The sequence below is a fragment of the Macrotis lagotis genome, chromosome 1 (assembly GCF_037893015.1).
Source record: "Macrotis lagotis isolate mMagLag1 chromosome 1, bilby.v1.9.chrom.fasta, whole genome shotgun sequence".
NCBI classification, from domain to species: domain Eukaryota; kingdom Metazoa; phylum Chordata; class Mammalia; order Peramelemorphia; family Peramelidae; genus Macrotis; species Macrotis lagotis.
In genome coordinates this window covers 597,070,286-597,142,374 of record NC_133658.1, presented here as the reverse complement: position 1 = coordinate 597,142,374, position 72,089 = coordinate 597,070,286, and positions in this window count along the sequence as shown.

The window sequence follows — 72,089 nt, the reverse complement described above, 5'->3', positions numbered from 1 at the left end:
TTGACTCTATTTAATTATTGTCACCTGATGACCAGAAACTTTAAATTGTCCAACATCATTGAACTATTTGATGACAAAGATGGACTAGAGTCCAAATCTACTAGCTAATGGTACATTGAACCAGGAATCTTCTATGTCTCTTCCACCCCATAATCTAATAGATTATTCATCTTCATTTTAATGATGAAACCAAAATATATATTTGATTATAATTATAATAAAGAGTGCAAATACATTGGATAGTTTTGCCCCTCTCCCCTGTTTTTGATGACCCTGCAGAATTAATTTAATCTCTTTTGCTTCTAGTCCTTAATATCACAGACATCCTTGCATTTACAGTGAAATCATAATCTATGGTTTGTTGGTTATACCTCCCAATTCTCTACCTTCAGCATTAACTATTCTTTTCTGGACAGGGATAGTTCATAAAATGCCAATCCATATGAAATACATGTGGTAAAATCTGATTAATAGTCACTTATCATTGGACATAAAACCTGGTTCATTTATTCAGGTAATTTTCTTCTTAGAACATTTCTTTGAGAAGTCAGAGAATGGCTTCATTTCAACTGATATCTGCATGTTTTGAGACTTTGAACTTCCTTCACCAGCCAAATGCATGCAAGTACTCATTTTCATATTCAGGAGCAGTGTTTTGTATTAAATACTGGAATGACAAGACTATAACCAAATTTTTCATTCTACAAGGTGTAACAATCTCTACCTTTGAAAGCTCTGGGAACAGTGATGAAACAGAAGAGATGAAGTACACCGAAGGAGCAATGTATTTCATGTTGATGGTTGCTGGTGTTCATTTGTTCTTGTCATGACTAATTCTGTGACTCTATATGGAGGCTTCTTGGCAAAAATATTGGAGTGCTATGTCATTTCCTTCTGGAGCTCATTTTACAGATAAAGAAACTGAGACAAAAAAAGATTCAGGGACTAGTTCAGAGTCACACAGCTAATGAACATGAACTGTTGTTCACTTAAATCTAATTCATTAACAAGTCAAGACATCATCTTCATGATAAACTGATATTTCAGTCATAGAAGTTGTTGTCTGTTTGAGTTGGACAATACTTCTATTTTGCCTCCTTCCTTCAACACATGAGATGATTCCTTTGTTGACATGGAACATCATAGCTGTACATGTGGGTATTCTGTTAATAGGAATGTAATTTTTGGTTGCTTATATTTTGTAAGATAAGTTGAAGTTTAGGAGTTAGATTTTTTCAGTTTCTTATTTATTTTTTTCAAAAATCTTGAAAATTAATTGTTTTATATAGTTTTAATTTATTATTCCTTGAAATCTAGTTCTGAAAAAAAATCAAGATTTCCAAAAAGCCCATAATGATTCAAATGGTGTTACCTGACTAAACCTTTAAACCCAAATCACTCTTTCATTGAATGGCCAATATGTCCCAGGCTAAACCTCTTTGCCCATAATTTAAATTTTGATCACTCTGAGTGCCTTTCTGTTCTGGTCAGAAACTCTGAGGTCTTAACCTTCCAGACAGATGTTTTTGTGATCAACAAATAGGTTATCTTTTCTCTGAATTCTTACCTAACCATAATCATTGAATGGTCATGGACACAGGAAAACTGAGACTTTGGAATGACTTTATTTCAAAAAGGTCAAACCCCCAATGCCTCCTCAGCTATTACACTCATTTTGACTTTTACCTTGTCACTGGACTTGCATTATCCTGGTGGAAAGAGTGAGACTCGGGATTTAGCATAACTTTTCCTTACTTGCAGGTCAATACATCACTCTAGTGATGTCATTGGTCCTGTTTAAGAATTTAGAATGAAGGGGCAGCTAGGTGGCACAGTAGATAGAGCACTGGCCCTGGAGTCAGGAGTACTGAGTTCAAGTCTGACCTCAGACAGTTAATAATTACTTAGCTGTGTGGCCTTGGGCAAGCCACTTAACCTCATTGCCTTGCGAAAATTAAAAAAAAATAAGAATGAAGTATAATACAAATTAACTTTGTTTGGTAAAAATGTTGGGGTTTACACCTCCAAAATATTAAGGTTCTTTTTTAGATGTTTGAGAAAGATTCAAGTTGGCATTTTATTGGACAATGTGCTGGCAGAGTGGGCTTACAATTAGGAGATACTCTAAGAGAATATAAAATTTGCTTATTTTTATAGGGGGAGAAGAAGGAAGAAAAGAGAGAAAAAATGGTATCAGAGAAATAAATGTCTGCTTAAAATGGATCTGGATATCAGAAGTTGGTGCCACCAAGGGATAGTTAGAAGGGACAGAACTTCTAATTAAGATATAAAATATGCTGACAAGAAGGGCTTTTGAATATCAAAGAAGACCCCAGGAATTGATAATAAATTATTAAATCTTAAGGACCTAAAGTCCCTATCTCTGACTTTTGCCCAAGACCCTTTTTTCTTCTGGTTGTTTGTTTTCAGTATCTACTGCTTAAGGTTATCTTTATCCTTCAACATTAATTATAATTAGTGCAAACAAAATAAATAATTTAAAGCAAGATTTGAAGGAATGTAACCAGAGCACAATTGGTAGTTTTCCCAAAATAGTATTCATGTATTCTTGATCAACAATTAATCTAACTTTTTGTAATACATGTAGTATTGAGCAGAACTGATAAAGTATAATTTTTTAAAATATTTGACACTCCCAGGACTTGTCCAAAATCCCCTAATTTACTGGCAAATTTTTATGGAAAGTCCTCTAAACTTTTCTCTGAAGGTTTTTTGTACTTTGATCAGATGAGTTACAATTAAGCTTTAATTAAGGAACCTAATAGCTTTATGACTTGAAAAGACAGCTAGGTGTACAGGGGGTAGGGTGCTAGGCCTGGACTCTGGAAGACTCACCTTGTTAAGTTCACATCTGGCCTGAGACATTTATTATGTGACTCTAGGCAAGTCATTTTACCCTGTTTGGCTCCCATTCTTCATCTTTAAAATGAACTAGGATAGAAAATGAAAAACCTGGGGAATGGCTGAACAAGTTATTGTGCAATGGCTAAACAAGTTATAGTACATAAATACTAAGGAATATTATAGTTCTTTAAGAAACCATAAATGGTAAAACTCTAGGGAAACATGAAATGACCTACAGGATCTGATGCTGAGTGAAGAAAAGAGAACAATGTACACATCAAGAACATTATGAGATGGAAGCAGCTCCTCTCAATAGTCCAGAGAGTGAGGGCAACTATATTCGACTGGTTATGGACTATATTATCCCAAACCAGAGGAAGAAAAACAAAACAAAACAAAACACACAGAAAAAAGAAACCCTTCAAACTTGGATGAACACTTTATAAAAATTATCTCTTATGTACCCCCTCCCTCAATATTATTTCCTCATGCCAAAAATTACTCATTTGTAAATATGTTTACAAAAATATGTATGTAAAATGCTAACCTGACTGCTCCCTGCTGAGGGGAGGTGGGTAGAAATGGAGGGTAGAGGGAAATTATGTCACTTAGATATATGCAGGTACTAATGGATGAAAATAAGTAAATAAATTTTAAAATAAAAAATTCATTATAAGGATACAAAAAGAAAATGAAAAAGTCCTACAGTATCTTTGCCAAGAAAATTCCAAGTGGGGTCATTCAGACTTAGAAACAATTGAAATGATAGACCAAAACATCCTAGACAAAGCATTTAACCTTATTAAATTCAGTTTTTATCAGTTAAAATGGGTATAATGATGTATTTTTAAAAATAATTTATATCTTTTAGCTTTATGTCATTTTGCATTTCCTCATATATTTCTTCTCTGTGGAAATCTACTCATAATGAGGGGTGAAACAGTTCAACCAAATCAGCCAAATCAATTCTTCCAAATTAATTTTTACATCTTTTGTCTCCATAAAGAATTGTTTCACTAATTTGATTCAAATGGGAATAAATTTGTGGATCAACTTTATCAGTATTATACATTTATCATATTGACCCAGTCTAATTATAAGCATACTATATTCCTTGGAATAGTTAAATTGTATATTTCTTTAAGGAAAATTTTGTTAATGCATTCTTATATGTACTGATAATTCATTGTTGAATTGATTCCAATATACTTTATAAAAATTGTAGTTATTTTGAATGTCTTCCTTTTCTATTTTTATATCTTATATTTTTCTATTACTATATAGAAATGTTATTACTTCTTGTAGATTCCTTTTTTTATTTACACATTACTAAAATATTCTTGTTGAAGAGTAAACATGATACCCCCTCCCCCAAACAATATAAAACCTCATAATAAATAAAGTAAAAGAAAGAGAAAAATGTGCTTCAATCTGTATTCTGATACCATCAGCTCTGTCTTGAGTGGTTCACATTCTTTATCAGAAGTCCATCACAGAAGTTACTCCCATATTTTCCCACAGTTGCTGTTGCTGATTGCAATTGCCTCCATCCAAGCCGCCCACTATCATCTATTATACTTTCTCTCTCTTTTCACTCTGTCACTCTTCTAAAATGTGCTAGGGTAGCTGAGTGGGGGCACAGCTGACAGGGTACCAGCCCTGCAGTCAAAAGGACCCAAGCCTAAATACCAGCCCAGAGAGCCAGCAACCACCCAGCCCCATGGTCCCGGGAAAGGCCACCCAATTCTAGCATCTTGCAAAAAATAAAATCTGTTATATATGACTCTTTTCTCCAATGATGTACCCTCTCCTCTATCACCCACATCCCCCCCATCCCCCTGTCCCCCTCTCTCCTTTTTTCTCTAGATCTTGATACCCTATTGTGTGTCTATGCTGTTTCCCCTCTGAGACCTTTCTGATGAGAGTGAAGGTTCCCTCATTTCCCCTTGCCTTCCCTCCTTTTCATACCATTGCAAAAACTCAATGCAAAAATAAAATATCTTTTATATGAAATATCTTAGCCTATTCCACCTCTCCTTTCTCTTACTCCCAGTACATTTCCCTTTTAACCATTGACTCCATTTTTACAATATATTATATCTTCAAATTCAGGTCTCTCCTGTGCTTCATCTATAAAAGATCCTTCTACCTGCTCTATTAAATGAGCAGGTTCATATGAGCATTATCAGTATCATTTTTCCATGCAGGAATACATGCAGATCATCATCATTAAGTCCCTCATAATTTACCTTTCTCCTTTACTCTTTATGCTTCACCTGAGTCCTGTACTTGAAGGTCAAACTTCCTGTTCAACTCTGGTCATTTCAAAAGGAACAATTGAAATTCCCCTGGAATTTCTTTTCCCCTGGAAGAGGATGTTCAGTTTTGCTGGGTAGTTGATTCTCAGTTGCATTACAAGCTCTTTTGACTTGGATTTTTATATTCCAAGCCCTAAAAGCCCTTAATTTATGTGTGCTAAGTCCTGTGTGTTCCTGACATGCAGCTCCACGATATTTGAATTGTGTCCTTCTGGCTGCTTGTAAAATTTTCTCTTTGACTTGGGAGATCTGGAACTTGGCTATAATATTCCTTGGGGGTTTTTTTGGATGTATTTCCAGGGGAGATTGGTGGATTGTCTCAATTTCTATTTTACCCTCTGCTTCTAGGATATCAGGGAAATTTCCCTGTAGGAATTTTTTAAAAATGATGTCAAAAATGGTCAAAGGATATGCAAAGGCAATTTACAGATGAGACTAAAGCAACACATAGTCATATGAAAAATTGCTCTAAATCATTACTTATTTGAGAAATGCAAATTAAAGCTTCTCTGAGGTACCACCTCATACCTCTCAGACTGGCCAATATGACCAGAAGGATAATGATCATTGTTGGAATGGTTGTGACAAATCTGGGACACTATTACATTGTTGGTGGAGCTGTGAACTCATTCAACCTTTCTGGAGAGAAATTTTGAACTACACCCAAAGGACAATAAAAATAGACATACCCTTTGATCCAGCAATGCCACTACTGGGCCTATACCCTGAAGAGATGATGACAAAGGGGAAAAACATCACTTGTACAAAAATATTCATAGCAACCCTGTTTGTGGTGGCAAAGAATTGGACATTAAATAAATGTCCTTCAAGTGGGGAATGGCTTAGCAAACTGTGGTATATGTATGTTATGGAACACTATTGTTCTATTAGAAACCAGAAGGGGATGGAAATTCAGGGAAGCCTAGAGGGATTTGTATGAACTGATCCTGAGTAAGATGAGCAGAACCAGAAAAACACTGTCCACCCTAACAGCAATGATCAATCTTGATGGACTTGCTCATTCCATCAGTGCGACAATCAGGAACAATTTCTGGCTTTCTGCAATGGAGAATACCATCTGTATCCAGAGAAACAACTGTGGAGTTTGAACAAAGATCAAGGACTGTTGCCTTAAATTTAGAAAAAAAATTGATAACTTATTGTCTGATCTTGATAACTTTTATACTTTATGTTTCTTCCTTAAGGATATGATTTCTCTCTCAGCACACTCAATTTGGATCAATGTATACCAATGGAAACAATGTAAAGACTGACAAATTGCCTTCTTGGGGGGTGGGGGAGGGAAGTAAAATTAGGGGAAAAATTGTAAAACACAAAATAAATAAAATCTTTAATCTTTAAATCTTTAATCTTTAAAAAAATAAAAAAATGAGATCAAGGCTCTTTTTCTGATCATGACTTTCAGGTATCCCAATAATTTTTAAATTATCTTTCCTGAATCTGTTTTTGAGATGTTGTTTTTTCAATGAGATATTTCACATTTTCTTCTAATTTTTAATTCTTTTGGTGTTGAACTATTGATTTCTCACAGTCATCACTTTCCTTTAGCTCCATTCTATATCTGAAGGATTTGTTCTCCTCAGAGAGCTTTCTTATCTCCTTTTCCATCTTACCATTTCTGCTTTTTAAAGCATTCCATTCTGCTCCTCAATAATTTTTGAACTGTTTTATCCATTTATTCCATTTTATTCATGGTTTTTAACATGTTATTTTCTTCAGTATCTTTTTGCATCTCTTCAACTAAGCTGCTGACTTTGTTTTCATGTTTTTCTTGCATCTTTCTCATTTCTTTTCCCAATTTTTCTTCTAATACCTCTTACATGATTTTCAAAATCTTATTTGAGTTCTGTATTAGACTGAGCCTAACTTCTATATTTCTTAGAATCTTTATATGCAGTGGTTTGAACTTTCTCATCTTCAGAGTGAGTATTTTGTTCCTCCAAGGGATCATAGACAATGTAATTGTCAGTGGTCTGGTTCCTTTTTATTTTTGCACCTCCACAAGGACCTCAGTGTGTGAGGCTCTGGCTGCTCTCCTGGTCTGTGAAAGACCACAAGTGTACCCCTCTGTCACAGGACTGGGGGGGGTCCTGGCTCTATGTGGGGGGCTTATACTGAGATCAGGATCTGAATGAGGTCAGAAACCCAGAGTCCTGTTCCAGGGACAGAGGACAGATCTTGGAAGTCTCTCTCCATTCCCTTACCTTCAATGGGCTGAGCACTCAGGGCACAGCTGCCTGGAGGTTCCTGCTGGGCAACTCTGTTGGCCTGTTTCTATTTTCTGGATCTGGGCTGCCCAAGCTGGTCATGCTAAGTGAACCCTGAGAGCCTGGGCTTCACAGAGTGTCATGACTGCACTGAGGGTCCATGCTTCACGCGTGCTTTGGCAGATGTTTCCCTGCTGATCTTCCAAGTTTTCCTCCCTGAGGTGCAGGTCAAGAAACTGCTTCTGCTTCAGGGAACCAGCACTCCCAGGAGCCCTGGGTCTGCTCCTGGGAGACTGAAGTTCCTTTGCTCTGGTGGGCTGCCCCTCTAACCCCATGGAACAGAGTTTTCCCACTATTTTCCAGGTTACCTTGGGCTGGAGCATTGCCTCACTGTATTTTCTGTGGGTTGTGTGTCTTGAAAATATAGTTAGAGTCATAATTTTAAGGTTTTTGGAATATTTTGGAGAGAGCACCTAAGAGTGACTCTTCTCCTGCTGCCATCTTGGCTCTGCCCCCCCCCCCAATAGATTTCTTTTCAAAAATTTGCTATCTTAGTGAAGTCACTGATTTTTTTTAAATTCGGTTTTCCTGATGTCATATAAATCTAGGGATAGTTATCCCTATCGATACTCATCTGAGACACTAGCAGATGGAAAGAATACAAACAAAAGAAAAAAGACAGTAGCAAAATGCATTCGTAGCTACATGAAGATCCAGGTTGAGAAAGTAAAGTGCTAGCTTAAAAGAGCTGGTCACTGCTAGTTTCACCCTTTCTACTTCACTCTCTACCCAGAGATTTAAAGCAATTTTATTCCTCATCATGGAAAAGCTGCCAGATAACATAGTTTTTTTTCTATTTAAGCAAGCCCTTATCCATGTCCTTATTCAAGCACATTCATTTATGGATTAATAATCATTAAAAAGATTTTTCTTCCCAATGAAATAAGGCTTCAGGAAACTGTCACTAAAAAGTCAGGAAAAAATATCCTTTTATTATGAATTTCTCAAAGCAACCTCACTAAACCACCCTATGGGTTAATAAAAAGACTAGATAGAATTTGTATGTTATAAGAACTGGATAATCACTAAGCAGAAATTCTGTTACACTGATTTCCTAAATAAGTTGTAATGACCACATTGAAATCATTTTGGTTTCTGTTTGACTATCTTTATGTCTTTAGTTTCTGTTGTCTGATTGCTATTGCTAACATTTCTAGAACTTTGGTAAATAAGAGTGCTAGGAATGGAACATTCTTGCTTTTGATTTTATAGAGTCTTTGTTTTAACAAATAAAGATACTTCTATGTTTATGTGTTTCAATCACATGAATATATACATATGTGCAGAAAATATATTCATATATTAGAATAATAATTATTATCCTTTGCCAAAGATCTTTTCTGAATCTATTGATATTATCAATGATATTTTGGATAGTTTTGTGTAAATATGATTAATGCTGTTATATATACTTTTATATTTTTGCTGTTTTAACTGCTATTAATTTATTTAGACTGAAGCTATTAGTCAAAGGGATTATTTTATTTGACAATTCTAATTTTCTGATTGGATAGAAGTTACATCTATAATGATATTATCTTTCTTTAGCTCATAAAAATAGTGTTATTATGAAGATATACAGACTTCTTGTATTTCCTATCAATTGCCAGTTGTCCAGTGATTTTCTTTCAGAGAAGCTGAAGGAGGAATTTTGATTTGGAGGGAGGTGAATGAGTATAGCATGTTTCCCTGGCAGTGGGGTAGGTGCAGTCAATTAGTAAGAGAAACATGTATTTCACATCTAGTTTCTAGTGTTGACTACAACTGTATGAACAAATCAAGGGGTTACGATGATTAGGCAGGCAATGTTTAACTATATTACACCCATGAGACTCAACAAAACAAAGTATATGACATTGTAAGGTCAGAGGTATTACTTCAACAATCACATGGATCAGAGTTACAGGAGGCAGATATGCAAACTTCATTCAAGCTTTATTCTGCAGAGTAAAAGGGATTTAAAATAACATGAAGAAGGGATGCCATGCTTTGATAATGATGTTTTTGATAATTCTATTTTTTACCATGCCTTAGTAAGGATCACTTTGAAGCAATTTCATTTTATGGCAGATAGTGTGCTGTGGCAAATTCTGTAATTCTACTAAGCACAGATAGTGTCAATGAGTGAAGTAAGTCAGTGTTTGCCTACTTATCATCCTTTTTAAAAAATTGATACTTTTTGCAGTTACAGCATATGCATTTCCAAATATATCTCCTCTTTCCTCCTTTCTCAACACAACAATTAAATCAACCATGTAGCTCCAGCAACAATCAGGCATGCATCTGAATATTTAATGAGAGCCAGGTTAAAGAGATATGACACACACAAATGTTGTGCTGACCATCTCTTAACTCTATTGTTGAATATCCAGACTCTTAAAACAAAACTTATCTCAGACATGAAAAGTCAAAAAGAACCCAGTTGCATATCTTCCCTGTTTAAATTTATAATATTTAAGGGGCTGCTAGATGGTGTAGTGGATAGAGCATCAGCCTTGGAATCAGGAGTACCTGGGTTCAAATCCGACCTCAGACACTTAATAATTACCTAGCCGTGGGGCCTTGGGCAAGCCACTTAACCCCATTTCCTTGAAAAATCTGAAAAAAATTTATAATATTTATCTTTTGAAGTCTGTGGACTTCCTTATCAGAAAGTTTCCCATACACTTCTAGCTTTGCAGATGCTTAGGTCAGGGTTCATTCGTGAACCAACCAATCCATATAATGAGCAAGTATACATGTTTATCTCTGGTAACCTTTATTTCCAGCTACACATGTGTCATAACCCTATGTAAGCTGGCCCTCAACAACCATGCATGACAGCATATGTAAGATTTCACAATTGTGAAAGATTCCTTAACATTTTCAATGAAAGGAGGAAGGTGCATTGTTCCATCTTTTCTCTTTGGTCAAAGTTTTTCATTATCATTGTACAATATTCACTTTTTATCATTGTTTATTCCAGTACTTTAATAATTGTTTAGTTTTCTTATTTTTACTTACTTCACTTTGCATCAGTTCTCACATGTAAGATTCTTAGAATTTTTCATGTTCATTGCCTCTTATTATGTAATAATATTTCTGTATTTACATATCAGTTTAGCTATTTTTCAATCAACAGCTATAAACTTTTTTCAATTTGTTGTTTAACACAAAATTATTACTATCAATAATTTAATGTATATGAGTTCTGTTTAATTGTTATTTATTTGTTATTTTTATATATTTTTATTTATTTACCCATTTCTAAAACAGTCCTGTTGTAAGAGTAAAGCAAGTTCCTCCTTCCCCTATAAAAATAAAAAAAAAAACCTCACAAAAATAAAGTGAAAGAGAAAAAAATATTGTACTTCAGTCTGTGTTCAGATACTCTCAGCTGTGTCTCTAAGGTGGATCACATTCTTTATCATAAGTCCATTAGAGAAGTTACTTCCATATTTTTCCCCTCAGTTGATATTTCTAATTGTATTTCCTTCCTTTCATTCCTCCTCACTTCCATTTATTCTATTTTCTCTCTCCTTTCACTTTGTCTTTCCTCAAAAGTGTGTTATGGGGAAGCTCAGTGGCACAGGGGAGAGAGCACAGGCCCTGGGACCAGTAGGACCCAAGCCCAGTCCTATCCAGCACTCCCAACAACTATCCAGCCATCCGATTCCTGGTAGACCACCAATTCCACCACCTTACAAAACATGTGTATTGTATCTGTTTTATGATCTATCCTCTCCTCTATAATCTGCATTCCCTCTCCCCTCTCCTTGTTCCGTTTCTCCCATCTTCTTTCTCTCTTTTTTCCCCCTCTAGGGTAAGATAGATTTTTATCCTCTATTAATTGTATATTTTGTTTCCTCTCAGAACCATTTATGATGAGAATGAAGGCTTACGCATTCCCCCCACTTCCCTCCCTTCCATCTATTGCAAAAGTTTTTTTCTTGACTCTTTTACAAGAAATATCTTAGCCCATTCTACCTCTCCTTTCCCTATCTCTCAGAACATTCCTTTTTCACCAATTGACTCAGTTAGACAAAGAATAGGAGAGAACACAATATGAAGGTATAATTACACCTTCATATTGTGTTCTCTCCTATTCTTTGTCTAAAAGTCATCGACCAAGCTATTGACTGGGTTTTCATGATTTTCCTGCTTCATTCTCATTTTTCTTCCCAATTTTAACTCTGCCTCCCTTACTTGATTTTCAAAATCTTTTTTGAGCTCTTCCATGGCCTGAGTCCAATTCCTTTTTTCTTGGTGGCTTTGTATACAGAAGCTTGGACTTTGTCATCTTCTGAGTGTGTGTTTTGCTCCTCCATGGGACCAAAGTAATTATCTATGGTCAGGTTCTTTTTTGTCTGTTTCCCTATTTCCCCAGTCTATGCTCTAGTGCTTCCTGAGCTTTTGAGTACTATTTGGAACATACCTACAAAGACCCCAATTCCTTCAATGTCTTATGAGAGACTGACTGCTCTCCTGGTCTGTGCTCTGCTCTGTGGATGACCACAAACATTCCTCTCTGCTCTGGAGCTGTGAGGAGGATCCCTATTCTCTTGTGGCAATAGGGGGACCCTGACTGGGACCAGAGTCTGCATGTGATCAAAGCATAAGAGTCCTATCCCAGAGACAGTAGAGAGACCTCAACGGTCTCCTCCACCCCCCTTACTCTCTGTGCCTGCAGTGTTCTGGAAGCAGCTGCTGGGTAGCTCTCCAGGCCTGCTTCATTTTCCTGGGGCTAGAGCTGTTCTAAGGACCACACTATCCCTGGCTGCATGCTCATTCTGGCAGAGATTTCCATGCTGATCTTCCAGGTTGTTCTTGGTGATCCCTGGACTTGGAGGCCTGCTGCCCTGAGCCAGTACCCTAGGGACCAAGCACCCTATGGGCTGTTCCTTGAAGGTTGGAGCTTGTTTGCTTTGGCTTGGATACTGGCTATGCTGCCACCCCTTCCAACCCAGGTTGAAGGGAGCCTTCCCATGGGAATCTTCCAAGTTACCTTAGGCTAGAGAATTGTTTCCCTGAGTCTTTTGGTGGGTTTTAACCCTCTAAAATTTAATTGTCATAATTTTAAGGTTTTTGGAATATTTTGGAAGAGAGCTTCTTGTAAATCCTGCCCTCTTACTGCCATCTTGGCTCCACCTATGTGAGCTCTTTCTTCCAGTTTTTTGCTCCCTCTCGGTAAATACCCAGAAGTAGGACATCTTTGCCTGTGTCAAATTAAGGGATGATATTATATTACCTGCCCTGCTCAATTCAACTTACCCGACTTCTATTCACAGAGGTGCCACTTATAATACCCAATAAACCTTCCTAGGTAGAATATAAACCTCTGCTTTCTAGGTGCCATTATCCTTTGCATTCAAAAGCTAGCCTATGTTTATACCAGGAAAATAATTTCTAAATTGCAGTTATCTTGGTGAAAATAAAATTCCTGTTCTAAGTTTTATGAAACATTTCAAAAATTTTAAAAAATGATCAAAGACCTATGTTTCCTAAATTAAATCATTTATTTGGGACCAGAATAGTAGCCAACATTTACAATCTGACTATCTAACTTCATTTGAAGTGTTTAGAATATCTTTTGTTGCTAAATCATGCTTTATATGACTACTCTAAGATCACTCAATCAAGTATTATTACATTATCATGCACAGGAGGTGATGAGCATATAGTACATTTTTTTTTTTGCCAGGCAAATGGGGTTAAGTGGCTTCACCGATGCCACACAGCTAGGTAATTATTAAGTGTCTGAGGCCAGATTTGAACTCATGTACTCCTGACTTGAGGGCCTGCTCTATCCACTGCACCACCTAGCCACCCCATATAGTACATTTTTGTCGTTTAAATGAATGATTGAATGGATGAATATATAGATTTGTAGAAGAAATTTTACCTGAATTTAATGAACTTGAGTACATCCCTTTTAAAGAAACAAAACAATTCATGAAGAAACCAAAGAAAATATGAGAGGATAGAAATAGAATAACAAATTCAGAAATACATTGGTAGAAGATATCCCAATGACTAGATGCAAAATGGTGTAGTGATAAGAAGCAACATAGTCATAAGTTCCTCTTTAAAATTTCCCAAACTTGGATATTGGAGTTTATGAAACATGAGATTTCTATGATCATTTACTTTTCTGTGAAGTTTTGGATATGTTCAGGGAAGATTAGTACCTCTGGTTTGAGGGATACAGACCCCTTTCCAAGCCTGCTTTTTACTTTTATTGCACAAATGATTCACCTAAGTACCTCTTGTGGATCCAAGAAGACCTAGCATGCACAATGGACACACCCTGGCCAACTGTTTCAGCAGATGGGCTAAACCAGATTGAGGATAACTGAGGGGGTCTTAAACCCATCAGTGAGTTAGGGGAGGTGTCTGCCCCAAATACATGATTACTTTCTCTAGTAAAATGGACAGATGAAAGCAATTTGTTCCAGTTGTCAGGAAGGCAACCAAAAGCAGGTGCTATGCAGTGCTTAGAGCTTGGTTGGATAACAAAGTCATCAAGTTCATAAACTTGAATCATCTTGAACCATCACCTGGTATCTTCACTCTGCTTTGCCAGTGGACTATGATGACTCTGGAGAAGAGAATGAGATTGATGATTTCATGCAAATCTCTCTCACTTAAGTACAAATTACACACAAAACTAAAGATATCGCCCATATGATTTTTATCATTTCTATCTCAAAGTTCTGTGACAACAGATCAGGTAAGTGAATGAAAATTGTCCTTCTCCAAAAAGTAAAGAGCTTCTGAATCCAAGGGATAATGGCCCCTACAAAGCAGAGGTTTATATTCTAAATTGAGAGCCTATTGGGTGTTATAAATGGCACCTCTATGAATATAAGTTAGTTAGGTTGTATTGAAGAGAGAAGGTAATAGTATTCATTGATGACCTTCACCTATGACAATAACAGAGGAGTCATTCTCAATCATTGCTGACAAGGTTCTTTTATCAATTTAAATATTTTTATTTATTTGTTTTCCCAACAGCCTGCAATGATAGTTTTCAATAATCTTTCTTTTTGGAAAGGTTTGAAGTTTTACAATTTTCTCCCTCCTTCCCTTCCCTCTCCCCTTCCTCTGACAAAAAACAATCTAATATAGACTCTATATGTATAATTATATTAAGCAGAGTTCCTTGTTAATAATTGAAAGAATAATAAAATCCAAACAATAAAAAACTTAGAGAGATAAATGTGAATAATGCATAAGACAATTTGTAAAAATTGAAGATAGTAAGCTATGGCCTACATTTAAACTCCATAGTTCTACCTCTGGATAGGATGGCATTTTCCATCACAAGACTTTCAGAATTGTCTTTGTATATTGTACTGCTGATGTGAACAAGTCCATGATAGTTGATCACCACCCAAAGTTAGTGAATTTAATGTTCTTCTCATTCTGTTCATTTCATTCAGCATCAGTTCATATAAGTATTTCCATGATTTTCTAAAGTCCTGTTGCTCATAATTTCTTCCTTCACATTCATATGCTATAATTTGTTCAGCCATTTCCCAATTGATGGGAATCCCTTCAGTTTCCAATACTTTGCCAAAAAATGCCATGACTTTTTATGTACATGTGGGTTTTCCTACCCATTTTTGTGAATTCCATCTTTGGAATACAAACCTAGTAGCAGTATTGCTTGATCAAAGGGTATGCACACTATTATTCCTTTTGAGAATAATTCCAAATTGCTTTCCAGGAAGATTGGATCAGTTCACAACTCCACCAACAATATATTAGTGTCCCAATTTTCCCACATCCCCTCCAACATTGATCCTTTTTAGTCATATTGACTTATCTGATGTGTATCAAATGATACCTTAGAGTTTTTAAATTAGCATTTACCTTATAAACAAAAAGTTAGACTACTTTTTCATATAACTATAGATAGCTTTAATTTCTCATCTGAGAATTGCATTTCCATGTCCTTTTATAAATTATGGAATAACTTGTTTTCTTATAAATTTGACTCAGTTCTCCATATTCTTTTCAGAAATGTATCCTTTGTCAGAAATACTAGTTGTAAAAATTGTTTACCAATTTACTAGATGCCTTTTAATCATAGTTACATTGTTGTTGTTTGTGCAAAATCTTTTCAATTTAATGTAATCAAAATTATCCACTTTGTCTTTTAAAATTTATTGTGTCTCTTCTTTGGTCATAAACTGCTCCCCATTACATTTTAATTAATTAATTTATTCATCTTCATCCATTTGTACATACATATTTCCAAGTTACAAAATTTCCCTCCACCCTTCCTTCAAACCCCTCCCCTCAGCAACATATTTATAATAATAATGTTGCTGATATGTACATTGTTTTCTTGGCTCTACTTTTTCACTCAACATCAGATCCTGTAATCATTCCATGATTCTCTGGAGTCTGACCATTTATGGTTTCTTATAGAATAATAATATTCCATAGTATTCATGTACCATAAATCATTTAGCCATTCCACAGATGATGGGCATCCCTTTAATTTCCAACTCTTTGTCACTACAAAAAGAGCTGTTATGAATAATTTTGGAACATGTAGGACTTTTCTGATTTTTTGCAATTTCTTCTGGATATAATCCCAGAATTGGAATTGCTGAGTCAAAGGGTATGAAAAGTTTTATTGCTCTCTGGTCATAGTTCCATAGTGTTCTCCAGAAAGGTTGGATCCATTCACAACTCCCCCAGCAATGGATTAATGTCCCAATCCTCCCTCAAGCTCTCCAACATTTCCCTTTTTCTCATCTTGTCCAATCTGATGTGTGTGAGATGATACCTCATTAATGTTTTAATTTGCATTTCACCAATCAATAATGATTTGGGACATTTTTCATATATTATATACTCAATTTCTTCATTTGAAAACTACCTGTTTATAGCCTTTTATCATTTAACAACTGGGCAATGACTTATAGCCTTATAAATTTGATGCAGTTCTCTGCATACTTTAGAAATGAGACCTTTATCAGAACCCCTAGCTGTGAAAATTGTTTCCCAGCTTTCTGCTTTCCTTGTTATTTTGGCAGCACATGTTTAATTAGTGCAAAAATTTTTTAATTTAATATAGTCAAAATCATCCATTTGGGAATTTGTAATGTACTCTATTAGTTGGTTGGTCATAAATTTCTCCCCTTTCTGTAGATTTGACAGAGTATTTCATGGTCTGTTGATTAAACTATGATGATACACTTTATGTCTAAATCTTGAACCCATTTTAATATTATTTTGGTATAGGGTGTGACATGTGGATCTATACCTAATTTTTGCCATACTATTTTATAGTTTTCCCAACAATTTTTATGGAATAATGAGTTTGTGAATTCTTTCAATGACTCTTTTGCCCTCTACTTCCAGGGTATCAAGGAAATCCTCTGGCATGATGTCCTGAAGAATGGAGTTCAGGTTCCATTTGATTTTTAAAATCCTTTCTGAGCTTTTCTAAGAAGTATTTCTGGGCTGGAGATCAATTCATATTCTCCTTAATAGCTTCATATATAGTACAACTTTTGTTCTCCTTTACTGAGCTTGTATTTTCCACATCTTTATCTCCAAGATAACTTTCAAGGTTCTTCTGTTGGAGAATGGCCTTGCTTGCACACCTTTGGTGTTTTGAATCAGAGAACTTTGACAATTGCTTTTGATGTAAGGGTTTCCAGTAAGAACTCCAGTCCATTTGATTAGTGAATTTGCATGAATTTGAAGTTTTCAGACCTTGAAGTATCAAATAATATGATAGAAGGAAGCATAAATAAGGTACTAATTTAAAAGAAAGACAGTCTGTTGAATTTATGCAATTCAAGAACAGATGAAAGCAGGAGCACATAACTGAGGAAGATTATGCAAGAATAATGCAGTTCTAAAAGTATATGAGACTTGTATTAATTTTCAAGGTCAACAGAAAAGATGATGAAAGCTATATTAGTATAATTGTAAGATCAAAGAAGGGGTTGAACTTGAGGGGAAGGAGAGAATGATGATGATGATAAATAGTGGCAAGATTCTTTTTTTTTTGTTTTGTTTTTTTGTTTTTTCAAGGCAATGGCATTAAGTGACTTTACCCAAGGTCAAACAGTAGGTAATTATTAAATGTCTGTGGCTGAATTTGAACTCAAGTCCCTCCTGACTCCAGGGTTGGTGCTCTATTCACCCCTAGCTGCCCCTCTGGAGAGACTCTAAAGCATATTACTTCTTATTTTACTAGTCTCCTTCAAGAATAATATTCTACTCCTTATGAAATGCAAGGGAAAATACTTTCTAAAAGAACAGAAAAATAACATAAATGTTGCTATGGCAGAGAAGCACTGTATTGCCTTTAATGAATTCTAGACATCTGTCTCAGATGAACTAAATATCAAAATATGAAGTGTGATAACTGAGTTACCATCATTGATGTAAGTTAACTCATAGAAAACAGAAAGGGTTGGAAAAATAATATCTAGTTTCAAAACAGAAGAAAAGAATATAGACTCACTGAAGTGTAGGTTTTGCTAATTTTGCTATATGTGAATAAAAAGATAGGAGGGTTGGAGAAGAAAAGGAGAAAAGTAATTTGGACAGGAAAGTAGGGAGCAGGTCACAAAATAGAGCTTAGAATTTTAAAAAACCTTAGAATTTAAAAGAATGAATATGAATGCGTGGCATTTGGAGGAGTATACTTTGAATTCATTCTGATTTGTATCATTTGAGGAAATATGAAGAATTCCTTATACAAATAAATTTCATGTCCTTTTAAATATTGGCTAATGCATAAGTCAAATTTTGCATTTTTTTGCATAGCATTCAATTCTTTTGTTTTCCCATACCCACATACCAAATGATCTTTATTGTATATAAAATATTGGGGATGCCTGCTAAAAAAGCCAACTTATAGAAAGCCCTAAAAGAAAAAATATTTTCTAAAGGTTAATTCAGAGGACAAAAAATGTTTATCTTAGTGCGCTCTCATCAAGGGACATTTTTTTTAATACCACAAAATACCTGAGGCTGTCAAAAACCACTAGTAAAAGTGGTTGTGGTAGAAAAATGAGGGGAAAGAATGAGAAGATGTATTATTTCATTTGTCCAATTATGCAAATATATATATATATGTATGTATATAATATGTGAGTTGACCAAGTCACCCTATTTCTCTGAGTTTTGATTTCCTGTTCTTTAAGAAGGTAATGTCCTCTGAAATTCCTTAGGGCTCCAAATCCATGCTTTCATGATTCTGTATTTAAAGCATAAAATCATGGAATCATAGATTATATGATGCTTAGGTCACTGTCCCATTCTTTTAATCCAGCATCAATTGGGAATTCATGGTTCCACAAAAGCGATGTTTCCATATAATAGAAACTTAACTCTAGTTTTGTCTTTCTAAAAATTAAAACCACTTTAAAAAATAAAATACCTTCTGAAAACATAAAACTCTATTCCCTATTTTTCTAAAGTAAAACAGAATGGATAGAATTTAACCTTTTCTCACTGCTTCAGGATGAAAGCAGTGGACATCAATCAGTAAACTAAAACACTTGGAAAGTCAATTAATCCTCCCTGTGCTTCATCTTCTACCAGTGGATAATAATACTCATACAAATTATCTGAAAGCTTATTTTATAAAAAAATGCTTTATAAATTTTAAATCTTTCTATAAATATAAGTTAGTGTTATTATTACTAAGTTTGAGTGTGAAAGCAGATGGGCTGACCACATGGTTTGAGTGAAAAAACAGAAAGTTCATGTGTTCCTTTGGCATCTTGTTGATATAAAAAAAATGGAGGAAGAATCTTATCCTTCTAGTTCAACTCTGTCTCATGACCTTATGTTAGATAATCAACAAAAGTTGCACAGGATAATTATCGATAAGTTGAAATATACATTGCATCATGCATTCATTGGAGTATTTGAGTCACATGAGAATCTTCAAAGGTTTCTCTTTTCTTATAGAAATTCAGTCAGTAGAGTCTTATGGTACTATCCTTTATATGATTAGGACCTGGATTAATATGGTAACAATGGGCATGGAGAAAAGAGGAGGAATTCCAAAGATACTGTAAAAGAGAAGGATGCTATAGGACACTGTAGTGAATTTGTGAAGGCAATGATAATGATAATCTACCAATGATAAGGAAGTCAGTCTATGAGCAAATCTGACCTTTTGAGCTGTCAAAGTTCTCCTCTTAGTTATGATCAATTTCAGAGAAAGCTCAGTTAAGAGTCAGAGTTCCATCGCAGATATCCTAAAACTGTCCCTGATGGTTTTGCAGATTAAATGAGCAAGTCCATTAAGATTGAGTATTGGGGTGGAGCCAAGATGGTGGTGAGAAGACAGCATTTCCTGGGAACTCCCCCCCCCAAACTCCAAAAGTCAACAAATTATGACTCTAGCCAAGATTTAGAGGGGTGGAAGCAGAGAAAGGCTGAGTGATACATTTTCCAAGTCCAAGATAACTTGGAAGTTTCACGGGAAAGGTGTGTTTCACCAGGACTGGGGTTGAAAAAAACCATGACTGCAGCAGAGCCCAACCCAGCCCAGCCCAGAGATCACTGGCAACAGTTTGAAGAGGCAGTGAGAGAACTCTGCTACACCAAAATGAGTGTGGAGTGAGGAGCACAGGCTGCAGAATCTGCAATGAAAATCTGGAGAAAGTAGCCTGCATCCCCAGAGCACAGCCCACAGATGGCAAGGGGTTCAGGGAAGACTGCAGACATTTCTCTGCTCTCCCTTGGAGTAGGACTCTGCTGTTTGCCCACACTGAGATCCAGTTGCAGTTTGTGTTTCCATACTAAAATAGCCAAGCAGCTCCAGGGCAGAGGGAAGAGTGATGATCATCTTCTTATCAAAGCACAAGCAAGAGAGCATAAGACCTTAGAGGAATAAAGGTCCTGGAGGGGTGTCCCAAAAAACCCTCCAATGCCTTGGAAGTGCTGTAAATTTGTCTTGGGCTAATGAAATGAACAAACAACAGAAAAAGAAGAATCTGACCAATGAGAATTACTTTAGTCCCATGGAAGATCAAAACATGTACTTGGATGACAACAAAATCAAAGATTTTGTATCTAAAACATTCAAGAGAAATAGAAAATGGGTTCAGACTATAGATGGGTTCAAAAAAGACTTTGAAAAGTTATTAAGGGAGGTGGAGGTAAAAATGGGAGGAGAAATGATAACAATGCAGAAAAATCACAAAAATCAAATCAACAGCTTGGTGCAAGAAATACAAAAAAAAAAAAAAACCACTGAAGAAAATAATATGTTAAAAACCAGTTTAGGTCTAATGGCAAAAGCAAAACAGAAAGCAAATGAGGAGAAGAATGCCTTAAAAAGCAGAATTGGCCAGCTGGAAAAGGAGATTAAAAAGTTCTTTGAAGACAGTAACTCCTTCCAATGCAGAATGTAACTAAAGAAAGCTGATGACTTTGCAAGAAATCAGGAAGAAATAAAACTCTTAAAAAAACCCAAAAATTAGAAGAAAATGTGGAATATCTCATTGGAAAAACAACCAACCTCAAAAACAGATCCAGAAGAAATAATTTAAAAATTATTGGACTACCTAAAACCCACGACCAGGGAAAAAAAACCTAGACTTCATTTTTTCAAGAAATAGTATTGTAAAATTGCCCTGAGATCCTAGAAGCAGAGGGTAAAATAGAAATTGAGGGAATTCACTGGTCACCTCCTGACAGAGATCCAAAAAGAAAAACTTCCAGGAATATTATAGTCAAATTCCAAAACTCCCAAATCAAAGAGTTTCCAGAAACAAACAATTCAACTACCAAGGCTCCATAGTCAGGATTACACAGGATCTGACAGAATCTATATTATGGGCTCTTAGGGACTTGAATATGGTCTGGAAAGCAAAAGATTTTGATTTACAACCAAGAATCAACTATCCAGCAAAAGTAAAAATCCTCTTTCAGGGGAAGAGCTGGACTTTCAATGAAACAGGGGACTTTCAAACTTTCCTATTGAAACAAGCATAACTGAATAGAAAGTTTGATATCCAAGTACAGGACTCTGGTAAACTATAGAGTGGGTGGATGAGAAGGACTAACTATAAGTAACTTAATGATATTGAACTGTTTTTATTCCTGCATGGGAAGAAGATATTGATAACTCATATGGACTTTTTCATTTATAAGAGTATTAGAAGGAGCATATATAGGCTGGGCACAGGAAGGAGTAGAATATAATGTTATATTATAATGAAAAGATGGAGTCATTGGGTGATAAGAAAGTACTTGGAGGAAGGGAAAGAAGATAAAGAAGAAGATAAGAAATTTCACATAAGAGTCTAGAAAAAAGCTTTTTCAATGAAGTAGAAAGGGGGAAGGCAAGGGTAGAATGAGTGAGCCTTCATTCTCATCAGAAATGACTCAGAGATGAAACAACATACACACTTAATAGGGTAAATAAATCTATCTTACCCTAGACAAAAATGAGAAGAAAGGGATGGGATAAGAGGGAATGGGAGGAGGGAAGGAGGGAATAAGTGATAGAAGAGAGGGAAGATTGAGGGAAAGGGTATGCAGATACAAAACAATTTTGGACAGGGCAAGGATGAAAGGAGAGAGAGAGAGAGAGAGAGAGAGAGAGAGAGAGAGAGAGAGAGAGAGAGAGAGAGAGAGAGAGAGAGAATAGAATAAATGAGTGTGGGGAGGAAAAGAGTGGAGGTATAGCTAGTAATAGCAATTGTTGGAAAAATATTGAAGCAACTTCTCTGGTGGACTTATGATAAAGAAAGCAACTCACCCAAGAGACAGAGCAATTGGAATCTGAACACATACTGAAGTATCTTTTTTTCTCTCTCTTACTATTCTTGAGCTTTCTTTTCTTCTTGCAGGGGTTATGTTTACTCTTTTAACAAAATTATTGTAATAATAGTAATAATAAATTAAAGCTCACTGGCAAAAACAGAAAGATTGATCATTAACTCCATGTTGCTGTTAGCAATATTCTGGTTCTGCTCATCTTGCTCAGCATGAGTTCGTGCACATCCCTTCAGGCTTCCCTGAATTCCTGTCCCTCCTAGTTTCTAATAGAACAGTAGTTTTCCATAACATACATATACGACAGTTTGTTCAGCCATTGCCCAATTGATGGACATTCACTCAATTTCTAATTCTTTGCCACCACGAGCAAAGGGGCTATAAATATTTATATACAAGTGATGTTTTTACCCTTTTTCATGATCTCTTCAGGGTAAAGACCCAGTAGTGGTATTGCTGGATCAAAGGGTATGCACATTTTTATTGCCTTTGGCATAATTGCAGATTACTCTCCAGAAAGGATGGCGAGATCATACTCCACTAACAATGTATTAGTGTCCCAGATATCCCACTTGCCTACCAATATTGATCACTGTCCTTTCTTGTCATATTAGCTAGTCTGAGAGGTGTGAGTTGGTACCTCAGAGATGCTTTAATTTGCATTTCATTAATCAGTAATGATTTAGAGCAATTTTTCATATAACTATGGATCACTTTGATTTCGTCATTTGTAAATTGAGGTTCATAATCAATATTAATAGACTTGAGGTTTTCATCAGTGAAACAATCATGGACAATTTGGGTATCTGTGATGTAGAATACCACCTGCATTCAGAGAAAGAATTGTTGAGTTTAAACAAATACCAAAGAATATTACTTTTAATTTTTTTTTAAATATTTTTTTCAATAAAAAGTATCTTATTACATAATTTTTCTGTACCTTATATTTTATTTTTTCCTAAAGGATAATATTTCTCTTTCAATACATCAATGTATTGCATGGAAACAATGTAAAGACTATGAGACTTCCTTCTGTGGGGGGTGGGGGGAGGCAAGTGAAATTGGGGGAAAATTGGTAATATTCAGAAACAAGAAAAGAATTGAGTACTGAAAAAAATCCTGAACATTTCTTGGAAAAACAAAATGCATTTATATAGAATTAGCAGGATATTTATACTTTTAGACACCTTTTAGTCACAAGAAGATATGATAAACAATGTGATTCCTGAAGTGATTTTCTTAAGTCCTAGAAATTCATTTTGATAGTACTCTTTGATATACATGGGAGTACCAAATTCAAAATTATCTGACCAAATTCTGTAGTTTGTTTTCCCTTTATTTTTCATTGTTGAGTATGAGAAAGTAAAAAAGAAACTTTTCTGTTAGTATAAATCTCATCAAGTATTACACTGAGGAGTTATTCTCTTTAATAAATTATTTTAAAATGCAACAGAGCTCACTTATGGAAATGTTCTTTCATGCATGTTGTCATGGTTTTTGTGAATATTTTTTCTCTCTTTCTTTTAAAATATTTTTGTATTAGAGTGAGTTCCTGATGGATAAGTATATTCAAACTTTTTGTATATTACCTAGAAACCATGTAGTTAATAACATTTTTCATTTCTGTATTGAAAAATTGAATTTTAACTAGCACAGCAGTGAATGTGTGTTTTTAATCACCACTGTATTTTGACTGAGTAAGAAAAAGAGTAAAACTTGCTCATAGAACCTTATTCAGAGGGCATCTGGATGTTTGGAAAGACAACTTGACCAAGAATTCCTCTCTGAACTTTTCCTTTCATATACACAATGAAGTTATATCAAATTAGCAGGATATTTATTTATACTTTTAAATATCTTTTAGTCACATGCAGATATGAAAAACAATGTGATTCCTGAAGTGATTTTCTGAAGTCCCAGAAATTCAATTTGATAGTACTATTTGATATAAATGGGAGTACCAAATTCAAAATTAGTGCTATAGAGGGAGAGGAAATTGTCTAGGAGTGGTGCATTTCATAAAAAATAATAGAATTTCTATATATCTATGTCTATACAATGTATAGACTTGGATATCATAATGTGATCTCTTCATAAACATTAATAGGTAGAATTTCGATAGTAATTTAAGTTCAACAAGGTATAGACATGGATCACATAATGTGATCTTTACATAACTCTAAGAAATAAGTTATTCAGATTTGGTCTCCTTATTTTGAAGATGAGGAACTGAAGTTCAGGGACATACCATTTGTCCATGATTTATATAGCGAGCAGTAGATCTCTCTCTCTCTCTCTCTCTCTCTCTCTCTCTCTCTCTCTCTCTCTCTCTTTCTCACTCTCGCTCTCACTCTTGCTCTCGCTCTCTCTCCCTCTCCCCACTTCTTACTCTTTGTTGATATCTAAAATTATATGCTATCATCTTATATTATATTATTCCTTATATATATATATATTTATATCTGTATCTGCATGTAGTCTATGTCGATCCTCAGTGTATAGTTACAAATGCATATATCAATATAGCAACTACATCTATTTGCACATGCATAGCTAAACACATCATATATATGTATAATCTTCTATCCATGTGAATAGATAAATAGACATGAATAATAGAAATGCACAAGGAAATAAAATTATGCATCACTTGAAAAACAAATGTGAGAGGTACATGATGAGTGTAAATATGTTTCAGTACATATTAACAAGGATAAAGTACAGTCAAGGTACTTTCTAAGTATAATATGAGAGCTTTATAATCCAGAAATAAGTGGAGCAGTGACAATGAAAGAAGTTCAACAGACAGCCCTTTTGCAATATTGCTACCTAAAGAAGGTCAAGAGATATAAAAAGGGCTCCAGGAAAGTGGGAAAATATTGTGATACCAGATTTATCCAAGGATAAGTCAAAGGTTGCCCTATTTGTAAGAAGATATAGATAGTTTCCATTTTATACTTTTATGACAAAGTATTACAGTTAGTGAGATTACATATCCACCAAAGAATAAAATATGTAACTATATTTAATTATGTTTGTATGGGTCCTCTGCTGCCTCATTGTGGCAAAGAGTTAAGCTTTGGCCTCAAGGTCTGTGTCAGCATATATAAGCTGTAAGAGGTTCTGTCAAGTTAGAAAAGTTTTTTTTTAGTATGGAGCAGGTGCTATTTATAAGACTGTTATCCGAGGACAAGAACAGCTAAATTCAGAAAGACTAATGACCGGGTTGATTACAGAGTGTTATATTTTTTTCAGCTATTCTGGAGAAGCAGTGAAGCAGAGTGAAAAGAGCAGTAAATTTTGGGTCAGACAACCTCAATTAAAATTCTCCTCTGATCCTTGCTCTGTGATATCTTAAGCTAGTCAATTCAGCTCTCTGGGCCTCAGTTTCCTCATCTATTAAATGAAGGGCCTATAATCAATAATCCCTAAGGGCCCTTCATGCTTGCATCCTTGATTTGGCCTGCCTCTGTTTGTCTATCTGTATGCATATTTAAATAAGTGCAAATTTAGATATACAGTTATGTAGTCAATGGACCAGAGAAAAATCATGATACTGGTTTTACATGAAGGGACAGTTATTTATCCAATGTAAACTGAGAGCAGAAACAGTTTCATCTTTGTATTTATATCTCTATATCCAAGAACAATGTCAGCTACATAGCTGAGAATACATAAATGCTTGCTGATTCATTATTTGGTTGTAAAGGGAACCAGTTGTCTTAGTAGCTGATAGAGTTGTCATTCACCAATGGTGGGGGAAATATGTTGAGAATAAAGGGACTGTTAACATTCTACAAACATTTCCCATCTCAGAAGTAGAAACCATAATTTGGATGAAATGTGTTAGTTTACTGAACCTTTGGTATTATGTATACTTCTTGAGATGTATCTGGATTTGAATATACCTTGCAAGACTATTGTACAGGAATGTAATGAAATCATATGTGAACTTGATATTGTTTTTTCTTATGTGTTATTTGGATATGTATGTCATAAAAATATTTTCCCCAAACCACCTTGTGAGTAGAATCATTACTATGTGCTGTCAGGAAATATTATTCCACTTCTACTTTATTGCAGATTTATATGCTTTTATATGATTTAGATTATTTTGTTGGACAGTCATTGCCTAAAGTCTTATGAATCAAATCATTAATTACTCTTCTAAAGCTCATTAGAACATAAGGAAATTAAATTTTACTCATGAGATATTCTGGTCTTTACAGCTGTTTTTCAATATATATAGTGTCATGTCTGTGAGTCACTTGTGCATTAGAAGAGCCTTTTTGCATTACATTGTTGCAATTCAGTGAATTATCATTCATATTTTAAAAACTCATTTGGGATTCTGACCATTCATATACCATCATTATACTATCATTCAAGGAGTGCATTCATTCAATCATTCATTCAAACAAACATTTACTCAGCAATCACAATGAACATGAAGCTAAATGGTTTGTAACCAGGTTGAGAGCTATAAGATGAAGAACATTTGAGCTTAGAGATAGAACAATTCTTATGATCTGATGAAACACTCTAATTTTTCTGAGCAGTAAAGTGAATTAAAGTGAAATGAAGTGATTTGACCAAGGTGAAAGGGGCAGCTTTTATCAAAACTGGGGTTAGACTTAAAATCTCTTAACATTCAGGCCAGTGTTATTTTTTTCTAAGATATAGATCAATTGGGGACTTGGTACTGGACTTCAGTATCTAGATGGAGATATAAGACTATAAACATAAATCAGTTAGTGAGTTTTTAAAGGTAAAGCAAATATTTAATAAATTGAATTAGAGAAATTACTATATATGTATATATATGTATATATGTATATGTATATATATATATTATATATGTATATATATATATAATAAAGTACATTATAAATAAGGTTTAGGGGACAGCTAGGTGGCATGGTTGATAGAGCACAGGCCTTGGAGTCAGGCATACCTGATTTCAAATCTGGTCTCAGAGACTTAATAATTACCTAGCTGTGTGGCCTTGGACAAGCCACTTAACCCTATTGCCTTGCAAAAAAACAAACAAAAAATAAAGAAATAGGGGTTAGTCTGGGGATGCTTCACAGATAAAAAAGCTTTAATTCAACACTGAAAAATTTAGATAGGAAAAGAGATGAAATATCAGGTGGAGGCTCCTGGGCTAAGGAATGGATATAGGAACTAATATGGTGGAGAGTAAGTCTAGCTTGACTCTAGTATAGGGGATGCATTTTAGAGTGTACTGAATGGTAATATAGGGTTGTATACATAGATTGCTATTAATTATGGAGACCTTTGCAAGTGAAATAAAATAAATAAAAATGCAATACAACATAAGTAACACTAATCTGGTTTTGTGAGTCAATGTACAACTTGCTGTATTTGATTTTGACAACATTCCAAAAAAGCAAGTTGAATATGGTGTCACAGGTAAGAAAACTATGGGAATTGATAGAACCACATTGACTACATTTTTTGTGACAAAGCTGGAGCTTTTAGTTCCCTTTCTATTCAAATATGGGTCTATTTCAATTTCTATCTTATAAGAAAATCTTATTCAACTACAGAAATTGTGCATCAATAGTAGAGTATTATTTAAATCTAGATCTCCTTGGATGGAAAGTTAAGGCTCTTTACCTGTTGCATAGAGAATTGTGAATTAGGAACTAAATTATCCTGACTAGAATCCCATTCATATATAAAGACTGATGTGAGGAGTTTTCTCACAATTATACATTTCAAGCAACTCATATATCTTATCTGAAAACTAGCCCTATACACATCAGTTATTATTTCCATATTTCTTTGAATGAATATTGAGAGTTGGGGAGGCAATGGGACACCTCTTTTTATGATTTCAGGGAATAGATACTATGTGCTAAGGTCTGAGCATTCAAAAATAAGGGCAACATAGACACCTTCACAAAGAACTGATTTACTAATAGAGGAAAGCAATGGATATAAAAGAGTTGTGAGAGAGAAAGGGTATTTTGGCCTGAGGAATCTCTAGGATGTTGAGTGGAGTAGTAGGGTAAGAGAAGAGAGTTGACTTCTTGATGACATTAGCAATGATCTCCCTATTCTCTCCCTTCTTCTACTATTTATTTTTTCATCCCTTCCTCACATATAGTGGTAGCCTTACTTTTTTTAAATTAATTTTATTTTTTATTCCCCCCCCCAGTTGCATGTAAAAGCAAGTTTCAACATTTACTTCCAAAACCCTGAGTTGCAAATTCTTTCTCTTCTTCCTACCATATTACCAAATTGGGAAAGTCTATTACTTTATATGGATTAAAATGTGTTTTCATGAAAAATATTGCAATATTCTTCTTGCAAAAGTAAACATAACAAAAAAAATCAAGAAAATCAAGAAAAATAAAGTGAGGAAAAAAGTATGCTTTAGTCTGTATTCAGACACCATCAACTGTACCTTAAGGATGTTAGGGACCACAAGTACATCGGAGAAATTGCTTCAACATTTTTTCTCTCAGTTGCTATTGCTAGCTGTTTTTTCCTCCATCATATTCCACCCCACCCTCATTTATTCTCTTCTCTCCTTTCACCTTGTATGTTGCAACTAATTACCCTCTCCTATGATCTTCCCTTTCTCCTATCCTCTCCCCCACCCCCTTTCTTCCTTCCTTTTCTTCTCCTATTTTCCCCTAGGGTAAGATAGATTTCTATATCCAGTAGAGAGCCTATGTTATTCCCTGTCTGAACCACTTCCTATGAGAATAAGGCTTACTCACACCCTGTCACCTCCCATATCTTCCACTTTACTGCAGTAAATTTTTTCTTGCTTCTTTTATTTGAAATAACTTACCCAATTCTAACTCTTTTTTTCTTTGTCCTTTCCTTTCTCCCCAATTAACTCCATCTTTATCACATATTATACTTTCATATTCAGCTCTCTCATGTGCCTTGTCTACATATGCTCTTTCTAACTACCCTAATAAATGAGAAGATTCATAAGAGTTATCAAGATCATCTTCCCATGGAAGAATACAAGCAATTCAACATCATTAAGTACCTCATAATTTGCCCTTCCTGTCCACCTTCTCTGTGCTTTATGTGACTCCTGTATTTGAAAATCAAACTTTCTGTTTAGTTCTGATCATTTCAACAGGAAAGTTTGAAAGTCCCCTATTTAATTGAATGTTCATCTTATTCCCCGAAGAGTATGTTCAGTTTTTTGGGGGGTCATTGAATCTTAGTTGTAATCCAAGCACTTTTGTCTTATTCCAAGCCCTATGAGCCCTCATTGTAGAAACTGGTCAATTTTATGTTATCCTGATTGTAGCTCCATGATATTTGAATTGTTTCTCACTGGCTACTTATGATATTTCCTCTTTGACTTGGGAGATCTGGGATTTGGCTATACTATTACTGGAAGTTTTCATTTTGAAATTACTTTCAGGAGCTGATTGGTGGATAATTTCAATCTCTATTTTTGTCCTCTGCTTCTAAGATATCAGTCAATTTTCCTGGGGAATTTCTTGGAAAATGAAGTCTAGGCTTTATTTATGGTCATGATAAGCTAGTCCAATAATTTTAGACTTATCTTTTCTGAATCTGTTTTCAAGATCAATTGTTTTTCCAATGAATTATTTCACATTTTTTTCTAGTTTTCATTCTTTTGGTTTTGTTTTATTCATTTATGATTTCTCACAAATTCATCACCTTCCCTTGGCTCCATTCTGTAATTGAAAGAAGTATTTTCTTCAGAGAGCTTTTGAATATCTTTTTCCATCTAACTAATTCTGCTTTTCAAGGAGTTCTTCACCTCATTGGTCTCTCTCGTGGACTACTTTTTCCATTTGGCCAAAACTGTATTTTTTACGATGCTATATTCGTCAGGATATTTTTGTATCTTTTTCACCAAGCTGCTGGCTTGATTTTCATGATTTTCCCCTCATCACTCTCATTTCTCTTCGCAATTTTTTCTTCAAGCTCCCTTACTTGATTTTCAAAATCCTTTTTAGTTCTTCCAAAGCATGAGACCTATTCATATTTTTCTTAGAAGTTTTGGATGCAGAATCTTTGACTTTGTTAGCTTCTGACTGGGTATTTGATCCTCTGCAGGATCAAAGTAAATACTTATGGTTGGATACTCCCCCTTTCTTGTTATTTGCCTATTTCCCCAGGTTGATTTGATTTTGACTATGTATTAAGGTGGGCTCAGCTTTTAGGGTGGAGGATACATTGTTCCAAGTTTTGGCAGGTTTTTGTAGCTGTTTTCAGGGACATGCAAGTTCTCAATTCCTCCAAAATCTTATGAGAGGCTATGACTGTTCTCCTGAACTGTGCTTTGGTATGTGTGAATGACCACAAACATTCCATCCTGTCATGGAACTGTGAGGAGAGTGCAGACTCCACTGCAGGCAGTCAGCTGTATTGTGTTCTCCTGCTCCTTATCCTGAGACTGGGGTCTCAGACTTCAATCTGGATGTTGAAACCAGAGTCCTTCTTCAGGGAAAGGAAAGAGACCTTTGCAATCACCCTGTTCCCCTTACTGTCTGTGGGCTGAACACTCTGGAAGCAACAGTTACAGGCTCCCCAATACAGCTCCTGATCTTCTGGAGTCTTCCAAGATGTTCTTGGCAATCTCTCAGCTAGGGGCCTGGAAACTGCCACTGCTCTCTTGGACCTAAGCACCCCCACAAGAGTTATTTCTGATGACAAAACTAGAGCAGAATAGAAAATACAAACAGGAAACTGAAGATATATATATATATATATATATATATATATATATATATATATATATATGAAAAGGTAAAAAAGGATTCTTTCATGACTTGATTAATATGGATTTATGCATATCATAATTTTACTTGTAAAACCTATATTAGATTGTTTCCTGTTGGAGTGAAATGGGAGGAAAGGAAGAGTATAAAGGAGAAAAATGTAATACTCTAAGCCTTGCAAAAATGATTGCTGAAAACTAAAGAAAAAGAAACATTGAAAATACAAAAAAAGGTAAATGTGCAAAAGTAAAACAACATTGTTCAATAAGATTAATTCCATCCCAACAATGGGAGGATGATATTTACTCTTTAAAAATTTCTATTTATTTAAGGGTTGAGTGACTTTCCCAAGGTCACACAGGTAGGCAATTATTAACTGTCTGAGGCTATATTTTAACTCAGGTCCTCCTGACTCCAGGGCCAGTGCTCTATCCACTGCACCTCCTAGCTGGCCCCAATACTCATGATTCTTATAAGTGCATCTCTATTAGAAGGAGTATACTTAGACTAAAGATAATTACATAAGTTGATAATGATGGGATAATTATTATACTGGGATGGGTAGAAGGGGAAGGCTGTATGGGGTAAATTGTATATATGAAGAGATGCAAATGATACAAAAGATGGAAATAAAGGAAAAGGTGAGAATAGCTTGAATCTTACTTTCATTAGATTTGGCTAAAACTCAACCTTCAGTTGGGTTTAAAAACATTTCTTACTTTAGAGGTATTAGGAGCGGAAAGGAAGGTAAAGAAGAACTGGTAGAAGAGAGTTAAGGGGGAAAAAGGAAAAGAGGGAAGAGAAAGAAAATAGAAGTGATCTAAAATAGGGAGCAGATCGAAAGAGGTAGTATTCAGAAGCAAAACACTGGTGAGGTTAAATAAGTTGAAAAGAGAAAGAAAAGTACAAATGGAGGGGAGACAGGATAGAGTGTAATAAAGCGTTGGTAACTGTAACTGTGAATGTGAATGAAATAAGCTTCCATAAAACTGAAGCAGATAGAAGAGTGAATTTTAAAAAAAACAGAATTCCACAATTTGCTGTTTACAAGGAACACACTTGAAGTAGAAAGATACATTCAGAGCAAAGTTAAAAAAAAAAACTGGTGCAGAACATATTTTACTTCTGCTGAAGTGAAAAAAGCAGGGATAGCAATACTTATGTCATACCAAACAAAAGTAAAAATAGATCTCATTAAAAGAGATAGGAAGGAAAATACAACTTCCTAAAAGGTACCATAGATAATGAAGTAAAATCAATACTAAACATACAACCAAGTAATATAGCATTCAGATGCTAAAGGGAGAAGCCAAATGAGTTACAAGAAAACATAGAGAGCAAAACTGAACTGCTGGGGGGCTTCAACCTCCCTCTCTAAGAATCAGGTAAATCTAATGAAAAAATAAACAAGAAAGAAGTTAAGAAGGTGAATACAGTTTTAGAAAAGTTAGTTATGATAGATCTTAAGAGAAAACTGAATGGGGATAGAAAAGAATATACAGTTTTTTTTAATGGTATCTGGCACCTACACAAAAAATGACCATGTATGGGCATAGATACTCACAATCAAATGCAGAAAGATAGCAATATTACATGCATCATTTTCAGATCATGATGCAATAAAAATCATGTATAATAAAAGAACATGAAAAGATAGGAAAAACAACTGAAACTAAGTAACCTAATATTTAAGAATAAGTGAATTGAACAACAAATCATAGAAATAAATAAAGACAATGACAATAATGAGATAACATACCAAAACTTGTGAGAAACAGTCAAAGCAATCAGGGGAAATTTTATATCTCTAAGTGCTTGCATGAATAAAAGAGAGAAAGATGAGGTCAAAAAAATTTCCAAATACCAAATTGGACGTTCTGAAAATCAATGAGTTTAATAAAAGTGAAAGAAAACTATGGTACAAATAAATAAAACCAACAGTCCATTTTACAAAAAAAAATAAATACAGTGATAAACCTTTGGATAATTTTATTTAAAAAAAGAAAGAAAAACAAATTACCTTTACCAAAAATGAAAAGAGTGAAATCACAATCAATGAGGTGGGAATTAAAGTAAAAATTCAGAGCTACTTTGCCCAACTGTATGCCAATACATTTGTCATATGTGAAATGGAGGACTATTTGTAAAAATATAACTATACAATAGAAGAGGAAATTAAACACTTATATGAAAAAAAGAAATTGAAAAAGTCATCATTACTCTCCTTGAAAAAATCTCCAGGAGCAGACATGTTAAATTGAATTCTACCATACTTTTAATTCCAATTCTATATAAACTATTTGGAAAAATAAGTGAATAATGATTTCTACCAAATTCCTTCCAAGACACCAATATGGTGCTGATACCTAAGCAAGGAAGAGTCAAAACAGAGAAAGAAAATTATAGACCAATTTGTCTAATGAATATTGATGCAAATAATTCAAATAAAATACTAGTGATTACAGAAATTATCTCTAGAGTAATACATTATTATCAGGTAGAATTTTCATACCAGGAATGCAGCTTTGGTTCAATGCTAGAAAAACTATCAGCATTATTGACCAAATGAATAACCAAAGCTATCATAAATCATGTGATTATTTCAGTAGATGTTGGAAAAGCTTTTGACAAAATATACCACTCTATTCAAAACATTAAAGAGCATGAGAATACTTACAGTTTTCCATAAAACAAAAAGTAGTATCTATCTAAAGCCACCAGCAAGAATTACATAATTATATGTAATGGGGAATAAATTAGAAACATTTTTACAAACAATAAGAAGGGAGGACTTCCAAGACAGAGCCAAGATGGTGGTACAAAGCTAAAAAGCTCTTGGAGACTTTCCCTACCAAAGATACATGAAACCTCTACTCTACACAGAAAAAGATAAGATTCAAAGAAATTTTCAAATTCAGAAATTGTGGAGAACCTTCAGTGAAGGTCTGTCTCTTTGGGGCCAGGGCAGGGGGGTGGAACTGAAGAAAATGTAAAGTACTTTCTGTGAAAATGAATGCCTTGGACTACCAGAAAGCTGTGAGCAACAGAAGAAAATATCATGCAGGAAAATATAAGGGAAAACTGGCCCATTCTATTAGAACAAGATAACAATATAAAAATTGAAAGAATTCCCTCCAGAAAGAGACCCCAGGATAAAAACTCCAAGTGTTGTAATAACCAAATTCCAGAAACTTCAAATAAAAGAGAGAATATTGCAAGAAACAAAAAGAAAATAATTGAAATACAAAGGGAATACAACTAGACTAACACAGGACCTATCAGCTTCAACAATGAAGGATCTAAAGAATTGGAATGACATGTTTGGGATAGCTACAGACCTGGGATTATAATCCAGAATGAACTCCCCTGAAAAATTCAGCATACATTGTCACGGAAAAAGATGGATGTACAATAAAATACAAGATTTCCAGAATTTCCTGACACAGAGACCAGAATAGAACAGAGAATTTAATTGCCAAATACAAAACTGAAGAGTTACATAAAAAGACAAATGAAAAAAAGGGCTGAAAAAACAAAACTATTTTAACCAACTGTTGGTCCCTAAAAGGGAAGATATAACAATTTTAAATCATTAGAAATTACTGCTCTAAGGATAATTAGAGGATGGAATATAATTGAAGAGAGTGAACTTAAAGGATAGAGGTTTAATTGGGTCTTGTCTCTCAATTGAAAAGGTCCAAGATCACATCAATATGTTTGAAAAAAAAGCCCTGAAAAAAAAGCAGGAGTGTCAGCTTTGACTTTAGTATCTCATTACACTCTGACAGGCTTTAATGACATCTTTTCTAATGGCATCATAAGTTGTAAGGACCTGAGAAAATATGCAAGGTCTTTCAGACCACAAAAGGCATTATCAAATATGTGGCTACCTAAGACTGCAAGTTCTCTTCTCTGGAAGTATGCCACTATTTCCCTCCCTAAGAGAATCAATGTATTTGTAAAGTTCTCAGTGAGACCTCTACAGCCTACCAGTACTTAGAGATCTTCAAGATTCTATCAGTTAATTAGATCAAGATGCTTCACTTAACAGGGGGTTAAGTACCCTGGGGAGGGGGGATAAAGTGGGAGAGACAAGGTGCTTTGGTTCACTTAACAGTGTTAAGTACCTTGGGTGGGAGGTGGGGAGGGAAAGTGTGAAAGAAAATAGACTTGCAGCAAGGAGCACAAATAGTTCAACAAATGATATGGCTTTGGAGGATACTGCAGCTTGTGAAGAGGACTGTGTACTTCAAAGATACTTGAAAAAGTGGTAAGGTAAAAAATGATTATAATTATAATGTGATGCAATTTGAGTCAATGCTGCTTATCAAGTAATTAAACAATCTGTGATATATTGATAATAATAGGAGCTTCACAAGAACTGTGATTGATGATACCTGACTAAAAATATTAGAGTACCAAGGGAACAGGCAAATATTTATAATTTTAGAGGGAAAGAATGGAGAATGTGAATGCTGTGTAAATTCTATTTAATAGATTTAATCCAGTGAAGGAATTAGATACATTCCCACTTGGGTTTAAAAATCTAACTTAATCTGCTGAAAAGGTGGGGGGCTGGGAAAGGGAAGAAATGGGAAGAAGGGACTGATAAAAGGGAAGGGAAGAGTGAAAGTGAAGATACAGTGAAATTTAAAATTTAAAAGATAAAGGGGAAAGGTAGTAAAATTTTGGTGAGGAGTGTGTAAGATAACAATCCACTTTAAAAATATAGAGACTCATCTGAGCAAAAAAGGAAAGTTTATTTTGGCTTTTCTTGAGAAAAGGGCATACTCCAAATCGCACAAAAGTAGTGAAGATCAAGGAGCTGCCCTGAAGTGACAATCCTCCCCTCCCTAGCCCTCTCTCTTGCAACCTGAGGTAAAATTTTCATGCAAAAAATCTACCCAGAAACAAAGAGAAGAAAAAAAGTTTTTCATAAAATATTCCCTCACCATCCATATGGCAAGGGTATCAGAAGAAGATTTCTAATGACCTTCTGTTAAATGAATTAATGTCTGAGTATGCAAGGTCTTCTTAGTTTAGCACTTATCAGACAACAGAAGGCAGGCTACTGTTCTCACAGTCCATTATCAAATAGGTTGATACCTAAGACCGAAAGGTCTCTTCTCTCAAAGTATTCCACTATTTCCCTCTGTAAGAGAATCAATGCAAGGTCTTTCAGGAAGTAGTCCACTGTTTTACTCCCTAACAGAATTGGGAGGGTGTCTTATTGAGAATGCAAGGCCTCTCTCCCTCTTGAAAGAATAGTCTAATATTAATAGTCTGTCTTTGTTTTTAATGATTTTTAACCCTGAGAAGATTTCACTCGGAATGTTAACTCTTTTTTAAAAATGTATTAATCTATTTATTTTTATTTGTGTACAAATTAATTTTATACATTACTAAAATATTCTTGTTTAAGAGTAAACATAATACCCCCCAAATTTAGACCCTCATGAACAATAAAGTAAAGGAAAGCGAAAATCATATTAACATTAAAATAATAATAATAGTAATAGTAATAGTAATAATAATAATAATAATAATGGCAACCAGGTGGCACAGCGGATGGAGCACCAGCCCTGCAGTCAAGAGCAACTGGGTCCAAGTGTGGCCTCAGAAACCCAGCAATCACCCAGCTGTGCAGCCCCAGGCAAGCCTCCCAACCCGATTTGCCCTGCAACCCCCCAAATAATAATAGTAATGATAATAATAATAATAATAATAATAATAATAATAACAACAATGTGATTCAGTCTGTGTTCCAACACCTCCAGCTCTGCTGTGGGTGGATCATATTCTTTACAATATCTCCATCACAAAAGCTACTTCCATATTTTTCCACCTCAGCCATTGCTGATTGCAACTCCCTCCATTCATACTTCCCCACTACCATATAATATAGTTTCTCTCTCATTTCACTCTGTCCCTCTTCTTAAATGTGCTGTATGGTAACTGAGTGGCATAGCAGACTAATCAGTGACCCTGGGGCCAAGAGGTCCCAAGCCCACATACCACCCCTTAGGCCCAGCAACCACTGGCCCTGTGGTCTCAGACAGGCCATCCAATCTCAGCCCCTTGCAGGAAGTAAAAAAGAAAATGAGTTATATCTGACCTCACTCCACCACGGTCCACAAACTCCTACACCACTTACATCCCAGCCTTCCCCCTCTCCCCCTTCTCTCCTTCTTACTCTACATGTCTATAACCCATTGAGTGTGTGTGTATATATATATATATGTATATATATATATATATATATATATATATATATATATATATATTCCTCTTCTAGCCACCTCTGATGAGAGCAAAGGTTCCTTCATTACCCTTCGCCTGCCCCCTTCCATAACACTGCAATAGCTCATTGTAATAAAAATCTTATTATATGAAATATCTAACCTATTCTACTACTCTTTTCTCTTTTACATTTCCATTACTTTTCCCTTTTAGCCATGGTTTCTATTTTTACAATATATTAGATCTTCAAATTCAGCTCTCTCCTGTGCTTCATCTATAAAAGCTCATTCTACCTGCTCTATTAAATGAGAAGTTTCTTATGAGTATTATCAGTATCGTTTTTCTATGCAAGAATAATGTAGTTCATCATCATTAAGTCCTTCATATTTTACCCTTCTCCACTCTCTATGCTTCACCTGAGTCCTGTATTTGAAGATCAAACTTTCTGTTCAGTTCTGTCCATTTCAACAGGAACATTTGAAATTCCTCTGGTTCATTGAAAGTGCATCTTTTTCACTGGAAGAGGATGTTCAGTTTTGCTGGGTAGTAGATTTTCAGTTGCATTCCAAGCTCTTTTGCCATCTGGAATAATATATTCCAAATCCTACGAGGATTTAATGTAGTTGCTGCTAAGTCCTGTGAGATCCTGAGTGCAGCTCCATGAAATTTGAATTGTGTCCTTCTGGCTGCTTTTAATATTTTTTCTTTGACTTGGGAGTTCAGGAACTTTTGCTATAATGTTCTTTGGTGTTGGGTTTTTTTTTTGGATCTCTTTCTGAGGGACATCGGTGGATTTTCTCAATTTCTATTTTGCCCTCTGCTTCTGGGATATCTTGGCAATTTTCCTGTAGGAATTATTTAAAAATTATTTCAAAGCTCTTTTCCTGATCATGACTTTCAGGCATCTGAATAATTTTTTAAATTATCGGTCTTGAATCTGTTTTACAGATCAGTTGTTTTTTCAATGAGATGTTTCACATTTTCTTCTAATTTTTCATTCTTTTGATTTTGAAGTATTGTGTTTTGATTTCTCATAAAGTCAGCAGCTTCCCTCAGTTCCATTATACATCTGAAGGAGTTGTTTTCCTCAGAGAGCTTTCTTATTTCTCTCTCCATCTCACCAATTCTGCTTTTTAAAGCATTCTTCTCCTCAATAACTTTTTGTACTGTTTTATCCATTTGATGTATGCTGGTTTTTAACATGTTATTGTCTTCAGCGGGTTTTTTTTTTTTGGATCTCCTTGACTAAGCTGCTGACTTCTTTTTTCATGTTTTTCCTGCATCTCTCTAAAAGAATGTTAACTCTTAAGAGGGAATATTCCACCCAGGAGGAATAAGAGAAAAGGAAAGAGATAAAAAAATGGAGAATGATATCATAGATGGAAATACAAAATTAGTGATTGTAACTGTAAATGTGAATTGGATAAACTGTCTCATAAAATGGAAATGGATAGCAGAATGTACTGAAAAACAGAAACGTTCATTGTGTTGTTTACAAGAAACATATATGAAGCAGAAAGATATAAATGGGGTAAAGGCAAAAAGTTTCAGTAAAATATATTTTATCTCAGCTGAAGTAAAAAAAAAATCTGGGTTACCAATTCTAATCTCAGACAAAGTAAAAAGCAAAAATCAATCTCATTCAAAGGGATAAGGAAGGAAACTACATCCTCTTAAAAGGCATCATTGGAAATGAAGCTATATCATTACTAAACACATATGCACCTACTGGGATAGCTTCCAGATTCCAATAGAACAAGTTGAGTGAAAGGAGAAATAGATCGCAAAACTTTAATAATAGGAGATCTCAAACTTCCTCTTTCAGAACTAGATAAATCTAATAATAAATGAAATAAGAAAGAAATTAAATGAAATATTACAAAATTTATATATGATACATCAATGGAGAAAATTTAATGGGAACAGAAATGAATGTACCTTTTTCTTGGCAGTGCATGAAACCTTCAAAAAAATTGATCATTTACTAGGGCACAAAAACTTTAAAATAAATGCATAAAGTCAGAAATAATAAATACCCATTTCTCAGTTCATGAAGCAATAAAAATTACATGTAATAAAGCATCAGGGAAAGATAAACCAAAAACTAATGGGAAATTAAATAACTTTATCTTAAACAATGTATGGATAAAACAGCAAATAATAGAAATAATCAAGAATTTTATCCAAGAAAATGAGAATAATGCGATATACCAAAAATTTATGGGATACAGCAAAGGTAAATACCTATATGAATAAAATAGAGAAAGAGGAGATCTATGAGTTGCATATGCAACTAACAAAACTAGAAAAAGTACAAACTAAACAATCCAAATTATATACCAGCTTAGGAAATCAGAAAATCAAAGGAGAGATTAATAAAATGTAAGGTTAAAAAAAGTTGATTTTATGAATCAATCTAGGTGTTGGGTTTATGAAAACGTCAATATGATTGACAATCCTCTGGTTAATTTGATTTTAAAATCTGTGGAGGAAATTAAAGAGATAATTTGGAGTTAATTTGCCAAACTGTATGCCAATAAATTGGACCATTTGAGAGAAAGGGATGAATATTTACAAAAATACACACTTCCTAGATTAACAGAAGTGGAAATACATTATTTAAATAACCCTATTTGAGAAAAAGAAATCGAAGAAACCATCACTAAACTCCCTAAGAAAAAAGTCTCCAGGTCCAGAAGAATTTAAAACTGAATTCTACCAAACATTTAAGAAATAATTAATTCCTACTCTACATGAACAATTTTTTAAAAATAGAAGATCTACCAAGCTCCAGTTATGATACCAACAATGTTTTAATACCTAAACCAAGAAGAAGCCAAACAGACAAATAAAATTATAGGCCGATATCTAGGATGAATATTGATGCAAACAGCAATGAATCTATAGCAAGTTATTACCAGGATAATACACCATGATCAGGTTGGATTTATACCAGACAGCCAAGGAAGTTTCAACATTAACACAACACTAACATAATTAAACATATATGCAGTAAATATCTGCAGAAACCATATGATTATTTCAATAGATTCTGAAGACTTTGATAAAATACATCTATTCCTATAAAATACTAGAAAGTATAGAAATCAATGTAGTTCTCCTAAAATAATAAATAGCATCTATCTAAAACCATTAACAAATATTATATTTAATGGGTATAAACTCAGAGCATTTCCAATAAATTCAGAGGTAAAACAAAGTCATACACTATCACCATTGTAATTCAACATAGTATTAGAAATACTAGCAGTTGCAATAAGAGAAGAAAAAGAAATTGAAGCAATCAGAATAGAAAATGAGGAAAGAAAAATATCCCTCTTTGCAGATGATATGATCGTATACCTAGGGAAACTGAGACAAGTGTTTAAAAATACCCCTTGAAATAATTAACAAATTCGGCAAAGTAGCAGAATATAAAATAAACACACATAAATCATCAGCATTTCTGTATATGAACAACAAAACCAAAGAACAAGAAATAGAAAGAGAAATTCAATTTAAAATAACTGTAGATAACATGAAATACTTGGGAATCTGTCTCCTCAGAGAAACCTAGAAATTTTAGGATCACAATTATAAAGCTCTCTTCACCCAAAAAAGTGAGATCTAAATAATTGGAAAAGTGGGAAATGCTTATGGTTAGCTTGAGTTAATATAATAAAAATTCCAACTCTACCAAATTAAATTACTTATTCACTATCATACCAATCACACTACCAAATAAATACTTTTCTGAGCTAGAAAAAAATAGTATCAAAGTTCATCTGGAGTAAAAAAAGCACAAAAACAGCAAGGGAACTGAAGAAAAAAATGTAGAGGAAGATGGTCTAGTTCTATTAGATCTAAAAACTATACTATAATGCAGCAGTCATCAAAACTGCCTAGTACGGTTAATCAATAGAGTAATGGATCAGTGGATTCAGATAGGTTCAAAATAAAATGCAGTAAATGACTAAAACAATCTAGGATTTGAAAAACCCAAAGACATCAGCCTCTATAAGAACTCACTATTTGACAAAAATTGTTGTGAAAACTGGAAAATGGTATGGCAAAAACTAGGCATAGATCCACATTTCACACTCTACACCAAAGTAAGGTTAAATGGGTATAGCATAAAGAGAGATACCATATACAAATTAATTGACCAAATATATTCTATCTTATCTATGGAATAGGGATAAATTTATGACCAAACAAGTATTAGAGCACATTATAAACTACAAAATGAATGATTTTGACTATATTAAATTAAAAAGCTTTTGTACTAATAAAATCAATGCTTAAATCAAAATTAGAAGAAAAGTGAAAAGCTGGGAATAAATCTTCACAAACCGGAGTTCTGATAAAGGTCTCATTTCTAAAAATAGAGAATTGCATCAACTTTCTAAGGTCAGAAATCATTATTCAATTGGAAATGGACATGAACAGACAGTTTTCAGATCAAAAAATTAAAGCTATATAAAAGTATATATGGAAGGGTGGAGCTAAGATGGCGACATGAAAGGATCGTGTCTTAGGAGCTCTCTGATAAAAACTCATAAACTAATGACTCTAACTAAACTGTCGAGAGACAGAACCCACAAAGGGACCCAATGAGGCAGTTCTCCTACTCAAGGTAACCTGGAAAAGAGCAGAAAGGCTCTGCTTCCTGGCGTCGGGGTCAGAGGGGAGGCCTGCAGGAGGGGTGGCCTGCCAGAGCAAAAGAACTTCAGCCTTCAGAGGCAGCCCCAGGGCTCTGGGAGCCTCGGCTCACAGCAGTGGGGGAGTCTCCTGAGCTGCACCCTGGGGAGCACCAGGCACAAAGTGGGGGAACAGCAGGGGACCTCTACCAGAGCGAGCATGTGGAGCCCAGCCCTCAGGGCACACAGTGAGCAGATTGGTCTTTTGGCAGCTCAGATCCAGAAATAGAAGCAGGCAAAGCCAGTAAACAGGAGCCGCCAGGGCATGAGCCCATTGAGCTGAGGGAAGGGAGTGAAGAGAAACTGCGTGCTCGGTCCTCTGGCCCTGGAACAGGACTCTGGGGCTCTGACCACATTAAGATCCTGATCGCAGTCTAGGCCCCCCTATAGAACAGCAGGGCCCCCCCACCTCAGCCCCATGGCAGAGGGGGGTGCTTATGGTCATTCACAGACCAGGAGGGAAGACAGAGCCTCACACACTGAGACCTGTGTGGGAGTGTCCCAAAAGCTCAGGAAGCACCCCAAACCAGGCCCAGGCTGGGAAAATGAACAAGCAGAGAAACAAAAGAAAGACTATTGAGAAATATTTTGCAAATGAGTCCAAGAAGGATCAAAATACTCAGTCTGAAGATGAGGAAGCACAAGCTCCTGCATCTAAAGACTCCAAGAAAAACAGAAACTGGGCTCAGGCTCAAAAAAGACTTTGAAAATCAAATGAGGGAGTTGGAAGAAAAACTGGGAAAAGAAAGGAGAGAGATGCAGGATAAACATGAAAATGAAGTCAGCAAGGAAAATCCAAAATGAAGTCAGTCAAGGAAATCCAAAAAAATGCCGAAGAAAATAGCATGCTAAAAACCAGCTTAGGTCAAATGGATAAAACAGTTCAAAAAGTTATTGAGGAGAAGAATGCTTTGAAAAGCAAAGTTGGCCAGATGGAAAAAGAGATAAGAAAACTCTCTGAGGAGAACAAATCCTTCAGACAAAGAATAGAATTCAGGGAGATTGATGAATTTACCAGAAATCAGGAATCAATACTTCAAAACCAAACAAATGAAAAATTAGAAGAAAATGTGAAATATCTCATTGAAAAAACAACTGATCGGGAAAACAGACTTAGGAAAGATAATTTAAAAATTATTGGAATACCTGAAAGTCATGATGAGGAAAAGAGCCTTGTCAACATTTTCAAAGAATTGCTACAGGAAAACTGCCCGGATATTCTAGAAGCAGAGGGTAAAATAGAAATGGAGAGAATCCACCGATCTCCCAGAGAAAGAGATCCCAAAAACCAACCCCTAGGAATATTATAGCCAAGTTCCAGAACTCCCAAGTCAAAGAGAAAATATTACAAGCAGCCAGAAGGACACAGTTCAAATATCATGGAGCTGCAGTCAGGATCACACAGGACTTAGAAGCAACTACATTGGAAGCTCATAGGCCTTGGAATACAATATACCAGAAGGTAAAAGAGCTTAGAATGCAGCCAAGAATGAACTACCCAGCAAGGCCGAATGTCCTCTTCCAGGGGAAAAAGATGGACTTTCAATGAACCAGGGGAATTTCAAATGTTCCTTTTGGAATGGCCAGAGCTGAACAGAAGGTTTGATCTTCAGATACAGGACTCAGGTGAAGCATGGAGACTGGAGGAGAGGGGGGAAATATGAGGGACTTAATGAGGATGAACTGTATGTATAGAAAAATGATACTGATAATATTTATATGAACCATCTCAGTTAATAGAGCAGGTAGAGGGAGCTTTTATAGTTGAAGCACAGGAGAAAGCTGAATTCCAAGATAAAATATGGTGTAAAAATGAAGTCAATAGAAAAAAAGGGAAATGGAATGGGAGAAAGAAAAAGGAGAGGGGGAATAGTCCAATATATTTCACATAGTAAGATTTTTTTTTATTACAATGAGCTATTGCAATAATATGGAATGGGGGAGGCAAGGGGTAATGAGGGAACCTTTGCTCTCATCAGAGATGGCTAGGAGAGGAAACAGCAAATATACTCAATGGGGTATAGACATCTGGAGCAAGAAGGAACGGGGAGCGGGGGAAGGCATGGGGATGTGAAAAAAAGGAGGAGAGGATGGACCATGGGGGGAGAGTGGTCAGATATAATACATTTTCTTTTTTACTTCTTGCAAGGGGCTGGGATTGGAAGGCATGTCCAGGACCATAGGGCCAGGTGGATTCTGGGCCTAAGGGGTGGTATGGGGGCTCAGGGCTTCTTGGCCCCAGGATCAGGGATCTGTCTGCTGTGCCACTCAGCGACCCTACAGCAGAGTCAGAGTGAAAGGAGAGAGAAAATAAAGTACATGCTAGTGGAGAAATAAGAAAGGAAGGAGGTACGATCAGCAATGGCAACTTTGGAAAAATATGGAAGTAACTTTTGTGATGGACTTATCATAAAGAATGTGATCCACCCATGACAGAGTTGTTGGTGTTGGAACAAAGACTGAAGCACATTTTTTGTTAATATTATTTGGGGGAGGGTGCAGGGCAAGTGGGGCTGGGTGGCCTGCCTGGTTTCACATAGCAGGGTGATCTTTGGGTGTCTAGGGCCGGATTCAGATCCAGGTGCTCCTGGCTCAAGGGCCAATGCTCTGTCTGTCACCTAGCCACCCCTACTATTATTACTATTTTATATTATTTTGGGTCTTTTTTTCCCCTCTTTTTGGGTTTTGCAGGGCAGTGGAGATTGGGTGGCTTGCATGTCACATGGCTGGGTGATTATTGGGTTTACGAGGCTGGATATGGACTCGGGTGCTCATGGCTCCAGGGCCTTTGCTTTGTCCATTGTGCCACCTGGCCATACCTACAATTATTACTATTATTTTTTTTAATTTTAATTTTTTTTCTCTCCCCTTTACTTTTTTCACCCAAGCAAGTCTATCTATATTCATGGGGGGAGGGGTATTTTGTTTACTTGTAAACAAGAATATTTTATTAATGTAAACAAAACATTTGTACAAAATGAGAATTAAAAAACAAATTAAAAATAAGTATATATGAAAAATGCTCCAAATCACTATTGATTTGAAAAATGCAAATTAAAACAAAAATGAAGTATCATCTTACACCTACTAGATTAACCCAGATGAGAAAAAGGGGAGGTGATCAATGCTGGAGAGATTGTGGGAGGATTAGGACATTGATGCATTCCTGGTTGAATTGTGAACCAATCCAACTTTTCTGGAGAGCCATATGGAACCATCCAGAAAGAGAAATAAGCAATTCAGCAATTCAAATTCCAGGCCTATATCCAAAAGAAATTGTGAAAAATGGGAAAAGTCTATATGTTTCAAAATATTAATAGCAGCTCTTTTTGTAGTGGCAAAAAACTGGAAATCGAGTGAATGCCCATCGATTTGGATATGGCTTCACAAGTTATGGTGCAGGAATACTTTGGAATATTATTGTTCTAAAGGAAACAATATATGTTCAGAATGTATAGACACAAGGAATGACTCTTGGCATTTGATGCTGAGTGAAAGGAGTCGAACCAAGAGAACAATTTATATGTCAACATTATGAAATGAACAACCTTGTTGGAAGCAATTCGACTTGATAGTCTAGAGAGCTAGGAATTGTCAGATTATGGACTATATTATCTCCAACCAGAGGAAGACAAACAAACCCAAGAGGAAAAAAAAAAACTCACCAAATCTGATAAACACTATTAAAAAATGATCTATTTATTTCTCTTAATCCTAATTCCTCATACAAACAATTCCTAATTTGTAAACATGTTGAGCAAAATATGTATGTAAAATGCCAACCTGACTGTTTCTAGCAGAAGGAAGGGGTGGTGGGAAGGGGGAGGTGTAGGGAAACTTTGTATCTTGGAAATATACATGTACAAATGGAATTAAATAAATTAAAAAAACAATGTGAATCAAGGATTCCCCTATCCTCACTATTATTCAATATTGTATTAGAAATATTAGCATTAGCAATGAGCAGAAAAATATATTTAGGGAATTAGAATAGGCAGTGAAGAAAGAAAATTCTCATTCTTTGGAGATAATACTTTGGAGATGCATACTTTTAGAACCCTAGAAAATCAAATAAAAACTCCGTGAAAAAGCAACAAAGAAATCAAAGGAGCAAGAGATAGAAAAAGAAATTCCATTTAAAGTAATTGTAGATAACGTAAAATTCTTGAGAGTCTCCCTGACAAGACAAACTCAGACACTATATGAAAAGAATTACAAAATGCTTCTAACAAATAAAATCATATCTAAATAATAGGACAAATGTGAACTGCTCATGGATATACTGAACTGATATAAGAAAAATGACAATTCTGCTTAAATCAAATTACTTAACCAGTGCCATACCTAAAAGTAGCAAAAGTAGCAAAAAAAGGTGCTTTATTAAGCTGAAAAAATAGGTAAAAATTTATATGAAGAAACAAATGTTCAAGAATATCAAGGGAATTAATGAAAAGTAAATGCAAAGGAAGGTGGCCTAGCCCTACAAGATCTAAAATTATATTATAAATCAATATTCATCAAAATTGTTTGGTAATGGCTCAGAAATAGAGTGATGGATCAATGAAACAGAATAGAAACAAAAGAAACAGTAGTAAATGACTATAGTATTTACTGTTTAATAAATCGCAAGACTGACTTTTAGGATAAGAACTTACTTAAAAAAAATACTCTGCAGAAACTGGAAAATAATATTGCAGAAACTAGGCACAGACAAACATTTCACTCCCTGTACTCAGATAAGTTTGAAGTAGGTACTGATGAGGTATTTTACATTTTCTTGTATTTTTTCTATTTTTTTTTGTTTTGTTTAACAGGCTCTTGCTGTCTCATGAAGTCATTAGTTTCCACATACTTCATTCTTTTTTATTTTTAGAGGAATTTTCTTCATTTACTTTTTGCAACTCCTTTTCCAATTGGTTAATTCTATTTTTGAAAAAGCTTTCCATTTGAACAGTTGAGGTTTTGAGAGAATTACTTTCTTTTTACATTTGCCCAATTCAGGATCTGAGAGAATTATTCTTATTTTGTATTTGTTCAATTGAGGATCTCAGAGAAGTATTCTCATTTTGTATTTGTCCAATTTTATTTTCCAATAATTTGTATCTTGATGAAAGTTGATGATCTTCTCTTTGGTTTCTTTTCCCAAATTTTCCAATTGATTTTTAAACTCCTTTTGTATTTCCTCAATGAAGTCTTTCTGTGCTAGAGACCATATCATATTTTCTTCAGAGGTTTTAGGTCTTTCTGAATTAGGGTCTTTTCCTTCCAAGAATTTTTCTGTGGATCCACCTTTCCACTGGCCTTTCCTCATTTGCTAAGACCTTGAGTTGGGGAAGGGCTGGTTCACAGAGGTTTGGTGTTGGGATCCCTAGAGGCTTTACTTACTGAGTGTAATATCTCCAGCTGACCAGTGGGGGCTAGAGGATTTGCTCACTGAGTGTAATTTCTCCAGCTGGCAGTCAGGGGTGCTGGTTGCTGTCTCTGGAGTATCTGTCACCTTGATTAAGGCCCTCTCCCTTTGCCTGGAGGGAGTGATTGGAGCTGTTCAATACTTTTGTCTTTAAACAATGGTGGACTATATCCTGGGGTGAGGTCAGCTGGTGTGGTAATCTCCTGCTCACATACCTTTGCATGGGGCAGAAGGTCTGTATTTGTGTTTGTTCTGGGAAGAGGATTCAGTAGAAATGGAAGATTGGACTCAGAGTTCCTCCAGACCACAGGAGCCCAGGTATGATGTCCACAACTCTCCTGCCCCAGGACTCGCCACCCAGTCCTTTTGGCATGCTCCAGACAGTCAGCACCAACACCAAGGCCTCTGCTCCCTAGTTGACCTAAGCCCCCTCGGTTGACCAGATGGGGCCACCACTGATCAAGCAGGTCTGGTTCTTGGCCATCCAGCTCCCGGGCTACAGCCCCACCACTATTCAGGCTGATCCACAGCTGATCAGCTCTCTGTACCTGGACTCACTCACTACTGAGGAAGAGAAATTCTGAGATAGATGTTCTTTCTCCTGGCTTTTCTTTTGGGGTTTTATTTATTGGATTTTTGTTAAGAGATTTGTTTCATATCTTATATGGGGAAAGATCAGGAGATTTTAGAGCTGTGCCTGTCTTCGCTCTGCCATCTTGGTTGGAAGTCAGTATGGAAGAAACTTAGATTAGACCAACACCTCACACCCTATACCAAGATAAGATCCAAATTGATACAGGATTTAGACATAAAAAACAATATTATAAGCAAACTAGAAGATCAAGGAGTAGTTTACCTGTCAGATCTCTATGGAAAAGGAAGCAGTTTATGACTAAGGAAGAGATGGAGAACATCACTAAAAACAAACTGGATGATTTTGATTACATTAAATTAAAAAGCTTTTGAACAGACAAAACCACTGTAACCAAGATCAAAAGAAATGTAATAAACTGAGAATCTTTACAACTAATATTTCTGACAGAGGACTCATTTCTAAAATATAAAGAGAACTGAGTCAAATTAAAAAAAAAGCCATTCCCCAATTGACAAATGGTCAAAGGATATGTAAAGGCAATTGGTGTTTACACTTGTTCCATGTTATACATTGATCTCAGTTGAATGTGATGACAGAGAAATCATATTCTTAAGGAGGAAAAAAACCCTATGAGATAGTAAAATTACATAATAATATAATGCTTTTTCCCCCCCTAATTGGATGGTAAAAGTCTTTGGTCTTTGTTCAAAGTCCATAATTCATTCTTGGGATACAGATGGTATTCTCCATTGCAGAAAGCCCAAAATTGTACCTTATTGTTGCACTGAAGGGAGGAACAAGTCCATCAGGGTTGCTCATTAGGATTGCTCATTAGGATATACAATGTTTGCTGTTAGGGTATGCAATGTTTGTCTGGTTCTGCACATCTCTCTCAGCTTTAGTTCATGAAAATGTTTCCAGGCTTCCCTGAATTCCCATCCCTTCTGGTTTCTAATAGAACAATAGTGTTCCATGACATACATATACCACAGTTTGTTAAGCCATTTGCCAATTGAAGGGCATTCACTTAATTTCCATTTTTTTTGCCACCACAAATAGAGCTGCTATAAATATTTTTGTACAAGTTATGTTTTTACCGTTTTTTTTTTATCATATCTTCCAATTATAGACCCAGTAGTGGTATTGCTGGGTCAAAGGGAATGCACATTTGTTGCCCTTTGGGCATAAACCAAAATTGCTCTCCAGAAAGGTTGAATGAGTTCACAGCTCCACCCACAAGGTTTTAGTGTCCCAGATTTCCTGCATACTTTCCAGCATTGATTATTGTCCTTTCTGGTCATATTGACCAGTCTGAGTGTTGTGAGGTGGTATCTCAGAGGTGCTTTAATTTGCTTTTCTCTAATAAATAATGATTTGGAGCAATTTTTCATAAGACTATGGATTGCTTAGATTTCCTCACATGTAAATTGCCTTTGCATAATCTTTGACCATTTGTCAATTGGGGAATGGCTTTTTGTTTTAAAAATATGACTCAGTTCTCTGTATATTTTAGAAATGAGTCCTTTGTCAGAAATACTAGTTGTAAAAATTTTTCCCTGGGTGGCTAAGTAGCACAGTGGATAAAGCCCCGGCCCTGGAGTCAGGAGTACCTGGGTTTAAATCTGGTCTCAGACACTTAATAATTACCTAGCTGTATGGCCTTGGGCAAGCCATTTAACTGCATTTGCCTTGCAAAAACCTAAAAAAATTGTTTCCCAGTTTACTACATTATTTTATCTTGGTAACAGTGGTTTTGTCTATGCAAAAGCTTTTTAATTTAAAGTCAAAGTTATCTAGTTTATTTTGAATTATGTTCTCTGTCTCTTACTTGGTCATAAACTGTTTCCCTTTCCATAGGTCTGACAGAGAAACTACTCCTTTATCTTCTAGTTTGCTAAAAATATTGTTTTTTATTTCTAAATCCTGTATCCATTTTATCCATTTGGATCTTATCTTGGTATAGGGTGTGAGGTGTTGGTTGAATCTAAGTTTCTTCCATACTAACTTCCAATATTCCCAACAGTTTTTATTGAAGAGAGTTTTTATCCCCATAGCTGGACTCTTTGGGTTTATCAAATAGCAGATTACTGTAATTGTTTCCTACTTTTGCACCTAGTGTATTCCAGTGATCAATGATTCTGTTTCTTAGCCAATAGCAGAGAGTGTTGATGACAAATGCTGTATAACATAATTTTAAATCTATTAACGCTAAGCCACCTTCTTTTGCACTTTTTTCATTGAATCCCTGGAAATTCTTGACTTTTTATTTCTCCATATAAATTTACTTGCAACTTTTTCTTTTTTTTATTAATTTTTATTAAAGAGATTATTTGAGTTTTACAATTTCCCCACAATCTTACTTCCCTCCCCCACACCCCCACGGAAAGCAATGTGTCCATCTTTACTTTGTTTCCATGTTGTACCTTGATCCAAATTGGGTGTGATGAGAGAGAAATCATATACTTAGAGAAGAGACAAGAATTCTAAGAGGTAACAAGAACAGACAATAAGATATCTGTTTTTTTCTAAATTAAAGGTAATAGTATTTGAACTTATCCTTATCCTTAACTGGATACAGATGGCACTCTCCTTTGCAGACAGCCCAAAATTGCTCCTGATTGTTGCACTGATGGAATGAGCAAGTCCTTCAAGGTTGCTCATCACTCCCATGTTGCTGTTAGGGTATACAGTGTTTTTCTGATTCTACTTATCACACTCAGCATCAGTTCATGCAAATCCCTCCAGGCTTCCATGAAATCCTTTCCCTCCTGGTTTCTAATAGAACAATAGTATTCCATGACATACATACACCACAATTTGCTAAGCCATTCCCCAATTGAAGGACATTTACTTGATTTCCAATTCTTTGCCACCACAAACAGGGCTGCTATAAATCTTTTTGTACAAGTAATGTTTTTAATCTTTTTCTTCATCTCTTCAGGATATAGACCCAGTAGTGGAATTGCTGGGTCAAAGGGTATGAACATTTTTGTTGCCCTTTGGGCATAGCTCCAAATAGCTCTCCAGAAAGGTTGGATGAGTTCACAGCTCCACCAACAGTGTAATAGTGTCCCAGATTTCCCACATCCCTTCAAATAATGATCACTATCCTTTCTGGTCATATTGGCCAATCGGAGAGGTGTGAGGTGGTACCTCAGAGAAGCTTAAATTTGCATTTCTCTGATAATTAATGATTTAGAGCATTTTTTCATATGGCTATGAATTGCTTTGATCTCATCTGTAAATGCCTGTGCATATCCTTTGACCATTTGTCAATTGGGGAATGGCTTTTTGTTTTAAAAATATGACTCAGTTCTCTGTATATTTTAGAAATGAATCCTTTGTCAGAATCATTAGTTGTAAAGATTGCTTCCCAATTTACAACATTTCTTTTGATCTTGGTTACAGTGGTTTTATCTGTACAAAAGCTTTTTAATTTAATGTAATCGAAATCATCTAATTGGTTTGTTGGTGGAGTTCTCCAACTCTTACTTAGTCATAAACTGCTCCCCTTTCCATCGATCTGACAGGTAAAGTAGTCCTTGATCTTCTAATTTGCTTATAGTATTGTTTTTTTATGCCTAAATCCCATAACCATTTGGATCTTATATTGGTAAAGGGTGTTAGGTGTTGGTCTAATGTAAGATTCTTCCATATTAACTTCCAATTATCCCAGCAGTTTTTATCAAAGAGGGACTTTTTATCCCAATGGCTGGACTCTTTGGGTTTATTGAACAGCAGATTATTATAATCATCTCCTGCTTTTACACCTAGTCTATTCCACTGGTCCACCACTCTATTTCTTAGCCAATACCAAACAGTTTTGATGACTGATGCTGTATAATATAATTTTAGGTCAAGTAGGGCTAAGCCACCTTCTTTTGTACTTTTTTTCATTCACCTCCTGGAAATTCTTGACTATTTATTTCTCCATATGAATTTACTTACAATTTTTTTCTAACTCATTAAATTAATTTTTTGGAATTTTGATTGGTAAGGCACTACACAGATAGTTAAGTTTTGGTAGAATTGTCATTTTTATTATATTAGCTCTACCTATCCATGAGCAGTTGATATTTGCCCAGTTATTTAAATCTGATTTAATTGTGTGAGAAGTGTTTTATATTTATTTAAAAAAAGATTCTGAGTCTGTCTTGGCAAATAGACTCCCAAATATTTTATAATGTCTGAGGTTACTTTGAATGGGATTTCTCTTTCTAGCTCTTCCTGCTGTATCTTGCTAGACATAAATAGAAAAATTGGGGATTTATGAGGGTTTATTTTATAACCTCCGACTTTGCTAAAATTACTAATTGTTTCCAGTAATTATTTAGATCATTTCTTGTGATTCTCTAGGTAGACTATCATGTCATCTGCAAAGAGTGAGAGTTTTGTCTCTTCCTTCCAATTCTAATTCCTTCAATTTCTTTTTCTTCTCTAATTGCTGAAGCTAACATTTCTAATACAATATCGAATAGTAGTGGTGATAATGGGTACCCCTGTTTCACCCCTGATCTTATTGGGAATGTCTCTAGCCTCTCCCCATTGAATATCATGCTTGTTGATGGTTTCAGATAGATACTGCTAATTATTTTGAGGAACAGTCCATTTATTCCTACACTCTCTTGTGTTTTTAATTGGAATGGATGCTGTATTTTGTCAAAAGCTTTTTCAGCTTCTATTGATATGATCATATGAATTCTGATAGATTTGTTGTTGTTATAATTGAGTATACTAACAGTTTTCCTAATATTGAACCAACCCTGCATTCCTGGAATAAATCTTACTTCATCATAATGCATTATCCTGGTGATAACTTGTAATGGTTTTGATAATATTTTTTTCAGCTTTTTTCATCTATTTTCATCAGGGAAATAGGTCTATAATTTTCCTTCTCTGTTTTAACTCTTCCTGGTTTAGGTAACAGCACCATATTGGTTTCATAGAAGGAGTTATACAGAGTTCCATCTTTCCCTATTTTTCCAAAGAGTTTATATAGAATTGGAAGCAATTGTTCCTTAAATGTTTGGTAGAATTCCCTTGTGAATCCATCAGGCCCTGGAGATTTTTTTTTGGGGGGGGTTAAATGATGGCTTGTTGAATTTCTTTTTCTGAGATAGGGTTGTTTGGGTATTTACTCTCTTCTTCATTTAACCTGGGCAACTTATATTTTTGTAAATATTCATCACTTCCACTTAGATTATCACATTTATTTGCATAGAGTTGGCTAAAATAATTTCGAATTATTACTTTAATTTCCTCCTCATTGGGGGTGAGTACAACTTTTTTCAGTTATAATACTAGCAATTTGTTTTTCTTCTTTCTTTTTTATAATCAAATTGACCAGAGGTTTATCAATTTTATTGGTTTTTTCATAATACCAACTTTTGGTTTTATTTATTAATTCAATAGTTTTTTTGCTTTCAATTTTATTAATTTCTTCTTTAATTTTTAGAATTTCTAATTTGGTATTTAATTGGGGATTTTTGATATGTTCTTTCTATAATTTTTTTAATTGCATGTTTAGTTCATTGAATTCCTCTTTCTCCAATTTATTTTTCTAAGCATTTAGAGCTATAATATATCCCCTGAGAGTCTCTTTTGAAAGAATCCCATAGGTTTTGGCATGTTGTTCTATTATTATCATTATATAGGATAAAATGGTTAATTCTTTCTATAATTTGTTTTTTGGTCCACCAATTTTTTAAAATGAGGTTATTCAGTTTCCAATTTGTTTTGGGTCTATATCTCCTTAGCCCAGTAATTCATATGACTTTTACTGCATTGTGATCTGAGAAAGATGTATTCACTATTTCTGCCTTTCTGCAGTTGATCGTTAGGTTTTTATGTCCTAGTACATGGTTAATTTTTGTATAAGTTCCATGTACTGCAGAGAAAAAGGTATATTCCTTTCTATCCCCATTCAGTTTCCTCCATATGTCTACCATATGTAATTTTTGTAATAATCTATTTACCTCCTTAACTTCTTTCTTGTTTATTTTATGATTTGATTTATCTAGATCTGAGAGCATGAGTTTGAGGTCTCCCACTGCTTTGTCTGATATGAGGTTTGCTAACCCTGCTTTTTTTTACTTCAGCTGAAGCAAAATATATTTTACTCCAACCTTTTACCTTTACTCTATATGTATCTTTCTGCTTCAGATGAGTTTCTTGTAAGCAGTATATTTTAGGATTCTGTTTTAATCCACTCTGCTATTTGCTTATGTTTTAAGGGATAGTTAATCCCATTCATAATCAAGGTTATCATTACTAATTCTTTATTGCCCTCCATGCTATCTTCCCTCTGTTTGTATTTTCCCCCTTCCCCGTCTTTATCCACATTCCCAATATTTTTTTCTGAATACAACTCCCTTCAGTTATTTGCCCTCCTATATCACTCCCTCCCCTTTCTTTCCCCTTTCCCTTTTTCCTTTTTCCCTTTTCCCTTCCCTTCCTTTTTTTATTTCCCCTTTATTCCCCCACTACCCTTCCCTTTCTCTGTCCCCCCTCCCCTTTTCCCCTTTTAGTACTTGAAAGCTTAGATGTTTTATAAATTAAATGAGTATGTGTAGGTTGACTTTAAGCCAGGTCTCATGAGAAGAAGATTCAGGTGTTTCTCATCTGCTCCCTTCTTCCCTTCTATTACCATAGGTTTATTCTACCTTTTAGTGTAATGAGATTTACCCCATTCAATTCCCTCCCTCCTCCTGTCTCTTTCCTGTCCCCCTTTTTAAGGAGGTAGTGTTTTTTAGATCATTCTATCTAAGTCATAGAAAATTCTGAGTGTCTAGTTCAGTATATACTATCGAATAGAGTCAAAATTACTGTGAGTTATTAGAGTCTTTCTCCCAAGTGGGGTTAAAGCCAGTTACATCACATTAGATAGCAGTCTCATGGATAGGTCATGAATATCCATCATTTCTGGCTAGGTATATTCTCTCTGTTAGAGTTACATTTCTCAAGATTTATTGTGGGTACACAGGCTATTCTAACAGCCATGACACAAATCATCTCCAAGTAAACCACCACCTGGACAGTCTCAGGAGCTGGCTTGCCGCCCTGAGAGATAAGGTGAGCTGGAGTCCTTGGGAGCTGGACATTCCGCCCCACTGTCCAAGGGCACTAGACACAGCTGTACCTTATCATCTCCTCCCTAACATACCCTCCTACACTGTAATGCAAGAAGCTGCATATACACATTGCTTGCACTCCTAAAAATTCCTTCATTATTCTTTGTTCTACCTCGGAAGACCTAACAGTATATATGTAATAGCTAAGCAATGATAAAATTGAGCTGGAGGCATAAGGCAGTAGTGGCTTGACTCCTTATTCTCAGCTCCCCTCCTGGAGGGAGGTCGCTGCTGTGGGTCCCAAGGAAGCAAGCCACAACAATTTATGAGAATCTCCCCCCCCCAATTCTGGGATATAGCCAGTTTCAACTTACTGGATAGCATTTTTTTCCTTTTTTTGACCCCCTTTTTTTTAACCTTTTCATGTGTCTCTTGAACCTCCTGTTTCATGTCCAAATTTTCTGTTTAGCTCTGGCCTTTTCATGAGAAATTTTTGCAAATCTTCTATTTCATTAAATGTTCATCTTTTTCCCTGGAAGAGAAGGCTCAGTTTTGCAGGAACATAGATTCTTGGCTTCATTTCAAGCTCCCTTGATCTTCGAAATATCTTGTTCCAGGCCCTTCAATCCCTTAATGTTGATGCAGTCAGGTCCTGTGTGATCCTTACTGTGGGTCCTTAATATTTAAATTGTTTCTTTCTGGCTGCTTGCAGGATTTTCTCTTTTATCTGATAGTTCTGGAGTTTGACCACAACATTCCTTGGTGTTTTCATTTTAGGATCTTTTTCTGGTGGGGATCGATGTACTCTTTCATTAACTAATTTGCCCTCTGATTCCACGATATCAGGGCAGTTTTCCATCACTAGATCCTGTAATATTAAGTCCAGGCTTTTTTTTGTCTTCAATGTTTTAAGGAAGTCCTATAATTTTCAGGTTGCCCCTCCTTGATCTATTCTCAAGGTCACTGGTTTTGTTGATGAGGTATTTTATATTTTCTTCTATTTTTTTCTATTTTTTGATTTTATATAACTGACTCTTGCCATCTCATGGAGTCATTAGTTTCTGTAGATTCCATTCTTTTTTGAGTGGAGGAGTTTTCTTTTTCTTCATTAACCTTTTGCAACTCCTTTTCCAATTGGTCAATTCTCTTTTTGAAAGAGCTTTCCTTTTGCCCAATTGAGGATCTTAGAGAATTATTCTCATTTTGTATTTGTCCAATTGATGATGTGAGAGATTTATTCTCATTTTGTAATAAGTTTTTGGAATTTTGATTTAGTGAACACTAAACAAGTAGTTTAATTTTGGTAGAATTGTCATTTTTAATAAATTAGCTCGACCTATCCATGCACAGTTGATGTTTGCCCAGATATTTAAATGTGATTTTATTTGCATTAGAAGTGTTTTGTAATTGCTTTTAAAAATTTTTTTGAGTCTGCCTTGCAGGTTGACTCCCAGGTACTTTATTTTGTCTGAGTTTACTTTGAATTGGGATTTCTCTTTCTAGCTCTTTCTGCTGTATCTTGCTAGTATTATATAGAACTGGTGAGAATTCATGAGTTTTTATTTTTTATCCTGCTACTTTGCTCAAGTTGCTAATTATTTCTAGTAGTTTTTTAGATGACTTTTTGGGATTCCCTAAGTATACCATCATGTCATCTGCAAAGAGTGAGAGTTTTGTTTCCTCCTTCCCTATTCTAATTCCTTCAATTTCTTTTTCTTCTCTTATTGCTGAGGCTAGCATTTCTAAAATGATATTGAATAGTAGTAGTGATAATGGGAATCCTTGTTTCACCCCTGATTTCACTGGCAATGCCCCAAGTCTATCCCCATTGCCTATAATGCTTGTTGATGGTTTCAGATAGATACTTCATATTATTCTAAGGAACAAATTATTTATTCCTACATTCTCTAGTGTTATTATTAGGAATGGGTGCTGTATCTTATCAAAAGCTTTTTTGGCATCTAATGATATGATCATATCATTTCTGATAGGTATATTAGTGATATAATTAACTATATTAACAGTTTTCCTAATATTGAACCAAACATGCATTCCTGGGATAAATCTGACTTGATCATAATGTATTATCCTAGTGATAACTTGTAATCATTTTGCTAAGAGTTTATTTCAGATTTTTGCATCTACGTTCATCAGGGAGATAGGTCTATAATTTTATTTCTCTGTTGTTACTCTTGCTGGTTTAGGTATCAGTACGATATTGGTGACATAGAAAGAGTTAGGCAGAGTTCCGTCTTCATCTATTTTCCCAAAGAATTTACATGGAATTGGAACAAATTGTTCCTTAAATGTTTTGTAGAATTCACTTGTGAATCCATCTGGCCCTGGAGATTTTTTGCTTGGGATTTCAGTAATGGCTTGTTGAATTTCTTATCTGCGATAGGGTTATTTAGGTTTTTAATTTCCTCTTAATTTAATCTGGGTAAGTTATATTTTTTTAAATATTTATCCATTTCACTTAGATTTTCAAAATTATTGGCACAGAATTGGGAAAAATAATTCTGAATTATTACTTTAATTTCTTCACAATTGGTGCTGAGTTAACCTTTTTCATTTATGATAATGGCAATTTGGTTTTCTTCTTTCTTTTTTTTAAATCAAATTGACCAGTGGTCTATCAATTTTATTGATTTTTTCATCAAACCAGCTCTTGATTTTATTCATTAGTTCAATAGTTTCCTTGTTTTTTATTTTATTAATTTCTCCTTTAACTTTTAGAATTTCTAATTTGATATTTAATTAGGGGATTTTAATTTATTCTTTATTTAATCTTTTTAGTTGAATATTTAGTTCATTGATTTCTTCTTTCTCTAATTTATTCATGCAAACATTTACAGATTTAATACATTCGCTGATAGACGCCTTGAGTGTATCCTATAGGTTTTGGTATTTGGTATTATTATTATCATTATCTAGGCTGAAACATTTAAGTCTTTCTATAATTTGTTGCTTATTCCACTCATTCTTTAAAATGAGTTCATTCAATTTCCAATTAGTTCTGGGTCTGTATCTCCCTGGTCCAATATTGCGTATAATTTCTATTGCATTACGATCTGAGAAAGATGCATTCAATATTTTTTCCTTTCTGCAATTGATAGATAGGTTTTTATGTCCTGTTACAGCATCAATGTACTGTAAGAAAAAAAGTATTTTCCTTTCTATCCCCATTCAATTTCCTTCATAGGTCTACCATATCTAGGTTTTTCTAACAATGTATTTACCTCCTTAATTCCTTCTTATTTACTTTATGATTCCATTTATCTAAATCGGAGAATGGGAGGTTGAGGTCTCCAACTAGTAGAGTTTTGCTGTCTGTGTCTTTCTGTAGCTCTTTCAACTTCTACTCTAAGAATTTGAATGGTGTACCATTGGGTATGTACATATTTATTATTGAATTTGCTTAATTGTCTATGGTACCTTCCTTCCTTATCTCTTTTAATGCTATTTATTTTTGCAGCTGCTTTGTCTGAGATAAAGATTTCTACCCCTGCTTTATTCACTTGAGCTAAAGTAAAATACATTTTGCTCCAACCTTTTACATTTACTCTATATGTATCTCTCTGCTTCAAATGAACGTCTTGTAAGCTTCATATTGTGGGATTCTGGATTTTAAATCATTCTGCTATTTGCTTATGTTTTAAGGGAGAATTCATCCCATTCACATTAAAAGTTAAAATTACTAACTCTTTATTGCCTTCCTTGCTATTTTCCTTTTATTTGTATTTTTCCCCTTTATTCCCTTTATCCATATTCCCCAGTGTTTTGTTTCTGAATACCGCCACCTTCACTGTGTTTGCCCTCTTAAATTAACCCCCTCCTCTTTTTTTCCCCTTTCTCTTTTCCCTTTCTTTCTTTCCTTCTGTTAGTTCCCCTTTTTATCCCACTCCCTGTCCCCCCTTTTCCCTTTTTAATGCTTGAAAGGTAAAATGAATTTCTTAACTTGATTAAGTGTGTCTAAGTTAACCTTAAGCTAAGTCTGATGAGCTGAAGATTCAGATGAAGATTCATTTCCACCTCTTCCCTTCTTCCCTTCAATTACAAAAGTTCTTTTGTACATTTTGATGTAATGAGATTTACCCCATTCAGTCTCCTTCCAACCTCCCTTCTCCTTACTGCCCCCTTTTTGAGGAAGTATTGTTTTTAAACCATTCTATCTAAATCACAGAAAACTTATAAGTTTCCATCACTTCTGGCTTCTCTAATTGAGTTATAGTTCTCAAGAATTATCAGACTCTTTCTCCCAAGTGGGTATATAGCCAGTTTCATCTTACTGTATAGCATTTTACCTTTTCATGTATCTCTTGAAACTCCTGTTTGATGCCCAAATTTTATATTTAGCTTTAGTGTTTTCAGAAATCTTGGAAGTCTCCCACTTAATTAAATGTCCATCTTTTTCCCTGGAAGAGAAGGCTCAACTTTGCTGGGTAGTGGATTCTTGGCTGCATTCCAAGCTCTTTTGCCCTTCAGAATATCTCATTCCAGGCCCTTTGATCCCTTAATGTTGCTGCAGCCAGGTCCTGTGTAATCCTTACAGTGGCTCCTTGGCATTTGAGTTTTTCTTTCTAGCTGCTTGCAAGAATTTTTATTTTATCTGATAGTCCTGGAATTTGGCCACAACATTCCTTGGTGTTTTCATTTGAGGATCTCTTTCTGGAGGGGATCAATATATTCTTTCAATAACTATTTTGCTCTCTGGTTCCATGATATCAGGACAATTTTCCAACACTAAATCCTGGAATATTATGTGCTTGCCTTTGTTCTTCTTCAGTGTTCTCAGGAAGGCCAATAATTCTCAGATTCTCCCTTCTCGATTAGTTCTCAAACTCAATGGTTTTGCTGATGATTTCTTTTACATTTTTTTCTATATTCAAACTTTTGGTTTTGTTTAACACATTCTTGTTGACTCATGAAGTAATTAGTTTCTGCCAATTCCATTCTTTTTTTTCTGTTGTTGTTGGTTTTCAGGAGAAGATTTTTCTTCATTTATCTTTTGCCACTCCTAGTTCCAGTTGGTTCATTTTCATTTTGAAGGACTTTTCTATTTACCAAAATGTAGTTTTAAGAGAATCATTTTCTTTCTGCATTTGCCCAATTGAGGATTTGACAGAATTATTTTCTTTTTGCAGTTTGCCCAATTGAAGATTTGTTAGTCCAATTGTATTTTCCAAGGATTTGTTTTCTTGTTGCATGATGTTAATTTTCTCTTGCAATTTGTTAATTTTCTCTTGAATTTTTTTCCCAATTTTTCCAATTGATTTTTAAACTCCTCCCTGATTTATCAATTCATATTCTCCTCAGCAGTGCTAGATATCTCTATGTTAGAATCTTTCTCTTCTAATTATTTCTCCATGGGACCCCCTTTTCTTTAGCTTTTATCCATCTCGTGTTGTGGGGGGAGCTGGCTCTCAGGTGTTTGCTTTTGAGAATCCTAGAGGCTTTGTTCACTTGGTTTAGTAATTCCAAGTTTCAACAATAGGGGGTGCTGGTTGCTTTATCTGGAGTGAGATCCTCAGCAGCAGGGTCTGAATTGACATTTTAAACCTGGGCTAGATGCTGTAGGAGGGAGTTAATCTCTTTCTGTAGAGTGTGCTCTGTGGCCCTGAGGGGGTGGGAATAGGGTTGTTTATTGTTTGTTCTGGACAAAGGGCTCTGTGAAAAGTATGGAGCTCAGGTCTCTGGCCCAGCTGGTTGTTCTCCAGGCATGCTGTTGAGACTCTGTGCTGGAACTCACCCTCCTATAGCTCCTCTCCCTCTGGCCAAGACTAAATCTGAATCTGGATCTTGTACCCGTCACTCACTGCAGTCTCCATGGCTGAGGCTGATCCTCTGGCCTCCTCCAGTGTCCCCAGCGCTGATCCTCTCTTTTTGGTTCCCAGTTCACCCACAGTCCCCTGAGATAGACCTTCTTCTCCTAGCTTCTCTTTCTGGGTTTTGTTGATCAAATTTCACTTAAGGGGATTCTCTCCTGTTATTTTGGAGGGGAAAGAGAGAGCACCTATCACAGTGTCTGTCTTCTCTCTGCCATCTTGGCCAGAAGTGGGGGTGATGATCTTAATGTACTTGCTCATTCTATCATTGCAGCAATCAGGGACAATTTTGGGCTATCTGCAGTGAAGAATACCATCTATATCCATAGAAAGAATTGTGGAGTTTGAACAAAGACCAAGGATTATTAACAAAAAAAAAAACCCATTATCTAATTGTATAATTTTGCTATCTCTTATACTTTATTTTTCTTCATTAAGAATATTATTTCTCTCTCATTGCATTCAATTTCCATCAATGTATACCATGGAAACAATGTAAAGACTGTAAAATTGCCTTCTGTGGGGGGGAGGGAAGCAAAATTATAGGGGAAAATTGCAAAACTCAAAATAAATAAAATCTTTAAAAGAAAAAAATAAATAAATAAGTAGGGTAGAGTATATGGCAAGAGAGAAGTTAGGAAGTTGCTTGAGCATTTCCCAGTTATTCTCAGAAACAAAAATACAGTAAGGCTCCAAATGGATAATGGAGGGATAGAAACCCCCTCCCCCCCAAAAAAAAGAGAAAGGAATGAAACAATTTTCCAGCTTAAGATATCTTACAATAATTTCAGGAAATGTGTTTCTCACTTAGGTAAAAGGGGAGCACAGCCCAGCACAGGAAGGGTGCCACCAGGAGACTCAGGCATGGCACAAATCAGCAACAGAGGACCCTCAATATTGACTTAGCAGAACAATGGCATGGAAGACCAGCTTTGAAGGGTCCATCCTTAACAGAGAAGTCAAATTGTGAGTCTTGGACCCCAGCACAACAGGCACATCCCAGTCCAGTGGGCAAGCCACTAGGACCATAAGTTTTAGATGGCTAGCCAGTGATAATAGCCCTGGACCCAGTACAAAAAACTTGGGACAGTGGCCCCAGTAGCATGCGTAACTTAAAAAAAATAATGATCAAAAATACAAAAAGAGCCCTGATCTAGGAAGCTGATAAGAGGGGAGGTCAAAGAACAAGTTCAGAAGAGGAAAGCATTAAAAACAGAATGAGAAGCATCAAGGGAGAATATGAATTGGTCTTAAGCTCAAAAAAGAATTTTAAAAATCAAGTAAGAGAAGTAGTAGAAAAACTGGGAAAAGAAATGAGAAGTATGCAGGAGAATTATGAAAAAGCAATCTATCCTGATGCAATAGAAATTACATATAATGAAAGGCCATGAAAAGATAGACAAAAAAATTAATTGGATGCTAAGTAACATAATTCTAAGAATGAGTGACTCAAAAAGCAAATCTTTAAAAACAATCAATAATTTCATCCAAGAGAATGACAATAATGAAACAATGTATCAAAATGTATGATTTGTGGCCAATGCATTTCTTTGGACATTTTTTTTATCCCTGAAATGCATACATGAATAAACATGAGAAAGAAGCAATTGATGAATTGAGCACTCAACTAAAATAAAAAAACTAGAAAAATATTAAAAATCTTAGTTTATCCTGAGCAAAAAAAGATCAAAGATATCAAAGAAATTAATTTTAAAAATGCAAAGGAAGGTCACTTTGTTGTGCCTGATATAAAACTATATTTTGAAGCCATCATCAAAACTATCTGGAAGTGACTAAAAATAGCATGGTGAATTAGAATAGGTTAGGTATGAAAGAAACAGTAGGAAAGGAGAATCATTATCTACTGTTTGATAAACCCAAAGACCCCAACTTCTTGAATAAGAAGTAACTATTTGACAAAAATTGCTGGGAAAACTAGAAAATATTATGGCAGAAACTAAACATAGACCAACATCTCACAGCCTATAACCAAAGGAGCTTGAAATGAGTACATGATTTACAGCTGCTGGAATTTATAGCCCTGATGGAATGAGCAAGTCCATTAAGATCATCACCCCCCACTTCTGACCAAGATGGCAAAGAGAAGACAGACTCTTTGATATGTGCTCTCTCTCTTTCCCCTTAGAGATAACATGAGAGAAACCTCTTAATAGAAATTTTATCATATATCATAAAGAGTTATGCCATAAGTAAATTAGGAGATCAAGGAATACTTTCTTTGTCAGATCTATGAAAAAGGGAAGAATTTATTACTAAACAAGAGATAGAGAACCTCTTGAAATGCAAAACAATTTTGATTATGTTCAATGAGAAAGTTTTTCACAAACAAACCCAATGTAATTAAGAGTAGAAGGAAAGCAGAAAACTAGGAAACAATTCTTACAGCAAATGTTTCTAATAATGGTGCCATTTCTAAAATCTCTAAATTTCTAAATCTCTACAAGAACTAAATCAAATTAATAAGAATACAATTTGTTCCCAAAATGATAAATGATCAAAGGATATGAACAGATAGTTTTGAGGTGAAGAAATTCTATAGCCAAATGAAAACATGGTCTAAATCACTATTAATTAGAGAAATGCAAATGAAAGAACTCTAATGTACCACCTCATGCAACACAGATTGGCTAATATGAAAGAAAAGGAAAATGATAAATATTGGAGAGGATGTAGGAAAACTGGGCACTAATTCATCTTTAGTGGAGTTGTTAACTGATCCAAACATTTTGGAGAGCAACTTGAAACTTGCCCAAAGAGTAATCAAATTCTTTGATCCAGTAATACTACTAGTACTAATTCTAAATCCTAAGACAATCATAAAAAAGGGACAAAAGATCATTTGTATAATAATATTTATAGGAGCACTTTTATTATTGTAAAAATAAAAAAAAATCAAGGGGATGCTCATTAATTGAGGAATGATTGAATTTTTTTGTATATGAATGTAATGAAATACTACAGATTCATAAGAAATAATTTTTTGAAGATTTACATGAACTGAAGCTGAGTGAAGTGAACAGAACCCCAAAATAATTATATCCAGTAACAGCAATACTGTATGAAGCAGCAATACTGTATCTATCATCAATTATAATAGATCTAGCTCTTCTCAGCACTATAGTAATCAAAGGAAATTCTAGAAGATAAATTAGAAAATGCTATCCACATCCAGAGAAAGAGCTGTATTGTCTAATTATAGAACAAAGCACACTATTTTCACTTTTTCTTTTTAAGTTTTCTTATTTTCTTCTTTCTCATGATTTTTTCCACTTTCACAACAAAAATAATATGGAAATACATTTTACTTAAATGTGCATGTACAGGCTATATCAAATTATTTGCTCTCTTGGGAAGAGGGAGAAAGGTAAGAGGAAAAAATTTTTACAAAAATGAATATTGAAAGTTACCTTTATATTTAAATAGAAAAATTAAAATACTATTAAGATTAAAAATGTCATCCCCCAATGAATGTTGAAAATTATTTTTACATGTAATTGAAAAAAATAAAGTAGTATTAAGTGGAAAAATAGTAATTAAAGAATTATTGTGCTTCTTTTCTCAGTCTGCTTAACTTTATATCCATTCATAGAAATTTTGCCATGATTAATTCATTATTTTCATTATGAATGTTAAAGAGGAAATAAATTTCCTAGTGGTTACAATTAAATAAAAGTTGAATAGCTTTTCAGGTAATGATGGTTTACCTCTACCTCACCTTCCCCAGCAAAAGTTCTTAAAACAATCTAGATAACTGGGATGGATAAATAAAATAATTTATATGAATATATTTTAATATAATTTGGATTAACAACATAACTAAATATAATAAATTCCTATTCAGGTACATGTTAGACTGAATAATACCTTTCCAAGAAAGAGATTCTGTGAGCTCAAATTAAGGAAAACACTACTTATATAAATGCTGACAATTTTGTTCTTGACATTGTATGTAAAAGTTCAACTTTGTTTATGAACTCCAAAGTTTCTTTATCTAATGAGCCTTTATCATTTTCTAAGCCTCTTAAACCTATTTTTAGCATCAATGTTTCTTCTATTCTCTCTTCTTCACATTACATATTTTTCACCATTCATTGCCAAATGATATTGTTTCTAACTTTAAAATATTTTGAATGTATGTCCTCAACTTTTTAGTCAATTGGCTACTACCTAGTTCAGGATCACATCTGAATTATTGAAAGAGCCCCTTTAATTCTTTTCTTTGACTCCTATTCTTCCTCACTCTTTTATATCCCTATTCAGCTCCCAAAGTGTCATTTTTTTCCCCTAAAGCAAACTTGAAAACAACTGCCTCACTTTTCCCCATTCAATAAATTCCAATAATTTCTTTTACCCCCGGGATCAAATAGAAAATCCCCCTTTTTTGTGTAAAGCTTCTCATAGCATTCCTCCCTTCCCAGTCTTCTTTCACATTACTCATCCCACACAACCCCTACCCCTGCCACTACCTTATATTCTACCATTTAGACACACTGGTATTTATGGTTCTGTGTACTTCACATTTTCTCTTGACTCCTTGCTTTTGCACTATCCTCCTTACCTGGAATGATCTCCCTTCTTACCTTCATCTCTAGATGCTCTAACTCCTAGTGCCTTCCCCTATGAAATTTCCTTCTATCTACTTTGCTTATATTATTTATATTTTGCATTTTCCATTAAAATGTGAACTGTTTGAGAGAATATTTTGACTTTTTTTTATCCCTAGAATATGATGACTGCTAAATGTCTTGATTTTTGATAAATTCACATTATTACCATATCTTATATCTGAATCTATATCATTGAGATGAAACCATTTATTTTTAGGGAAGATATATTTGGATTTAAGGAGGAAAGACAATTCATATTTATTGGTGATTCACAAAATTATAATTGACTGATGTGTTGAGAAAAAGGAAAAGAGAAAGAATTCATATACTTATTCATGATATGATTGCTCAAATCCCTTTGGTCTTTATCCATAACATGCCACAGAACATTTTTTCATTTTCTCACAGCTAAGAAGGCCTGAAATAACTATTACAAACAGTAATTACTGGGTCATGAGCAAGTTGAGTTTATGTCATTTTATACTTTGGAAGATGAAAGGTTCAGAAGACTTTATAAAAACAGAAATCCTTATATAGCCTAGTCACAAGTAGACAAGATAAGGATCCCTACAAGGACTTAGTAAAATTTCTTCAGTCTAGCCATTTCTTTCAATATATTTCCCTCCACTTAGATTTGAGTTCCAAAATAAAACATTCTATCTTATTCTCTGTATAAAACGTTGTTGTTATATTTTAATATGTTTTTCTCTGAAAGACTTTCCCTAAGGTGTACTCATATATATATATATATATATATATATATATATATATATATGATCAAAGATGTAAAACTGGAAAGGAAATTAGAAATCATCTTATTCAATAATTTCATTTGTCAAATTAGAAAACTGAGACCCAGGGATATTGTATAACTTATTCATTCATACTCAAATCTTCCCACTATGGAATCTGTATTCTGTCCATTGTAGCATACTACATGATATCCTTTCACGTTGTGGAGGTGACTGAGTTATTCAGTCTATGTGGGTGCTCTGTAATTTCCAAAAGCTCTGACAAATTATAAAAAGCTGACAAAAGGTTTTGAAAATCACAAATTAATTTATGTACCTATCATATAAGGATTAAGCTAGGCAAAGTTAAAGGAGGCTTATCACTCTAAGTCTCAGATACTAGGTGATGCTTTTTGTTTGACTTCAAAAACTCATGAAACTGAAACTAAGGGACAGAGGAGATGAAAATCTACATTAATGGTGGAATGAATCATAACACTATATCCTGAGGTTAACATCACATTTTTATTTTGTGGGTTTCATTGCCTGTAGACCTTCACTGACTCAAGTTCAAAACAAGGAGAATTTTACTGGCAATTTAACTGATTTGCTTTACTTGAAATTCTAGCTCATGAAGATAATTTTGGATCCTATCTTTACCAAAGGTTTAGCTAGCCATCATTGTTTTTTTTGCTTTAAATTATGTGCAGAACTTCTTAATTCAGATCTAGGCATTTAGCTCCCCTCTCCCCATAATCATAGAACCATCCAAGGAACAGCAGTGAAATAATTTTCTTTTTTTTAATTAAATTTGGGTATGTGATTTCATTAATAGATAGTTCTTGGTGTGGAATTCCCTCCACTGATGCAGGTTGTCATCTGCTCTATAACTTAGAGTTTCAGAGACTTATTTGAAATATTGAAATATTTATTTGGGACAGAAATAAATGTGCATCAGCACACATTTTTAGTGTCTTGAAAGAGCATATATATTTTACATCTTTCAGTTTTATGGGTAAGGAATGAAAAATTTTCCTCCCAGAAAGGAAATTGACTCATAGATAACCTTAGAGAACTCTAGAAAATCAACCAAAAAAACTACTTAAAACAACTAATAATTTCAGCAAAGTAGCAGGAATAAAATAAACCTACATAAGTCATCAGTATTTCTATGTAGGAACAATTAAGGCCAAGGACAAGAGACAGAAATTCAATTTAAAGTCACAGCAGATAACGTAAAGTACTTGAGAATCTACCTTCCAAGATAAATCCAGAAACTATATGAACATAATTACAAAATATTATTCACAGAAATAAATTCAGATCTAAGCAACAGGAAAAATATCAATCACTCAGAGATAGGTCAAACTTTTTTTAATAAAAATGACAGTTCTAACCAATTTAAATTACTTATTCAGTACTATACTCAAACTATCAAAAAAAACCTATTTTACAGAGATAGAAAAATATTAATAAAATTCATTTGTAGCAACAAAAGGTCAAGGGTATCAAGGGAATTGATGGAAAAAATTGCAAAGGAAGGTGATCCACCTGTACCAAGTCTAAAAATTATATTTTAAAGTGGCAGTCATCAAAACTGCCTGAGAAGTTGAATGGCCCACTGGTTTAGAGTAGGTACAAAAGAGACAATAGTAAATGACTTTAGTAATCTACGGTTTGATAAACCTAAATATACTAAACTCTGGGATAAGAACTTACTATTAGATTAAAAAAAGAGATCATAGTCTATTTAGATATTTTCAGGCAGTCCCCTAGATTATAATTATAGCCTTTAGAGGAAGTTAAGAAAAAGTTCTTAGCAGATGAGTACTTCTCATTTTCTTTAAAAAGGAAAATATGTAATTATTTCAAATTAGCTTCCATGGAAAATTTTTTTCTTATTTAACTAAATTACATTTTGATTCATGTGAAATTCTTTAAAAATATATAGGGATGACATATTGTGGTTTACATGCAACTCAAAGTCACATGGTAAACTCTATTTGATTTTATTAAAAATTTTTCAGATCTCCAGGAAGCAAGGAATTTCCAATAACATAATATTATTGGAGCAAAGTGCTACCTGCTCCCCCAGTCCTACTTTTGAAATATCTACCTAAAAGTAGGTTACAGACATGAGCTTACATATATCTAGGGCTTAAAAGTTTGAAATTTTTCTCATTTGATTGTAATAATGACTTCATGAAGTAGAAATCATTATTAAACCCATTTTATAAATGAGAAAATTGAAGCTGAGAGAGATGAAATGACTTGCCAAGAAGTACTCAGGTATAAACATCTAAAACAGTATTAAACTGTTATCTAGCTAATTCTAAATCCATCCTTTTAACCACTGTACCATTTCTATCAGTTTTTAAGTTAAAGGTCATACAATTTAAAAATGGAAGAGAACTTAGTACTAAATAAGAAAACTGATCTTTTTACACAGATATGGAAATTTGTAGAAGTCAAAATGATTAATCTAAGAGTAATAATTTATATACCTAGATACAAACCTAATTTTTCTGACTTCTAATGTAATATTCTTTATCCTAAATGAGCTGCCAAATGTATAATCAGTGAGAGAATTGATTTGAACAATCTTAATGAATTATCAATTCTTAACATCCATTGAATTGAGGCCACCATTTTCTTAATTTTTAAGTGATAGTTCTTATTATTGTTTGTTGTATTGGGAAATAGGTTACAAGCATGACAGTCAAAAAAGGGTTACAACTGAGAGATCAAATATTATTTATTCTAACTTCCCCATTTTATAGAAAATGTCTTGGCTGTTTACACACACAGTTAAACTTTATGTAAACTGATTAGAAATCTACTTCATAAATAATTAATTGGAGAAAGTCCCCTCCCTCCCAGGATGACCCAGGGCAATGAATCACAGAGCAACAACATAAGGATTTTATAATGAGTTTTGTTCCAGAATGCCTAGAGTAAGGAGAAGACAGTTTCATACTAATGGTAACTAGGTAAAGTAATGAAAAAAATGTTGGACTTGAGACTTTCTTTTATTGAGTCAAAGGAGAGAAGGTAGAGGCTATATTCCATGACCTCCAGAATTAATGTGTTTTCATTCACTGAATGATAAAACTGTAATTGACAACTTGCAATCAACTTGAAGTCAAGTGGCATAAAATATTAGCCAATCAAAAGTGTCACTGGCATTCTAGGGCATTTGCAAAAGGCAAGAGCAAAAATATTGTCTTCTCACAAAGTATTGTTCTCTGTAACTATTTTTGGAGTATACTTATGATAGTAAAAATAACATTATCGGTCAATTATTCATTCAACAGGTACTTGCTGAACACCTCTTTGAGAAAAGCACTTTGCTAGATACCATCAAGTGCTTTGGGGTATCAAAAATTCTTAAGGTTTAAATCAGAAACCTATTCAAAATCATTTTAATTACTAAAAGGTAAATGACATTATAAATAATGTCCAATTGAAAATTATCAGTATGTGATCATTAAGAAAATGCTGTAAAATATAATACGTTCATTTCAAATCTGAAAATGTATCCAAGGGATTTTTCCAACTGAAACTAGGTGAGACAAAATGTACCTACGCTGGAAACTTGGTTGAATTTCCTCACTGGATTACTTGAAGTTCTCCAGGTTGATTTTATCTGAGTTTACATATCCTCCCCACACTGCCCTACCACACAAATTTTTTTAACTTGCACAGGCAAAAGGAATAAGCTGGTACTAGAAGATTCACAGAAGTATTTAAGGGGGTGATCAAATCTGACCTCAAAATATTAATTGTGTTACCCTGAGCGAGTCACTTAACTCTGTTTACCTCCATTCCCTCATCTATGAAATGAGGTGCAGTCGGAAATAAACTACTTCAATATCTCTGCTAAGAAAGGGGTCACAGAGATTCAGACATGACTAGAAACCTCTAAACAGCAACAGTCATAACAAACTTTAGCAAGAAATTTCCGGACTCCACCAGCTGGAAAGACCAAAAATACCAGATGTCCGAGTGTAAATGTCAGTTTCAGAAAAGTCAGTCAAAGGAAGAAGAGTAAAGCATTTTCCTTAGGTACAGACTGTCTGGATTCAGAGTTTGTTAGGTTAGTCAATTAGTAGGAGTCATATTAGTGAGCAGGAGACATCAAAGATGAGTTCTAATATTGAAGTAAAAACTGTTTTCTCTCTGTCTTCATGCTCTCTGTTATATGTGAGTTATTAAGGCTTCATACGTTTGTCTGTACAGTAGGAGGGAGAAACAAACATATGCAGATAAAAGTTTGCTCCTGTTTAAGATAGTTATAAAAGGATGAGATATTCTGGAAGATTCTTACATTCATTTAGTACCAGAGACAAGGAAAAAGGTCCATGTCACAAAATTCACAGTGGCTCAGCCACTGAAACCAGGAATGATTGGGTCAGGGTGATCTCTCTTTCCCTCTTCTCCCAATCCCAAGGGCATCCCTAAGTGTAAACATATTTGGTGGAAATATGTTCAGAAATATGTTCAGAAAAAGAAAAAAATGCGACTAACAAGGACATTAAAACCTACAGGGAACACTTTCAGCCCCAGTGGTGCCTGAATCAATGTCAGTTTTCTATCTTCTTTTACAAATAAAAGCAAAACAAGAAAAGATTGACCAATTCAATTAGGCATTATTCATGTGCTCAGGCTAGTTTGCAGATAGGGGTAATAATAAATCTGAAATGTATCCCCTGTCTTCAGGAACCTTAATAGATGTAACCCAGATTTTTGTGCTAGATTGAATATTGGAAGATTTATGAACTCATGAACAGAATAAAATTAAACATATTTTCCATTCAATATTTGATGTGTTGCACAACATATTTTTAACATGGCTCTTTTCATTTTTGCATATGTAGGTGTTATGTCAATAATATCTATCCAGGAGGGAATGTTGTGGGTTGGAATTACATGAGTAGTAATGGCATGGACATATTGCTATTTTCTATGGCTACCTTTGAAATAAGGGAAAATTAGGATCATTAATAGAAATTCAGATGAATGGAGGAATCCAACACAATATAATTCACCCTATTTATGTGCAGTTGAAACCAATTTCTAAGGTTTCTAGTTCCAACCTCCATAGCTTAGGAAATAACCCCAATATCTGTGAGAAAATGGCAAGTTAGGCTGTATCACAATGGGGTGGGGGTGGGGATGTGGAGGTAGAATTCAGAAAAGAACTAGGACCCTAAGGAATGGTGTTTTACCAGGAAGGAAGTGCCACTGGGACTTACATCTCATCCCTACCAGAGACTTGAAGTTGGTCAATGAACCCTAATTTTCTTCCAGGCTGTGCTCAAGTTTTACCTTCTTTATGAAAACTTTTTCGTCCTGTATCCTCTTTTCAAATCATCATGATTTCAACATTGTAAAATCATTCTGCATCTGCTCATATATGTAAATGTTTTCTTCTTCATGAGAACTTAAGTTCCTTGAAGGATTGATTCCTTTTCAATCCTTTACTTCCCCAATGCTTATAATGATTCCTAAATAGTAAATGTTTATTAAGTACTAATAGAACAATTCATATGGATTAGGCACTGAATGGAGTTAATTAGCTTAATAGTCATTTTTTCTTCCTTCAAATTCTCAAAATCCTTCAGTAGTACCTCCAAAAATGGTACAAAAGAAAAGAGGAAAAAGAGAAGAGAATAGAAGAGAAGTAAAGCAAAAAGGGAAGGAATGCAATGAAAAAAGGGAAGAGAAAAGAATTGGAAATATATGAAAATAAAAGAAGAAAAGTTACAGCATGATATGAATTGGTAGGAAATCCTAATGAAGTAAGCTATGGGATTTTCATAAGTCAGTATATTTTAAAGTACTCACAGGTATCCTCTGCACATTTATGCAAATACTAGCTAACCACAGGTTTAAATGTGGGGCAAGGGGCAGCA